The following is a 61,652-nucleotide window of genomic DNA, read 5'->3' on the forward strand; positions in this document are numbered from 1 at the left end:
GATCTTCTGAACAATATCTGCTGGTCACATGGTTCACATCTTGGCTAATTATTCATAGAAACATAGAAAAGCTACAGCACAAACAGGCCCTTCGGCCCACAAGTTGTGCCGAACACATCCCTACCTTCTAGACCTACCTATAACCCTCAATCCTATTAAGCTCCATGTACTCATCCAGGAGTCTCTTAAAAGACCCTACTGAGTTCGCCTCCACCACCACTGACGGCAGCCGATTCCACTCGCCCACCACCCTCTGTGTGAAAAACTTACCCCTAACATCTCCCCTGTACCTACCCCCCAGCACCTTAACCATTAAATTCATTAGCATATTCTCTCTTAAAGCTACATTGCCCAAGCCTAATTCCCCCTGAACTGTGTGGCTGGCTCGGCCATTTCAGAGCACAGTTCATGTCAACCACATTGCTGTGGGTCTGGAGTCACATGTAGGCCAGACCGGGTAAGGATGGCAGATTTCCTTCCCTAAAGGGCATTAGTGAACATTTGGGTATTTACAGCAATCATGGTCAATGTTATTGAGACTGGTTTTTAATTCCAGATTTATTAATTAAATTTAAATTCCATTAGATGGCAAGATTTGGAACAAGCAACAATGCTGTTGATTTGATGATCTAATTGAATAATAATTATTAATGGCACAGTGGTTAGCGCTGCTGCCTCACAGCACCAGGGACCCAGGTTCAATTCCCGACTTGGGTCACTGTCTGTGTGGAGTTTGCATGTTCTCCCTGTGTCTGCGTGGGTTTCCTCCGGGTGCTCCGGTTTTCCTCCCACAGTCTGAAAGACGTGCTGGTTAGGTGCTAAATTCTCCCTCAGTGTACAGGTGCCGGAGTGTGGCGACTAGGGGATTTTCACAGTAACTTCATTGCAGTGTTAATATAAGCCTACTTGTGACACTAATCAATAAACTTTAAACTTTTAATGCTATTGTACAACTGGCGATGATCTAATTGAATTGTGCAAAGGACTCGAAGGGCTGAATGGCCTCCTTCTGTTCCTGGAACCAATTCTGCTGACAAAGCTCGAACTAACTCATCCTGGTAAAATTCAATTATCCTCCAATGCCTGCAATCCATGTCCATTGTGTGGTAATGGGGTAGAAATGGCAGCTCCAACAGAGTGATTTCGCAGCACATCCATATCCTGTGCAGGTAAATGGAAACTGAAGATATGAATTCCCCTAACTCTCCTTAATAAATCCCTTCCCATTAACACAGCGAGAGACGGTGCCTGACATCCCACTTTGCGAACTGTGTTGCGTTTCGCCTTGCCTCCTTCCCCCACTCTGACGTTAGTGTACCGTTAAGAGTTTTTTTTTAAAATCATGCTCTCTGCAGCTCACACCTTAGCTGATGTCATTGCTGCCGAGCTGTCTATAAGGAGCCCTTTTATTGCTCCTTCAGTGGTTTAAATGGGGGGTTGTTTATTTTTACTTTGGGAATTAGTTTTCTGACCCTGCATTGTCAGGAGGAAGAATGTTTGCGGGTCAGGTGACAGGAGCTCTTTTATTTTCAGTTCTGAGCTGCAGGATTGAGTTTTAGAAGGGACATCAAGCTGGAAAGAATTGTATCTCTCTCTCGCTTGGTTTTGGAAATTATGCTGGTTAGCTGAAAGCCTTCATGGAGTAGAAAATCTGCTGTTTGGTGGCTTGACCAGAGTCTCCCCCTGGTATTCTGGGAAGCTGTTCTGACTTCAAACTGTTCTGAGTGTATCAGAGAACTGCAGCATTCATCCAAAGGACTCAGTTCCAGTATCACGTGAGCATTAGTCTTTGCTGTGTTAAACCTGTGAAAGGGTTTTGTTTATGGGACTGGTTTGATTGGAACATCTTAGATATATTTGTTAAAGGTCATACATGATTGTGGTTGTTTTGTTTGTAATTGATAGAAGTTATTGTTAATTTTCTTACTATACATGTTAACTATATTCTTAAATAAACCCTGTTTAATAAAAGCTCCCTAGTGGCTCATTTGAATCGTACCTGAGGTGAAACATATCATGCTTATCCTAGCCTACGATCCAGGCAGGCTCCATACAATACTTTGGTGTTTCTGACCTGAACCATAACATCACTGATGAATATATTCCTTCCAATGCTTTAAACTGGCTGTATCCTAGCGATGGAAATGTGATTAAAATGCAGCGCAATTAATTCGGCAATTGTATTGGTTGATTGAATAAAAAGAGGAACAAGCCGTCTGTCGACAACCTGTTGGCAACTTTTTCCGAGTGTTTGCTCCGAGTCAGTGATGTTCTTTGTTGCAGTAAACACATGAATATCAGCATTAACATCACCTCACTGCCCAGTACAACCCCCACCCTCTCACTTCCTACGTTCCACAGAGAAATACATTAAGATAAGCGAGAGGCAGAAAGAGATCCAGAAACATCACATCCTTTAAAAAGCATCTGGATGAGCGCTTGGCACGTCATAACATTCCGGGCTATGGGCCAAGTGCCGGTAAATGGGATCAGGTGGGAGTTCAGGTGTTTCCCACGTGTCGGTGCAGACTCGATGGGCTGAAGGGCCTTTCTGCACTGTATGATTCTATGATTCTAATATCTCCAAATTATGAAAATCTACAATAACAAAGATTTGCTTTGATATAGCACCTTCCATAACCCTCAGGACATCCAAAAGTGCTTTAATGGCTTCTTCAGATGTAACCAGTAATGTATTATGGCGCGCATTTTGCAAACAGCAAATTCTTCCAGACAGCCAGAGAAACGCAACCAGATTTTCTACTTTGTAGCGATTTGGTTGGGTGATTTATTTTAACTCTCTGATGGGGTGTGGGTGTCGCTGGCTGGCCCAGCATTTGTTGTCCATTCCTACTTGCCCTGGAATCGAGGGGCTTGCTCGGCCATTTCAGAGGGAAGCTTAAAAATACAACCACATTTCTGTGGGTCTGGAGCCACATGAAGGTCAGGCCAGGTAGGGACGGCAGATCTCCCTCCCTCCAGGGCATCAGTGAACCAGGCGGGTTTTAACAATGCCTGAGACTGGAACTGAGATTCCTGTATGCCCCAACACTACTGTCAGCCCTCAGCCCCATCTCCATTCACAGCAGCGGGACCGGAGAATCCCAGTCGCGGACAAGGTCAGAGAATTCCGGCCTCGTTTCCAGATTTTATTAAATTGAATTTAAGTTTCACCAGAGTTTGTGGTGAGATTTGAACCCATCTCCCTATAGACCTGGATCTCTGGATTACTGGCCCACTGACATTACCACCACACCACCATCTCCCCTCAATATTGGCTCTGAGACAGGGAGGACTCTTCTACTCTCCTTCAAATAACATCTTGAGATTTACATCCACCTGCTTTGATGTATTATCGGAAAGATGCTACCTCTGACAATGAAGCACTCCCTCAGTGCTGGATTGGAGTGTCAGCCTAGCCACACGATGTGTCTTGGAGAGCGGACCATTGCAACTATTAAATACTCTGGATTAGTCACAGGATTGTTGATTCTCCCAGAGAACGTCACACATTTCCACAAGCTGTTTTTAAAATAAATCTGTGTCTATTTACTCTCTTAAAACAATTGTGTCGACTGCAAACTTCCCATCAGCAAATTCTATTTCTTGTGTCAATTTTCCACTCTGTATTTTTGCCAATATTTGTGAGTTATTGTGTCAATATTTGATATTAGTTTTGAGAGGTAAAAGGGCAGATCATAACTCTTTAAATTTAATAAGACCAAAGCACGGTGGCACAGTGGGTTAGCACTGCTGCCTCACAGCGCCAGGGTCCCGGGTTCAATTCCAGCCTTGAGTCACTGTCTGTGTGGAGTTTGCATGTTCTCCCTGTGTCTGCGTGGGTTTCCTCCGGATGCTCCGGTTTCCTCCCACAGTCCAAAAGACATGCTGGTTAGATGCATTGGCCATGGTAAATTCTCCCTCAGTGTACCCGAACAGGCGCCGGAGTGTGGCGACTAGGGGATTTTCACAGTAGCTTCATTGCACTGTCGATGTGACTAACATATAAACTTTTTCTTGTAGATTGTACACATTGGTGATGGAGGGAGCGAATGTTTAAGTTGGTGGATGGGTGCTGATTAAATGGACTGATTAGTCCTGGATGGCATTGAGTTTCTTGAGTGTTGTTGGAGCTGCACTCATCCAGACACTTGGAGAGTATTCCATCACTTGTAGGAATTGGAGAGGTTTTAGGACATCAGGAAGTAAGCCATTGACCACAGAATGAATTACTTTTGAAGTGTAGTCATTATTGTAGGAAAAGTGGAAGCCAAGTTTCACACAGTGAGATCCCAGAAACAGCCGTGTGATAATGAGCCGATAATGTATTTTTGTGATGTTGATTGAGGGGTTGGATCACACCGGGGATAGACTCCACTGCTCTTCTTCAAATAGTGGCTGTGGAATCTTTGGCATCCACCTGAGATGGCAAGCAGGGCCTCAGTTTAACAACTCCCCTGAAGGACAGCACCTCTGACCATGCAGCACCCCTTCTGTACTGCACTCGGGTGTGTAAGCCTGGAGTGGGGCTTGAACCCACAACCTTCTGACACAGAGGCGGGAGAGTTACACACAGAGTTACAGATTACACCTATCCTTTGTCTCGACATAAAACAACTGCTTTGGTGATGATTACCAAATAAAACAAAATCTCCACTGGAGCATCCAGTGCTGTTAAAGGTTGGTGAGTGGATCTCTTGCGCCCTCTGTTGGGATCTGTGTGCACTGCAAACTGTTGGAAGCTTTTTATATCTTCTCTGTAACTCCTGCCATCAACTGGAAGTCATGATGTGGAGATGCCGGCGTTGGACTGGGGTAAGCACAGTAAGAAGTCTCACAACACCAGGTTAAAGTCCAACAGGTTAGGGTTATTTGCTACCAAATAAACCTGTTGGACTTTAACCTGGTGTTGTGAGACTTCTTACTGTAATCAACTGGAAGTGCAGTTGTGCATGCACTCTCGACCCACACTGCAGCCACCGGGGCATGCACAACTGCTCCTGATGCTGGTGGCAGGGTGGACTCTTCCTACAGCAAAGCTGCAACTACGGAAAACACCAGCTAACTCACCACAAAGCACCATAAATCAGCCCATGGTAATAAACAAAACAAATGAGGTTATTTAAATGCTGTTTTTCCTCCGCGTGTTAGGGTTTTGTGCAGAAAAGCCCTCACAGCCCAGGTAATTCAGTTGGATGGTTGGATGGACTCCTAAACCCGGATGTTTTGTTTTGAATCCTGAAGTGCCTGCCTTAACTTAATTCAACAAAACTTTTTATTAATTTTTACCCAAAATATTGCAATTCTCCAGTGTCTGATTTCGCTGGATGTTGGGAATCCCATTTACTGGAATATCCTGAATATAGAGTCATTCCATCCCACGGGAATTGGAGGGGGTGAGGGGCGGACAGTGGGAAGGTCCATTGGCCTCGGGTGGGATTTTATGGTTTCGGGACGAGCGAGGTCGCAAAGTCCCTCCCACAGAACCATACAGTGCAGAAAAGGCCCTTCAGCCCATCGAGTCTGCACCAACAATGCCTACCACTAAACGCGCACTAATCCCATTTCCCTGCACTGGTCCCATATCCTCGAATGTTGTGATATTTCAAGTGTTCATCCAGATATTTTTTGAAGGTTATAAGGTTTCCAGCCTCGACTATCTTCCCAGGCAGTGCATTCCAGATTCCCACCACCTTCTGAGTGAAAACGTTTTTCTCAAATCCCTTCTGAATCTCTTGCCCCTCACCCTAAAACAATGTCCCTTAGTGACTGACCCTCAACCAAGGGGAACAGTTGCTACCTGCTCACCCTGTCCATAATCTTATACACCTCAATATTTCTTCAGCATTCACTGAATCATCAGGAGCATGTATACTGAGGGAAAGTTGTAAAATGATAGGTGTTGTGTATAAAAGAACTTGCAATTAGTTAAGGACTGCTGCACAATGTTGTTAGTCTGTGTCAAGCCAACTTGCTCCTTTCAATGCAACAACTGACACTCTGGGCGGGATTTTATAGCCTCGCTCGTCCCGAAACCATAAAATCCCACCCAGGGTCAACGGACCTTCCCTGTGTCCGCCCCTTGCTCGCTCCGATTCCCTTGGTGGACGGGGCGGTAAAATTCCAGCATCTGACACTGACACTGCACATGTGCAGTCAGTGCTCCCCCTAGTGTTGTAACACAAATACTGCCTGTGCTGTATCAGAATTTTATTGTTGGGCCGTACAAAATCAGGCTGTCCAGGAAAAAAAAGCTTCCAGTTAGACCACAGAGGCAAACATTAATCTTTCTGATTTATTTTTGATGATTCTTTCTGTGTTATCGGGAGCAGGATATAGGAGCAGGAATAGTCCATTTGGCCCCTCAAGCCTGCTCCACCATTCAACTAGATTATGGTTTGCCTTCTACCTCAACTGTATTTTCCCCACATCATTCCCAAATCCCTCGGTGTCTTTAATACTTAGAAATTTATTGGTCTCTGTCTCGAACATACTCAATTATTCAAGGTCCACTCCTGAGACTTGAGGCTGGTAGTTCAGTGCTGAGGGAGTGCTGCTCTGTCAGAGGCGTCAATTAAACCTGTTCTCAAGTTGATGAAAATGTCTCATGGCCATTGTTTTGTGGAAGGGAGTTCCCCTCAGTATTTTTTAACAATATTTATCTCCCAACTAACACCCTCAAACAGATACTCTGGTCATTCATTTAATTGTTATCTCTGGGACTTTGCAAATTGCTTTTGGTATTCCCTGCATTGGATTACAACAGTGACTGCATCCACTGCCTGTACCATCTGCACACAGAGCCAGCAGTGTGTACCATCTACAAGATGCACTGCATGCAGCAACTCAAACACAACAATGCCAGCGGGTGCATGGGAACACCATCGCCTCCAAATTCCACTCCAAGCAACGCACCAACCTGACTCAGGATTATTTTGCCACTTCTTCACTGTTGCTAGGTCAAAATCCTGGCACTCCCTCACAGCGCTGTGAATGTACCTGCAGTGGTTTAAGGAGACGGCTTGAAGGCAATTAGGGATGGGCTACCTTGCTAGTGTGCTGTAACGATTTTAATCAGGCTATTGGGGTTGGCCTGCTTGAATATGAACTCCCTGATTAAGCGCCAACCTGCTCCTGGGCCTGGCAAGACGTACCATCTACAGGTCCAGGCAGCGGGCGATCAAGGGGGTCGTGCAGCCTGACTGTCTGCTCCAGTTATGATGCATCCCCTGGTCAACCGTGACCTTCCTTTTAGGCCGGGTAGTGGGTGCCTAGGGAACTGTACCAAGGAAGAGTCAAGTGGCTGGGGGGTGGGAAGAGAGAAAAATATGAGAAGATGATGTTATATAGTGTCAGCCTTGGGGGTGTGCTCTTGCCTCAGTATCAGAGAGTATGGGCTCAAATCCCATTCCAGAGTCTGGAACACAAAATCTAGTAAGAAGTCTCACAACACCAGGTTAAAGTCCAACAGGTTTATTTGATAGCACAAGCCACAAGCTTTCGGAGCGCTGCTCCTTCATCACGTGAGTGGGATTTCTGTTCACAAACAGGGCATATAAAGACACAAACTCAATTATCATCACATGAACGGAGTGGGAATGGAGGGATACAAAAGAATGGTCTAGTTTGGACCAGGGAGCGGCGCGGGCTTGGAGGGCCGAAAAGTCTGTTCCTGTGCTGTTTTGTTCTTTGTTTGTTCTTTGTATTTGCCTTTGACAAGGTACCGCATGGTAGGTTATTGCATAAAGTTAAATCTCACGGGATCCAGGGTGAGGTATCTAAATGGATACAAAATTGGCTTCTTAACAGAAGCCAGAGGGTAGTTGTAGAGAGTTGTTTTTCAAACTGGAGGCCTGTGACCAGCGGTGTGCCTCAGGGATCAGTGCTGGGCCCACTGTTATTTGTCATTTATATTAATGATTTGGATAAGAATATAGGGGGCATGGTTAGTAAGTTTGCAGATGACACCAAGATTGGTGGCATAGTGGACAGTGAAGAAAGTTATCTCCAATTGCAATGGGATCTTGATCAATTGGGCCAGTGGGCTGACGAATGGCAGATGGACTTTAATTTAGACAAATGCGAGGTGATGCATTTTGGTAGATTGAACCAGAGCAGGACTTACTCAGTTAATGGTAGGGCGTTGGGGAGAGTTACAGAACAAAGAGAGCTAGGGGTACATGTTCATAGCTCCTTGAAAGTGGAGTCACAGGTGGACAGAGTGGTGAAGAAGGCATTTGGCATGCTTGGTTTCATTGGTCAGAACATTGAATACAAGAGTTGGGACGTCTTGTTGAAGTTGTACAAGACATTGGTAAGGCCACACTTGGAATACTGTGTGCAATTCTGGTCACCCTATTATAGAAAGGATATTATTAAACTAGAAAGATTTACTAGGATGCTACTGGGACTTGATGGATTGAGTTATAAGGAGAGGCTGGATAGACTGGGACTTCTTTCTCTGGAGCGTAGAAGGCTGAGGGGTGATCTAATAGAGGTCTATAAAATAATGAGGGGCATAGACAAGGTAGATAGTCAATACATTTTCCCAAAGGTAGGGGAGTCTAAAACTAGAGGGCATAGGTTTAAGGTGAGAGGGGAGAGATATAAAAGTGTCCAGAGGGGCAATTTTTTCACACTGAGGGTGGTGAGTGTCTGGGACAAGTTGTCAGAGGTAGTAGTAGAGGCGGGTACAATTTTATCTTTTAAAAAGCATTTAGACAGTTACATGGGTACGATGGGTGTAGAGGGATATGGACCAAATGCAGGCAATTGGGATTAGTTTAGGGGTTTTTAAAAAAAAGGGCGGCATGGACAAGTTGGGCCAAAGGGCCTGTTTCCATGCTGTAAACTTCTATGACTCTATAACTTTAACCTGGTGTTGTGAGACTTCTTACTGTGCTTACCCCAGTCCAACGCCAGCATCGCCACACAAAATCTAGGCAGGCACTTCAGTGCAGTGCTGAGGGAATGCCGCATTGCTGTGAGTCCATCTTCTGGATGAGATGAAAACCATGTCTACATCTCGCAGGTGGGTGCAAAGGGTCTCGCAGCACATTTTGTAGCAGGGGATGGGAGTTCTTCCCCGTGTCCTGGCCAATAGTTATCCTTCAACCAATATCGATAGATGTGGAGATGTCGGCGTTGGACCCGGGTTGGGCACAGTAAGAAGTCTCACAACACCAGGTTAAAGTCTAACAGCAGAGTTTACTGTGAAAAACCTGATGAAGGAGCAGCGCTCTGAAAGCTCGTGATTCCAAATGAACCTGTTGGACTTTAATCTGGTGTTGTAGGACTTCTTACTGTGCCAACATTTGATTTGATTTTATTATTGTCACATCTATTAACATAGTGAAAAGTACTGTTTCTTGCGCGCTATACAAAGCATACTGTTCACAGAGAAGGAAACGAGAGAGTTCAGAATGTATGTTACAGTCATAGCCAGGGTGTTGAGAAAGATCAACTTAATGCAAGGTAAGTCCATTCAAAAGTCTGACAGCAGCAGGGAAGAAGCTGTTCTTGAGTCGGTTGGTACGTGACCTCAGACTTTTGTATCTTTTTCCCGATGGAAGAAGGTGGAAGAGAGAATGTCCGGGGTGTGTGGGGTCCTTAATTATGCTGGCAGCTTTGGTAGTGGGAAGTGTAGACAGAGTCAATGGATGGGAGGCTGGTTTGCGTGATGGATTGGGCTACATTCACGACCTTTTATAGTTTCTTGCGGTCTTGGGCAGAGCAGGAGCCATACCAAGCTGTGATACGACCAGAAAGAATGCTTTCTATGGTGCATCTGTAAAAGTTGGTGAGAGTCGTTGCTGACATCAATAGATACAAAAAATTTGATTGCTACCATCTTGCTGTTAGTTGTTTAAAGTTTATTTATTGTTACAAATAGGTTTACATTAACACTGCAATGAAGTTACTGTGAAAATCCCCTAGTCGCCACACTCCGGCGCCTGTTTGGGGTTACACTGAGGGAGAATTTAGCACGGCCAATGCACCCTAACCCGCACATCTTTTGGAGTGTGGGAGGAAACCGGAGCACCCGGAGGAAACCCATGCAGACACGGGGAGAACGTGCAGACTCCACACAGACAGTGACCCGAGCCCGGAATCGAACCCGGGTCCCTGGTTCTGTGAAGCAGCAGTGCTAACCACTGTGCCACCGTGCCAACCTTCTGAATTGATTGGTGGTTTGTGAAGGGTGCTATAGAAATGCAGCTGGTGTGTGTGTGTGAGGCAGGGCTGAGGGGGAGGAGGCGGGGCTGAGGGGGCGGGGCTGAGGGGAAGAGGGGGCGGGGCTGAGGGGAGAAGGGGGCGGGGCTGAGGGGAGAAGGGGGCGGGGCTGAGGGGAGGAGGGGGCGGGGCTGAGGGGAGGAGGGGGCGTGGCTGAGGGGAGGAGGGGGCGGGGCTGAGGGCAGGAGGGGGCGGGGCTGAGACGGGAGGGGGAGCCGGCAGCTCGAGCCCCGGGGCCACTGCACTGAGACTGCGCGGGACAGCGGCGCGCGCCCATCCCGTGACGTCGTCAGAACGCGACCGCCGGCGTGACGTGTTCGGAAAGCGACAGCGCCGGTGAGAGTGAGGAGGCGAAATGGTGAGTGAGGAAAATGAGGGAGGAGACGGGAGGGAGTGAGTGAGGGGGAGTAGGGAGCAAGGGAGGAGGGACTGGGGCAGGCGGAGGGGAGGGAATCGGGATCCAGGCCCGGGAGGCCGGAGTGACAACAAAAAACTGTCAACTCATCAACACCCCCTCCCCCACCCCGGAGTGAGGAGGGAGTGAGGGGGAGAGGTCGGAGGAGAAGAATGAGGGAACTGGGGTTATTGGGTAGGGGCAGTGGGGAGAGGGGGAGAAGGCAGAGGGAGACGGTGGGGGGAGGATGGGGGACCCAACAAAGTTCCCACACTTAGATAAACAATCCTATTTGACAGAGATTTCACTCTGATAAAATGGCCCCTCTTCTTTGAACCTTTCAGCCATTCGGCCCATCGTGCCCATGCCAGCTCTTCAGTCCAGTTACTTGATTAGTCTCTCTGTCCGTGTTCCGTTTTGAAGTGCCTGTCATGTTTCCGTCAGTAGTTCTGGGGTTGGAAAATTCCAAGTTCAAGTCTCACTCTAGATCTGAACACCATAGAATCATAGAAACCCTACAGTGCAGAAGGAGGCCATTCGGCCCATCGAGTCTGCACCGACCACAATCCCACCCAGGCCCTACCCCCACATATTTACCCGCCATTCCCTCTAACCTACGCATCTCAGGACTCTAAGGGGCAATTTTTAACTTGGCCAATCAACCTAACCCGCACATCTTTGGACTGTGGGAGGAAACCGGAGCACCCGGAGGAAACCCACGCAGACACGAGGAGAATGTGCAAACTCCACACAGACAGTGACCCGATCCGGGAATCGAACCCGGGACCCTGGAGCTGTGAAGCAGCAGTGCTAACCACTGTGCCACCATGCCACCAATAGGGAGGCTGACTCTCCGCTGTCGTACTGAGAGAGCACTGCAGTGTCAGAGGTGTAAACTTCCTGATGAGATTTTAAACTGAGGTCTTGTCTGCCCCCTTAGGAAATATCCCAATGCAGTTCTCTGGAGAAGAGCAGGGGCGTTCTGCCCAGTGCTCTTGTCAATATTTATCCCGCAATCAACATTATCACCGTGCTCTTTGTGGGAGCTTGCTGTGCACAAATTGACTGCAGCATTACAACAGTGACTCAACTTTAAAAAGTTTGTCATTGGCTGTGAAATACTCTGGGCCGTTAGCCTTCTGTATTAGCCCGACAAATATTCTTTGCCTGCAAATATTTATCTTGATTGATAAATCTCCAGGTCCTGATGAGCTTCATCCACTGAAGGAAGTGGACTTGGAAATAGTAGTTCCAGTGATGGTTATTTTCCAAAATTCTTTGGGCTCTGGACCAGTTCCTACAAGTTGGAGGGTAGCTAATGTAAGCCCACTATTCAAAAAGGGAGGTAGAGTGAAAACAGGGAACCGTAGACACGTGAGCCTAACATCGGTACTGGGGAAGTTGCTAGACTCCATTATCAAGGATTTCATGACTCAGCATTTAGAAAGCAGTGGTAGAATCGGACAAAGTCAGCGTGGATTTACAGAAGGGAAATCATGCTTGATGAATCTATTGGAATTCTTTAAGGATTTAACTAGCAGCGTTGATGAAGAAGAACCTGTTGATGCGGTTTATTTAGACTTTCAGAAGGCTTTCGGCAAGGTCTCACAAAATGGACTACTATGTAAGGTTAAAGCACATGGGATTGCAGGTAATGTCTTGAGATGGATAGAAAGCTGGTTAGCAGATAGGAAGCAAAGTGTTGACGTAAATGGGTCTTTTTCTGAATGGCACTCAGCGACTAGTGGGGTTCTGCAGGGATCTATGATAGAACCCCAACTGTTCACATTGTATATCAATGATTTGGAAGAGGGAACTGAATGTATTATCTCCAAATTTGCCGACGATACATGGTTGGGAGGGAGGGTGAGCTGTGAGGAGGATGCAGAGGTGCTACAGTATGATTTGGACAGGCTGAGTGTGTGAGCATCTGCATGGCAGATGCAGTATAATGTGGATAAATGTGAGGTTATCCACTTTGGTAGCAATAATAGGAAGACAGATTATTACTTGAATGGGTGCAAATTGAGAGAGGTGGATACTCAACGAGACCTTGGAGTCCTCGTGCATCAGTTGCTGAAAGTAACCGCGCAGCTACGGAAGGCAGTAAAGAAGGCAAATGGTATGTAGCCTTCATAGCGTGAGGATTTGAGTATAGTGACTTGACTTGATTTGATTTATTATTGTCACATGAATTAACATACACTGAAAAGTATTGTTTCTTGCGCTATGCAGACAAAACATATCGTTCATAGAGAAGGAAACGGTATGTTTTGTCTGTATAGCACGCAAGAAACAATACTTTTCACTATGTTGATAGTGATAGGGATGTTTTGTTGCAAATGTATAGGGCATTAGTGAGGCCACACCTTGAGTATTGTGTGCAGTTTTGGTGTCCTTATCTGAGGAAGGATGTCCTTGCTACAGAGGGATACAGCCAAAGTTTACCAGGTTGGTTCCTGGGATGGCAGGTCTATCATATGAGGAGAGACTAAGTCGGTTAGGATTATATTCACTGGAGTTTGGAAGAGTGAGAGGGGATCTCATTGAAACTTATAACATTCTAACAGGGTTAGACAGGGTAGATTCAGAAAGAATGTTCCCAATGGTGGGGGAGTCCAGAACTAGGGGTCATAGTTTGATGATAAGGGGTACACTTTTTAGAACTGAAATGAGGAGAAATTTCTTCACCCAGAGAGTGATGAATGTATGGAATTCACCACCACAGAATGTAGTTATGACCAAAACGTTGTGTGATATAGTTCTAGGGACTAAAGGGATGTGGGAGGAAGGGGGGGATCAGGATATCGAATTTGATGATCAGCCATGATCAAAATGAATGGCAGAGCAGGCTCGAAGGGCCGAATGGCCTCCTCCTGCTTCTCGTTTCCATGTTTCTTTCTTGCTACGCTGTCCAGACCTCTCATGATTTTGGACACCTCTATCAGATCTCCTCTCAAATTTCTCTTCCCGGAAGAGAGCAGCCCCGCTTCTCCAATCTTTCCACATAACTGTAGTCCCTCATCACTGGAACAATTCTCCGAAATCTTTACTGCACCCTCTGCAGAATCTTCCCGTTCTTCCTGCAGTGCAGTGGACTCAGTACTTCACTCCTGGAAAGATTCACCATAACTTCCTTGTTTTACTCAATCCCTCTGTATTCTCCATATGAATAAAGAGAGCTAACTCCTTGTTGGACTCTCGCTCCTCTCTCTCCCAATGTGAGATCTTTTCAGGAGTAAATCTGTGGAGTTTTATATCAGCTGAAAGCTTGAAGGTCTCCGATATTCCTTTTAAACCCTTTGGGACTGTTCGGATTACTCTGATTGGATGTGGTAACTAACATTTGGTAATAAGGTAGAACCAGAGGTATTAGTGATGTGATAAAGTGAATGGTGTTACAGACACAAATAATAAGCGATGTACTTCATCACCGCAAACCCACACTGGCATCAGTGTGAAGTCCCCAACAGTCAGCACCTCACCCTGGTTTCTGCAAAAACTCACCCTGAAAGACACAAACTACATTTTAGTAGAAAAAAGATTTTTAATTGTACTGCACAATAGTGTTCAATTTCCCCAACGCTTTTATCAACTCGCAGTGACCTTGTTTGGGGTAAAAATTGGGTGATTCAAAACAAAAAGTAAACTTTATGATCACACCCATGTTTTAAAGTGTTTTGAAATTCTGAAAATTTAACCTAGGCACAGCTATTATCACAGCAGTACAACATACAACAGCAGAAACAACTGCTTTCATTTATGTAACACATTTAATATCGTAACAAGTCCCAAGGTGCTTCACAGGAAACCATATGAGATACTTGGAGAGGTAACTGAAAAGTTGCTGAAAGAAATCGAAGCATCTCGAAGGAGCAGAAAGTGAAGCAGTGCGAACCTTTCTGATCTGAATTCATCCTGGTAGCTCAGTCAGTAGCTGTATTTGCTCCAATCAGAGCTCTGAGCAATCTGAACAGTGTTTCTTCGCTGTGGATGTGGCCAGTGTTATCATGGCCACTGTTTCAATGTGATGGGGGAGGGGGGGAGCATTTTGATTTAGAAACATAGAAAAACTACAGCACAAACAGGCCCTTCGGCCCCACAAGTTGTGCCGAACACATCCCTACCTTCTAGACCTACCTATAATCCTCCATCCTATTAAGCTCCATGTACTCATCCAGGAGTCTCTTAAAAGACCCTATTGAGTTTGCCTCCACCACCACTGACGGCAGCCAATTCCACTCGCCCACCACCCTCTGTGTGAAAAACTTACCCCTAACATCTCCCCTGTACCTACCCCCCAGCACCTTAAACCTGTGTCCTCTTGTAGCAGACATTTCCACCCTGGGAAAAAGCCTCTGAGAGTCCACCCGATCTACGCCTCTCAACATCTTATACACCTCTATTAGGTCTTCTCTCATCCTTCGTCTCTCCAAGGAGAAAAGACTGAGCTTCCTCAGCCTATCCTCATAAGGCATGCCACTCAATCCAGGCAACATCCTTGTAAATCTCCTCTGCACCCTTTCAATCTTTTCCACATCCTTCCTATAGTGAGGCGACCAGAACTGAGCACAGTACTCCAAGTGGGGTCTGATGAGGGTCTTAAATAGCTGCATCATTAACCCCGGACTCCTAAACTCAATCCCTTGATTGATAAAGGCCAGCGCACCATACGCCTTCTTAACCACCACCTCCACCTGCGGGGCCGATTTCAGAGTCCTATGGACCCGGACCCCAAGGTCCTTCTGATCCTCTACAGTACTAAGAGTCTTTCCCTTTATATTGTACTCCTTCATCCCATTTGACCTACCAAAATGGACCACGACGCATTTATCTGGGTTGAAGTCCATCTGCCACTTGTCCGCCTAGTCTTGCATCCTATCTATGTCCCTCTGTGGTGGAACATGATTCGCAGAATACGGAAACCCGGTAGGAAGGTTCTGCTTTTTCTGATTGGGGAATAAAGGAGGAATATCTCCAATTAGCAAGGAGAAAAATGGATATCAACCAGTGGGAAAATAAAAATCTATCTGTAGCCCTGATTTGTCAGGGTGAAGACATTCAATATAACACATTCTGTGCTATATACACACAGGCACACACTAAAGGGTGAAAATAGTTTGCCAGGACTGTCAATACTCCTCCTATGCTCCAGGTGGTGCAATCTCTTAAATTACTCTCAACAATTAATAATGTAAATTCCTGAGAGCACCAAATAAAAAACCTCTGGGAAATTCCTCCCAAGATCAAGCATTTCCCATTTGACAATCTCTATGAAGCTGATCATAGCCATTGTTGATTGTACCTGTGGTCTGGCCTTGCCGCCGTCACCAGCATCTCTGCTTTCCCAGGAGGTTTTTGCAACTCAAGGCAGACATCTTAACTTTCAAAATTGTTACCCGTTCTCAGTGTTTGTTTTTGTTCGTTCGTGGGATGTGTGTGTCGCTGGCTGGGCCAGCATTTATTGCCCATCCCTAATTGCCCTTGAACTGAGTGGCTTTCAGAGGGCATTTGAGAGTCAACCACATTACTGTGGCTCTGGAGCCACATATGGGCCAGACCACGTAAGGATGGCAGATTTCCTTCCATCAGAGAGACTAGTACGTCTCCAGTGGCATTGCTCATCGAGTTAGGGGTTGGTGTTCCAGTTCATTCAGGGAGTCTGAGTTGCTGTGGCAACATGTATATTTTTACATGCATGTTGCAGTCTGGTATGTTGGGCGGTAGAGATTCCAACATTATTTCCATCACATGGCTGACCAGGAATCTCTCCCGCTCTTACCAGCTGTCATTGGTGTGTGTTCAATAGATCTGCAGGGTGACACTCAGCCTGTTTGGCTGCATTGTGAATGCACCTTCCCTCAACCATGACATCCCGGAGTGGGGCTCGCACCCAAAGCTTCTAAGGGAGAAATGTTACTCACTGTGTCGCAGCCTCTTGTGGTGCACAGTTTTATATCAATAAAGTCAGAAAGAAGAACAAAGAAAATTCCAGCACAGGAACAGGCCCTTCGGCCCTCCAAGCCTGCACCGACCATGCTGCCCGACTGAACTAAAACCCCCTACCCTTCTGGGGCACCTTATCCCTCTATTCCCATCCTATTCATGTATTTGTTAAGACGTCCCTTAAAACTCACTATCGTATCTGCTTCCACTACCTCCCCCGGCAGCGAGTTCCAGGCATCCACCACTCTGTGTAAAACAAAAACTTGCCTCATGTTATAGGCAAAAGGTTTAATATAGATACATATGAATACATAATATATCTGCTATAAGTTGTTTCAAGAATTGATTGGAAATAGGAGTAGTCCACTCAGCCCTTTGAACGTGTTCCAGCACTCATTAGATGGTGGTTGGTCTGAACCTCAACTCCATTATGATCCCTGTTCTTTTTTGCCCCATTCAGGGTCAAAGCCAAAGTGGTGGTCACGGAGCTGGAAGTGGAAAGAAAGATGATAAGGTGAGTGTTTGAGCCTGTCACTGCCATTCAGGATGGGTGTTATTAGAATATCTTCAACTGTACTTCATTCCACAAAGAGAAAGTCCCAGGCTGTTCACGTTATTAATAAATAAATCAATCCACCCTCACCCCATGGAAGAACAAAAACACGCATATTTAAAAAAACACACACTAGAGGGTTATAGTGAGGTTATGTTCAGGAGGAATTCCTTCAGCCAGAGAGTGGTGAATCTGTGGAACTCTTTGCCGCAGAAGGCTGTGAAGGCCAGGTCATTGAGTGTCTTTAAGACAGAGCTAGATAGGTTCTTGATTAATAAGAGGATTAGGGGTTATGGGGGAAAAAGCAGGAGAATGGGATGAGAAATAATCAGCCATGATTGAATGGTGGAGCAGACTCGATGGGCCGAGTGGCCTAATTCTGCTCCCATGTCTTATGGTCTAATGGTGGTCAGAAGAAAGACCATAAGACATAGGAGCAGAATTAGGCCACTCGGCCCATCGAGTCTGCTCCGCCATTCAATCATGGCTGATTATTTCTCATCCCATTCTCCTGCTTTTTCCCCATAACCCCTGATCCCCTTATTAATCAAGAACCTATCTATCTCTGTCTTAAAGACACTCAATGACCTGGCCTTCACAGCCTTCTGTGGCAATGAATTCCACAGATTCACCACTCTCTGGCTGAAGAAATTCCTCCTCATCTCAAAGAAGAAACCTGAAAGTGTGAGATGTGAATCGATCGGTGAATACTTTCTCTCACAGTCCAGCACAGATGGAGGCTGTTTGGCCCATTGTGCCTGTGCTAACTCTATGAAAGAACTACCCAGTTAGTCTCACTTGCCGACCCTTTCCCCATAGCCCTACAAATTGTTCCCCTTCGAGTATTTATCCAGTTCCCTTCTGAGAGTTAGTATTAAATCCGCGTCCTCCAGCCTTCTAGATCGTATCAACTCACTGCGTAAAAGTTATTTAATCGTTTTATTTACAGGTTCAACATATCTTCTGTGTTTTACAGTTTATAATAAATCAGACAGAGCCATGAAAACATCAGAGCCAATCCATGTGGGGTTAACGTGCTTTTTAATAACATGTCATTGCAAAGTCTGATGTGCAGGAATGCTTTTGGATGACACGGATTTGTCTTTTGGTAAAGCTTCCCAGTGCAGATTGCATTCACTCTGGAGTTTAGATCTCCTGACGGAAATTATGCTAAACAATCACAGCTGCGGTTCATACCATTTCCTCTCCTCCTAAAGAAACGGATTTGAGTGTTTGACAGTTGTTATACTTTGTGAGGTTTCAATCCTCACCACCTCCTCCCTATATCTATCTCCCTGTTAGTCTGTCAGCAATTGGAGAGATTAACACAGAAACCTAGGAGATAGGAGCAGGAGGAGGTCATTCAGCCCTTCGAGCCTGCTCTTCCATTCATCACGATCATGGCTGATCGTCCAACTCAATAGCCTAATCCTGCTTTCTCCCCATAACCTTTGATCCCATTTGCCCCAAGTGCTATATTCAGCCGCCTCTTGAATACATTCAATGTTTTGGCATCAACTACTTCCTGTGGTAATGAATTCCACAGGCTCACCACTCTTTGGGTGAAGAAATGTCTCCTCATCTCCGTCCTAAATGGTCTACCCTGAATTAGAAGCAGCTACTGTAAATATTACATCAGTTAGCATCTTTGGACATGATCTATTTCAGAGTGAAAGCAGTGGAACAAGTAAAGACCACCCATTCTGCTCAGATTTCCAATTAAACGTGTTGTCACGGACTGATTCTGTGGTCAGCCACCTTCATTGTCATTATTCTCAGAGGGAGCTGACTAATGCTAAGATCTTAACTTGACAGCACAAAAAGTGCAGGACAGAAATTCACCTTGCATATAAGAATGTTTTCACTGGAGTAGGAGTAGATTGTACAGCCCTTTGAGCCTGCTCCTCTATTCAGTGCATTCATGGCTAATTTCTACATCATCGCCACTTTCCTGGCTGATCCCTATCTCCGTTTCACTGCGATCAGCTATGTTCCTGGGATCTTGTGAGTTCTTTTATCCTTTGTTTGATGATCATGGTTATGGGCAGCACAGTGGTTAGCACTGCGCCTTGGGTCACTGTATGTGAGGAGTTTGCATGTTCTCCCCGTGTCTGCGTGGGTTTCCTCTGGGTGCTCCGGTTTCCTCCCACGACCTGAAAGATGTGCTGGTTAGGTCATTGACCCGAACAGGTGCCGGACTGTGGCAACTCGGAGAATTTCACAGTAACTTCATTGCAGTGTTAATGTAAGCCTTACTTGTGACTAATAAATAAAAATGAATAAATGATTATTGCTGAAAAGAGAGACGTTGCTGAAGCTATCAGGACAAATGCAAGAATGCCAAATTTTAAGCAATCACAGTGTATACTGCAGGATATAAGGGTGATGGTTGGCAAGTTGACTCTGGCCAAGGCGTTGCCACGGAGAAAGTAATGGAACAATGGGTTCCCCAAGATTCTGAGTAATTCAATAAAGACGCAAGGCTTGAGCACATTCCTTTTGTTTGCAGAGGTTGGGCCCCTTTGCTAAGATAATCAGTTGTGTTTGAACACTTTTTCCGTCCCTGTGTATGAATATATGTTGCTCCTAGCAAGCAACAATGAACCGCATTACAAGCATGGCAGATGATCTTACCCAGGGACCCATCCTCTGCAAACTAAAGGAATATGTTCAAGCCTTGCATCTTTTATGAATTACTTAGGAGCTTGGAGAGCCTTTGGTCCTCGTTGCTCTCTGCATGGCAAAGTTTCAACCAATCAGAATCTACTTGTCAACCAGTCAAAATCCTTTTCTCCCGTCGTATCAGTTGTTGCGATCATGTGAAATTTGCCATTCTTGTGCTTGTCCTATTCAATGCAAGACAAAAAGCTTTGGCAACATGCTCTCTCCTTCAGCAATATGATGATTATAGAGACATTCCTGGTGTAGTGGGACGTACAGCGCTATCTGCTATTATAGAACTGATGTGTTTCTGAAATGACCATTTGGTAGCTGATATCAACTGGTCAAAATCTAAATACAGGGCAGTGATGTAGAACATAGAACATTACAGCGCAGTACAGGCCCTTCGGCCCTCGATGTTGTGCCGACCAGTGGTACCAATCTAAAGCCCCTCTAATCTACACTATTCCAATATCATCCATATGTTTATCCAATAACCATTTGAATGCTCTTAATGTGAAATAAGAAATAAGTGCTGTGTGTGGATAAATGTACACTGAGTCTGGAGATTAGAAATAACATTTTTGGGGGTGTTTTTGATAGGATAAGAAGAAGAAATATGAACCACCCGTCCCAACCAGAGTGGGAAAGAAAAAGAAGAAAACTAAAGGACCTGATGCAGCCAGCAAGTTACCCTTGGGTGAGGCAGTGAGCTGTTCATTAAAAAAAAAAAATCTGAATTTTGGGTCAACTGCATGTCAATGCTTACACATTAAGGGTGGCACAGTGGTTAACACTGCTGCCTCACAGCGCCAGGGACCCGTGTTCGATTCCCGGCTTGGGTTGCTGTCTGTGTGGAGTTTGCACGTTCTCCCCGTGTCTGTGTGGGTTTCCTCCCACAGTCCAAAGATGTGCTGGTTAGGTTGATCGGCCGTGCTAAAATTGCCCCTTAGTGTCAGGGGGATTGGCAGGGTAAATACCTGAGGCTATGGGGATAGGGGATGGGTGGGATTGTGGTCGGTGCAAACTCGATGGGCCGAATGGCCTCCTCCTGCACTGTAGGGTTCGATGTAACGTGGTCTTAATATCAAACAGTCGATGAATCACAAAGTTGCTTTTCCGGTTTTGAATTCACTCCTAAACCTGGTTTAATTCTTTTTGAGTTTGTTTTGTGATGTGGTTGAACCCAGTCGCTTTCTACGTTGTGTTTGTGGTTTTGAGCTTTCCCACTGGAGTTCGCACCTTCAGTCACCATCAGCCATTCCCCAGTCCCAGATCCTCTCATGTAGAGTGATTGGTTCTGGAGTGGACAGCTCAAAATACAAGGCCTTAGCAAAGCACTGGCGACGGCTGTCAAAGCCTCCCCGTAAATCGGAACATAACTCGCCTCTTTCATTCAATTGCAACAGTAACTCCTCACACACAATGCAGACTGAAGTTGCTGAAGCTGGAGAGGATAAAAGATTATCTCCTAATGGAAGAAGAGTTCATCAGAAATCAGGAACAAATGAAACCACTTGAAGAAAAGCAAGAGGTTTGTATTGGAATGATGTAGTGAACAAAACTGGAATCATCTTCAGGCATTATAAACTTCAGATTAATGATCCAATCGACTCCTCTCTCCAATAGACAATCACTGAAGCCTGTCGAGAAACACAGGCCACTGAGTGTAGTTAAGATGTCCGTTCTAAACTAATTCTAATGACTGTGGGTGGCACGGTGGTCAGCACTGCTGCCTCACAGCACCAGGGACCCAGGTTCGATTCCCGGCTTGGGTCACTGTCTGTGTGGAGTCTGCACGTTCTCCCCGTGTCTGCGTGGGTTTCCTCCGGGTGCTCCGGGTTCCTCCCACATTCTGAAAGACATGCTGGTTAGGTGCATTGACCCAAACAGGCAATTACTGTGGCAACTAGGGGAATTTCACAGTAACTTCATTGCCGTGTTAATGTAAGTCTTACTTGTGACTAATAAATAAACTTCAACTTTTAATTCCTGATTCAAGGGTGCAAATTCTGATTGGCAGATTCTGTCAGAACATTTAACACATTCCTATACATCCCAAACATGCTGTTTTTGTAGGCAATTGTTAACTGCAATTGGATAGCACTTACTGAACAATCCTGCCTGTGCTAAGAACTTCATTAAAAACCAATTTAAGATAATTAGTTGAGTTTATAATGTGGCTCCTTTCCACTTGCTAGAAGCAACATCCATACTCAGGGACCCATCTGTACTCTGCAGACAAAAGGATTATGTTCAGAGCTTGCGCATTTTTTGAATGACCTGAGAGTTTGGATCCCTGTTGCTTTCTCCACGGCAATGCCTTGGCCAATCAGAGTCGACTTGCCAACCAGTCTGCACCCTTTTCTCCTGTAGTATAAATTGTGACTGTTTGAAATTTGGCATTCTTGCATTTGTCCTGATGGGTGCAAGACAAAAAGCTTCAGCAACATTCAAATAATTAACCTGTTCTGTTTAAAAGTAAGGGTAATTTGAGTATGTTAACTTTGTAATCAGAATTTCCACCCTTTGATCTGGAGAGCATCGCAGCTTTCAGAACTGGCTCTCATACAATAGCTAATCTCTCATATTCCTGTTCCGCTGCCTTCCAGGGTCAGTTGTACCGTAGCCAGTTCCACACTGAAGCTGACTGTATCCTTAGACAGCAGGTGCCATCTTCCCAGCCCCAGAACGGCATTCCCTACTGCACCATTGTGAGCTTTCCACACTCCGCACCCTTACAATCCCTCTGCCAATTCCGCCATTGTTCTGAAATGTGACAATGTTGGTTAATGTATTTTGTGCAGGTTCCTGGCACCAGCCTGCACTCTGTTGTACTGAGCCACACTGCTCTGTGGTTGTTCACACGGAGTGTTGGTGACCTGCAACAAGCACCTGTCACACAATCAATGGCTTCACATTATCCAGAAGTTTTAATAAAATTTCTTCTCTGTTTTCACCATCCTCCGACTGCCCAAATCTTGGATTTTCTCCTCCAGCTGCCACAGGATTCTTCCCGGCGAACACAGGGATTCGAATCCTAACCATTGCAGCAATTCCACAGCACTTCACCACATCAATGTCTGACACTTTCCAGATCACTGTTAAGAGTTAGTTGGGTGTTGTAGAGGGGGGGTTAATAGTGTAACTATCGTGCCTGAACAACGGGTACTGGAGAAGTTTCCAATCCCCCGCCCCCATTGACTCTCTCTCTGATCCAACAGGAGGAGAGGTCTAAAGTGGATGACCTGAGAGGGACACCAATGTCCGTGGGCACACTCGAGGAAATCATAGATGACAACCACGCCATTGTCTCGACCTCTGTCGGCTCCGAGCATTACGTCAGTATCTTGTCGTTTGTGGATAAGGATCTGCTTGAGCCTGGCTGCTCCGTCCTACTGAACCATAAGGTAAGGAGACGTGGTGTCGACCGTGGCTGCCTCTCACTTTATAGTTGGTTCGTTGGCGTTCGGGCGGCTATTTTAATGGTCAGAAAAGTGGATTGGAAACTGAAAGTGATCAGTTTGGTATCTGGTTTGAATTTCTTCCTGATGATCAATTTATTGAGAAGCCCAGGGAGAGGGCAATGACCTGTATCCCGGCTAGGACCAAATCAGAGAAGAGGCTGGGACAGAAGAAATGTCGCAGTGTAGCGATACGGTGACTCGGAGCTTGGAAAGAGGAGTTAGCAGTTCCACAAAGTCGCTGCAACTAGGCAGCCTAAGTGGCTCCAGTGCGGTACAGGCAGCCCAGAGATGGCAGGTTTGAGCAGCACCAGATACAGCTGAGTTCAGTTGCTGATTCTGGGGCTGACACCAGAAAGCTGCAGGATTTTTCTAAAACACAGCAGATGAGTACTTGTTCTTTGGGGAAAGGAATTTGCCATCTCCACCTGGGCTGGCCTACGGGTGACTTTGATCCCGCGCTAGATCAGTGCCCCGGGGCTGCTTGAACTGGGCATCACGTACAGTCTCATTAGTGTCGACCACATCCTTAGACGATGAAACATGCACTGTCTCAATTTACATGGATGTTGGGAAGATTATTTGGAGCTTAGAAGGAAGGCGGGGAACTGCAGAGAGATGGTGACCACAATCATACGGGATTGTGCCAGGATGATTTTTCTGAGTGGGTTCTTGTCAGACCTGGTTCTAGATGGTAATACAATGGCCATGGAATAAAAGGAACAATAACAAGATGGATATGGAATTGGCTGAATAATAGGAAGCAGAGAGTAATGATCAATGATATTTTTTGGGATGGAGGAAGGTTTGTAGCGGAGTTCCCCAGGGGTCGGTATTGGGGCCCTTGCTTTTCCTGATACATATTAATGATCTAGATCTTGGGTGCAGGGGACAATTTGAAAGTTTGTGGATGACACAAAACTTGAAAGCGTTGTAATTTGTGAAAAGCTCAGAGTAGGACCTCAAAAGGACGTAGACAAGTTGGTGCAGTGGGCGAATAGGTGGCAGATGAAGTTCAATGTGCAGAAATGTGAGGTGATGCATTTTGGTAGGAAGGACATAGAGAGACAAATTAAAATAAAGCGTAAAATTCCAAAAGGGTGCAGGAGCAGAGGGATCTGGGTGTATATGTACATCAATCATTTATGGTGGCAGGACAGGTAGAGAGAGCAGTTAATAAAACATATAATATTCTGGGCTTTATTAATAGGGGCATAGAATACAAGAGCAAGGAGGTTGCACTGAACTTATACAAGACACTAGTTAGACCTCAGCTAGAATATTGTGTACAGTTCTGGGCGCCACACAATAGGAAGGATGTGAACCAATTGGAAAGAGTGCAGAAGAGGTTTACAAGAATGTTTCCTGGGGTGAGAAACTTCAGTTATGAGGATAGATTGGAGAGGTTGGGACTGTTCTCCTTGGAGAGAAGAAGGCTAAGAGGGGATTTGATAGAAATGTTCAAAATCATGAGGGGGCTGGATATTAGATGGGGAGAAGTGTCCTGCTTGTAGAAGGATCAAGAATAAGAGGACACAGATTTAAAGTGATTTGCAAGAAAAGCAAATCTGATATGAGAAGAGGCTGTTTCACACAGTGAGTGGTTTGGGTCTGGAATGCGCTGCCTGGAAGTGTGATGGAGGCAGGTTCAATTGAGGCATTAGATGATTAGGGGTAGAGGGGAAAGACAGGAGAATGGCACCAAATCAAAATACTTATTTGGAGAGCCAGTGCAGACACAATGGGCCAAATGGCCTCCTTCTGCATGTTACAATTCTGTAATGTTTTTGCTGTGATCTGCGCTAAACTGTTTTATTTTGCCTAATAGTTGCCCGTTGGTGTTTGTGCATCATTTTAATACCTCCATGCACACTCCCCACACCCAAACCACCTCAGCCTGATATTCCTGAAACATTTTAAACAGCTTTGCAGGCAGAAAATGACAAGCTTTCTTCCTCCTTTGCTGCAGGTCCACGCTGTGATCGGGGTGCTGACAGATGACACGGATCCACTGGTCACGGTTATGAAAGTGGAGAAGGCCCCGCAGGAGACGTATGCAGACATCGGGGGCTTGGACAATCAAATCCAGGAAATCAAGGTGAGAGCTGCTCCTTCTCTGTTTAATACAATAAAATTCAGTGTTCCCTTCAAACTGTGTGTGTGAAATAAAACACCCAGCAATTAGTGCTGCTGGCTGGGCATTTAGGTGATAATATAAACTCTTGGAAATATGATGATGTATTAAATAAGAAAGGGAAACAGTTACACCTCCCAGTGGCCTGTAGCAGGTTGTAAACTCTGCTTTTGTGATAATGGGGATCAGCAGCTTGTGACAAAAGGTAAATTCAAACACTTTGGGAACGAGGTACTTGCTCTGTGCTGGACATTTAACGTAATACTGGTTGATCTCCCGTGCTGCACATGGGGAGTGCAGACCAAGTGTAATTTTCAGGTGAAGTGCCGTTGGGTCTGGAATGCGCTGCCTGGAAGTGTGGTGGAGGCAGGTTCAATCGAGGCATTGGATGATTCGGGGTAGAGGGGAAAGGCAGGAGAATGGGACTGAGTCAAAAAACTTATTTGGAGAGCCAGTGCAGACACAATGGGCCAAATGGCCTCCTTCTGCATGTTACAATTCTGTAATGTTTTTGCTGTGATCTGCACGTTTCATAATCCATTACCCATTTTAAAGTCATATATTCTGTCCTTAATTTTATATCGTGCTCTGGATGTGGTGTTTTTAATCACACTTGAATAATGTTGAATTTGACGATCAGCCAAGATCAAAATGAATGCGGAGCAGGCTCGAAGGGCCGAATGGCCTCCTCCTGCTTCTAGTTTCGGTGTCAATGTTGACAATTTGCAAAGTCAGTTTGGTTGGAGTTACTTGGTGGTGCAGGCTGGCGAAATGTTATCATCCCACGACTGGCAATCAGATGTAATTCCAACGTGACTGGTTTACATAGGAAATTTCCATTGTAAATGTGACATTAGGAATTTCTAATCCAGCAAATGTGTCAGCTACAAATAGAGATTTGTAGACGAGGTGGATTAGTTGTAAGATCTTAATATGGATATAACCAAAAATGTGTGGTGTGTATATTTTGATCAGTTTATTCTCAAGATCATAAGAAGCAGGAGTAGGCCACTTAGCCCCCCGAGCCTGCTCGATCTAATGTGGCCTTAACTCCTCTTTCCTGTGTGTTCCAGAACCCTTCACTCCCATGTCGATCAAAACTCTGTCTAACTCACCCTTTGTTATATTCAATGGCCCGGCCTCCATTGCTGACTGGGGGAGAGAAGTCCAAACATTAATGATCCTCCGAGAGGAGAAATTCTCCCTCATCCCCGCCTTAAATGGGAGATGCCTTATTTTGAAACTGTGCCCCCCGATTCTAGATTCCCCCATAAAGGGAAACATCCCCTCAGCCTCTGTCCTGCCAAGACCCATTCAGAATCATAACTTTCAATGGGTATGGGCCCAGCCTGTTCAAGCTTCACTCATTAGACAATCCCTTCATCCCAAGAATAAACCTAGTGAATCACCACTGAACTGCCTCCAATTTAAGTATGTCCCTCCTTAGGTAAGGTGTCCAATACTGCCCATAGTGTGGCCTCACTAATGCCCTTTACACTGGTAACAGGACTTCCCTACTTTCATCCCCCTTACAATAAAAAGCCAATATTCCATTGGCCTTCCTAATGACTTGGTGTACCTGCGTTTTATAAAATAAAATATTATTTTTGTAGGAATCTGTAGAACTTCCGCTCACCCATCCTGAATATTATGAAGAGATGGGAATTAAGCCTCCTAAAGGAGTTATTCTGTATGGCGCACCTGGCACAGGTAAACTATATCTCTAAATTATCAATGTTCTTTTTTTTAAAAATTCCGTTCTATCAATTCAATGATATCAGGATCAAATTGCTGCTGAAATAATGATGCTGTTGGTGTTTCTGTCTCTGTCAGATTATAGTGCATTTTGATGGAGTTGGTGTTTCTAATCTATTTTGTGGATATTTCTGGGATTATACTCTGTGCTTATGCTCAGTATCAAACTGTAGGGCACGACAGACATGGCATATTTACTTCAACTGCTATCCAGGCTCAGGGAGTTAGCTCCTGGAGCACAGGAACAATGCCGTCCAAACACCAGAAAGACACCTGAAAGAGAGTGCTGCACATTGATATCACCATGTCCTGTCAAACCTCCAAAGTTCCCTCCTTTGTGAATTATGTGTATGGCTCGAGGTGACACAGTGGGTTAGCACTGCTGCCTCACAGCGCCAGGGACCCGGGTTCAATTCCGGCCTTGGGTCACTGTCTGTGCGGAGTTTGCACGTTCTCCCCGTGTCTGCGTGGGTTTCCTCCCACAGTTCAAAGAATTGCAGGTTAGATGGATTGGCCATGCTAAATGTGTGGCATTACAGGAAGAGGGTGGGGGAAAGGGCCTGGGTGAGATACTCTATCAGATAGCCAGTGCATACCCAATAGGCCGAATGGCCTCCATCTGCACTGTAGGGATTCTGTGATTCTGCAATTGGGTGGGAGAGTTCTCCTTTCAGTCTTAGGTTTGTTTAATATCTCACCTGAAAGATATATCAATCTCCCTCAGTACCAGATGAGAGTTTGTGCTCAAGTTTCTAGAGTGGCTCTTGAACCCACAACCTCCTGAGTAAGTGAGAGTGATCCTAACCAAGCCAAGACTGTTCGCGCACACGTGCACCCACACGGATAGTTGTTCAAATGTGAACTTGCATCTCATGTCATAGAGTGACAGAGCCGTTAGGGCAGAGAGGACCACCACTTGGGTCATTGAGTCACCCCAGTCAGTTCTCTGGAGCAATCCAATCTGTCCCAGGAGGTAAAATTAATTCATTCAGCCTGTTAAATGTTCCTAAATCTTAGTGGAATCACACTGATTGAAACAGGTCACTGCTGAATTGCTGTAGCAAATTCTACAACCGGCCCCGCTTGCTGACCTGTGCCCTTTGTTTATTAATGTTCAGGTAAGACTCTGTTAGCTAAAGCTGTAGCAAACCAAACCTCGGCCACCTTCCTGCGGGTGGTTGGCTCAGAGCTGATCCAGAAGTACCTGGGGGATGGGCCGAAACTTGTCCGCGAGCTGTTCCGAGTTGCAGAAGAACACGCCCCCTCCATCGTGTTCATTGATGAAATTGATGCAATCGGCACCAAGAGGTAAGCTGCGTTTGCCTGGTCCCAGTCTGCTGTACGGGTTAATGGCTGCTTCTCGAGCGCATGTTATATCGTCAAATCACGGTGGATATTGGCTTGTGCTGTCAATACAGAGAAATTTATATTTATGTGGCACTTTTCATATCCTTGGGACAACGCAGAGCATGTACTTTTGAAGCGTTGTCACAGTTGCAATGTAAGGAAACACGGCAGCTACTTTGCACACAGCAAGATCCCACAGATAGCAATGTAATAAAAGCAAAATACTGGAATCTGAAATAAAAACAGAAAATGCTGGAAAATTGCAGCAAGTCTGACAGCATCTGTGGAGAGAGAATAGAGCCAACGTTTCAAGTTTGGATGACTCTTCAGAGCCTGGGCTTGTTTAATATCTTGCCTGAAGGATGTACCCACTCTCTTGGCGCCAGACGAGAGTTTGCGCTCAAGTCTCTGGAGTGGGACTTACAACCTTCTGATGAGGTGAGAGTGATGACCAGCAGGTTGAGGCTGTGTGCATGGACACGCCGATAGTTGTTCACTTAGAGTCATAGAGGTTTACAGCATGGAAACAGGCCCTTCGGCCCAACTTGTCCATACCGCCCTTTTTTTTAAACTCCTAAGTTAATCCCAATTGCCCACGTTTGGCCCATATCCCTCTATACCCATCGTACCCATGTAACTATCTAAATGCTTTTTAAAAGACAAAATTGTACCCGCCTCTACTACTGCCTCTGGCAGCTTGTTCCATTCACTCACCACCCTCTGTGTAAAGAAATTGCTCCTCTGAACACTTCTGTATCTCTCCCCTCTCACCTTAAACCTGTGCCCTCTAGTTTTAGACTCCCCTACCTTTGGGAAAAGATATTGACTATCTAGCTGATCTGTGCCCCTCATTATTTTATAGCCCTCTATAAGATCACCCCTCAGCCTCCTACACTCCAGAGAAAAACGTCCCAGTCTATCCAGCCTCTCCTTATAACTCAAACCATCAAGTCCCGGTAGCATCCGAGTAAATCTTTTCTGCACTCTTCCTAGTTTAAATGTCAGCAATTATGCATGTCGACAGGAGGCTGATGGGAAGTTGCATTTAGCTACATGATTGAGAGAGGATCCAGTGAGCACTTGTTAGAGACAACTCATCATCATTAGAGTTGCCAGATGAAACAAGAACCAGATTCACCTCCTTCACCTTCTGCCACCTTAGCAGTCGCACTGGTTTCGCTCAGTTGGCTGAACGGCTGGTTTGTGATGACACCAACGGCGCGGGTTCAATTCCCGTACCGGCTGAGGTTATTCATGAAGGCCCCGCCTTCTCAACCTTGCCCCTCGCCTGAGGTGTGGAGATCCTCACGTTAAATCACCACCAGTCAGCTCTTCCCCCTCAAAAGGGAGAACAGCCTATGGTCATCTGGGACTATGGCAACTTTACTGTTTACCGTTTTACATGATGTGGAGATGCCAGCATCGGACTGGGGTGGGCACAGTAAGAAGTCTCTCAACACCAGGTTAAAGTCCAACAGGTTTATTTGGAATCGCGAGCTTTTGGAGCGCTGCTCCTTTATCAGGTGAGTGGAGTGGACTCAGCTCGCCTGGCGAAGGAGCAGCGCTCCGAAAGCTCGCGATTCCAAATAAACCTGTTGGACTTTAACCTGGTGTTGAGAGATTTCTTACTGTACCTTTTATATAGTACAATGATAAGTCCAAAGTCCCCTGTCCCTCACGAACACTACACTCCTATTGTATCACCTCTTTGGTACTCTGTGTGTTCGTCGGTTCCTCAGCACAGATTGAGTCTTGAACCCAGGACCTCCTTGGTCCAAATGGCTGAGTGCTACAATTCCATTGAAGTGGTCCCACTCTTGAGTGGTTTCTTGGACTCATGGCCTGCCGGTGTCTGGCGAGGATTCTCTCGGTGCTGCCGGTGTCTGGTGAGGATTCTCTCTCGGTGCTGCCGGTGTTGTCCTTGTTGCCGGTGTCTGGCTGTTCTGATTGTCGATTGGAATTTCGTTCCCAGGTATGACTCCAATTCGGGCGGGGAGCGGGAAATCCAGCGGACCATGTTGGAGCTTCTGAACCAGCTGGATGGATTTGACTCTCGTGGAGATGTGAAAGTTATCATGGCCACAAACAGGATCGAGACACTGGACCCAGCTCTCATCAGGCCAGGTTAGTGAATAGAAGCTGCTGTTTAATTAGTTAGACTGCGCAACCTGAAAAGAAACTAGATTTGGGATCATTTCTAAACTCCCAAAGCTGGAATTTTGCGATGGTAAAAGAGTGTGAGAAATCAGCAATGAAAAGCACCTGCAATCTAGCATTTCCAGCAGAGGTTCCTGGGCAATGTGCTCTGCTTTCACTACCTCGGGCTTTTAATTTAATTCTGCTGTTTTCTGATTGCAAAGACCCAGTTCCTTCACCGAATATTGTCCATCCAACCACAGTGAGAGGAGTGAGAGGTGGATCACGCAGCAGACTGCATCTCACTCTAACAGGACATCAGATTTTAAACCCCGTGCATGTTGGCCTGCTGGCGCATCATGCTGCTGTTTACTGCCCAGTGAAGTCTCACAGGTCCCGGTTACACAGAAGCTTTGAATCCTGTACAGGGTTTTCACGCACTGACTGCATTGCTGGGGGAGTGTTACATTGTCAGCGGATTTGCAGTCAGACATTGGATAAATCTGCTGTTCGGTTTATCTTTCATAGAGTCCAGAGTTTCCCCTTAACCAGTGCCGTTGGCTAGCGATCAGCTCACTGGGATGTTCTACCCAAGTCTGTCTGCTGTGTTTTTAAAAATGAATTCACATTAGTTTCGCTATTTATTGCCTGTCCTCAACTGCCCTCAAGAAGGCGGCGGCGTCCCGGTGTGGCCGCAGCGGTCCCGGTGTGGGTGCAGCGGTCCCGGTGTGGGTGCAGCGGTCCCGGTGTGGCCGCAGCGGTCCCGGCGTTGAACTGAATTACTTTACTGAATTTTAAATTCCCCCAGCTGCCCTGGTGGGATTTGAACTTGTGGCACCTGATCATTAATCGAGGTTTCTGAATTACCCGATGCTACCACGTCCCCCCGGCCAAGACAACAATCAGTGTGTGTGGGGTTGGTGGGGGTGGGCGGTGTCGGGGGCTGTACAAATACTCTTTTCTCAGTGTGATTTTCCGTCATTCCAGGGAGGATTGATCGTAAGATCGAGTTTCCTCTTCCGGATGAAAAAACCAAGAGGCGAATCTTCCAGATCCACACGAGCAGAATGACGGTGGCACTGGACGTGAGCCTGGATGAACTGATCCTGGCTAAAGATGATCTCTCCGGGGCAGATATTAAGGTGAGTGGGTTTCTCCCTCTGCGTTTCGTCTCTGCTCCGATGCCAGGTTGATTCCTGGCATGAGAGGATTATCCTACGAGGAGGGATTGTGTAGAATGTGCCATAATCTCATTGATCTCCTTAAAATGTCTCATTCTGCAGAGAGTTTGGGAAGGTCGGTGCTGAGCGACTGAGTCTTTCTAACGGTCACAGTCTCCAGATAGTTTCGTTTATTTATTAGTGTCACAAGTAGGCTTACATTAACACTGCAATGAAGTTACTGTGAAAATCCCCCTCTTCGTCACACTCCGGCGCCTGTTCGGGCACACTGAGGGAGAATTTGGCATGGCCAGTCCACCTAACCAGCACGTGGGAGGAAACCGGAGCACCCGGAGGAAACCCACGCAGACACGGGGAGAATGTGCAAACTCCACACAGACAGTGACCCGAGCCGGGAATCGAACCCGGGACCCTGGAGCTGTGAGGCAGCAGTGCTAACCACTGTGCTGCATTGGTTAAGGGGTTGACCATATAGGACTGGGCTGAGGAGTAATTCCTTCTCTCACATTAGGTGACAGCAACATAATCTTTGGAATCCTTGACCCCAGACAGCCATGGATACTTAGTTGATGAGTATATTTAAGACAGCAATTAATAAACCTTTGGACACTATGGGAATCCAGGGAATAGAATCCTACACTGCAGAAGGAGGCCAATCGGCCCATCGAGTCTGCGCCAACCACAATCCCATCCAGGCCCTAATCCCATAACCCTATGCATTTACCCTAGCTAGTCCCCCTAACACTAAGAGGCAATTTAGCATGGCCAATCCACCTAACCCGCACATCTTTGGACTGTGGGAGGAAACCGGAGCACCCGGAGGAAACCCACGCAGACACGGGGAGAATGTGCAAACTCCACACAGTCAACTGTTACCTTGTTGAACGGTGAAGCGGGCTGGAGGGGCCATGCTGCCAACTCCTACCCTTGTTGCTATGGTTCTTACACAGGGGTCTGTCACTCCTGCTGTGCAGTGTCCACAGGAGCTGAGCCACTCTCTGGAACTTCTCCCAGTTGTGATTCTGACCAGTTTACCCATCACAGCCAGGCTCACAGTCCAGTGTCAAACACGTGCTTCCCAGCAGAGGTCAGCAGAGAGCAGCAGGGAGTGGGAATGCTGAGCTGCTTTCCATTCTGGGACGGGGGTTTGAGTGGGTTTGCAGCATTCCTGTCCCTGACGCAACAGATCAAAGCCCCACTCCTGATACTCGAGCAGCTGAGCTAGATTGGCACTGAGAGGTGTTGCATGCCAGGGGCGGGGTATCAGATGAGACATTAAATCAAGATCCCTTTTGTCTGTCTGGGATGTTAAAAATCCCCATTGCATTAATCAGAGATGACGTGGAGATGCTGGCGTTGGACTTGGGTGGGCACAGTAAGCAATCTCACCACAACAGGTTAAAGTCCAAAGATTTAACTGGATTCATGAGCTTTCGGAGTGCTGCTCCTTCATCAGGTGAGTGGAGCAGTGCCCCGAAAGCTCATGATTCCAAATAAACCTGCTGGACTTTGACCTGGTGTTATGAGACTTGTTTTAATCAGAGAAGGTCGGGAGAAATCCCAATTCTCCTGGACAACATTCCTTCCTCAACCTACTCCACCAAGCACAGATTCACTGCTCAGGCATCTTATTGCTGCTTGTGGGATCTTGCTGTGTGATTTGCCCATACAGCAAATCACTGCACCTTGGCACTTTGCAATATTTAGAAGCGACCTCAGAAGTTTAGTTTATAAAGTTTATTTATTTATTCGTCACAAGTAAGGCTTACATTAACACTGCAATGCAGTTACTGTGAAATTTCCCTAATCACCACAGACAAGCGCCTGTTTGGGTCAATGCACCTAACCAGCGCGTCTTTCAGAAAGTGGGAGGAAACCGGAGCACCCGGAGGAAACCCACGCAGACACGGGGAGAACGTGCAGACTCTGTACAGTGACCCAAGCCGGGAATTGAACCCAGTTCCCTGGTGCTGTGAAGCAGCAGTGCTAACCACTGTGCTATTGTGCTGCCCCAGTTCTAGATGTATAAGTTCCTCGTTAAATGAATCTTGTTTGGCTATGAATTGTCATTAGAAATTTGTCAGCAAGTTCTCTCTGTCAGTGAGTTAACCGTGTTGAGGTTTATACGCTCACGGACAGAGTTAATGAAAGGTTGAGTTTGAATGGCTCCTTTTACCCTTGTTGCAGGCAATCTGTACAGAAGCTGGTTTGATGGCCTTGCGTGAGCGAAGGATGAAGGTTACCAATGAAGACTTCAAGAAGTCAAAAGAAAATGTCTTGTACAAGAAACAGGAGGGCACACCTGAAGGACTGTACCTTTAACTCTTACTGGATACCTCGCATTAACCTTCCTGCCTTCCTTCTGCTGCAGACATTCTTCGAGATTCCCTGGATGCCGGAGCTTGAGGCTGGAGATTTTATGTAATTTTTTTTCTGTGTGGTTTGTATTATCCACTTGAACAGCTTATGACCTGAGAGTGATATCTGAATAAAGTATTACCCGTACTTGTTTCAAAATTACCCGCAGTTATTCTTGTTGGCTTTAACCGGGCTGAGGTGTTGGGAAGATTGGCTGCTTAGTTTGTCTATACTCAAAATGTCTGTGTGGAGTTTGCACATTCTCCTCGTGTCTGCGTGGGTTTCCTCCGGGTGCTCCGGTTTCCTCCCACAGTCCAAAGATGTGCGGGTTAGGTTGATTGGCCAGGTTAAAAAAATTGCCCCTTAGAGTCCTGGGATGCGTAGGTGAGAGGGATTAGCGGGTAAAATATGTGGGGGTAGGGCCTGGGTGGGATTGTGGTCGGTGCAGACTCGATGGGCCGAATGGCCTCCTTCTGCACTGTAGGGTTTCTATGATTCTTTCTATGAAAATGAGAGAATCCTCAAATTCCTTTCTCCGGGTAGCAGCCCATCCTTTCACCTCGAGGCTGGGTGCGAATCCAGCCCAGACTGTTGCTGTGGGCATCACCTTTCCCCCTCAGCTGTTAAAGTGAGCTGGGCAGTGTTGTGAGGATGCCTGTCGGGTCCATTCATTCCTTTGAATAGCTGAAGACGGCGCTGGTAGGATGAATTTCTTTTATTGAACCGAGTTTAAAATTAAATCATTGCAAAAGCGAACAGAAAGGAGAAAAGGCTAGAGTCAGAGAGACTGGCTTCTTCTGCCACTCCTGTACTGATCAAAACAGAACTCCAAAACAAAGCTAAACTATACTGAGTTGAATCACAAAATATATTCCAACTGTTATCTCGTTACTGAAGGTGTTTGGCACAGGCTGTCTCTGTCTACCCAAACAATCCTCGCAACTGTGGCCGTGAAAAGCTGTTTACAGCATTGTGATGCAGTCAATTTTAACTAACCCAGCATGCCTTCTGAGTTTTAAAATGTGGTCAAGTTAGTTTTAAGCTTAGCATTTAAATGTAATCGCAAGGGCAGAAATATCTTAAAATGAAGCCTTTGCATGAATGAAGTAGCCTGTACCCAGGTTCAACAATGCCTCAGCCCAGCTCCCACCACACGCAGGACCCCACCACACGCAGGACCCCAACACAACCTACCTTTTAAACTGGTCGATGAATTCAGAACATGGTCTTACCATTTTCCTGTCATCCAAGATGGTCAGGTTTAAAAAGTTTGATGGAAATAAATCTTGTCTATAAAATAGAGGTGTCGGGTCTCCCGCTCTGTTATTGCTGAGTGAAGACTCGGATCAAAGAATCTGCGCCCTTTAATGGATGCTGCGCCGTTAAGGAGGCTGTGCATCTTTGAACAGGACCAAATCATCCCATTCAAATTGATCTCAATCGCTTGCGCAGCACATTCCTCACCATCCCTCCCATCCTGTTTAAAAACAGGGAGAGGAGTAAATCCAGCATCTGAACAGGAGTCGGCGCAGTGTCTGTGGGTCGGGGAACTCTGAGCGGTGATAATCAGAAACGAGTAGAGACGCTGCTGTGTTAATAAACGACAGGCAGCAAGGATTTGTTATAAAAACAAAACGTCCGGTGGGTTTGGCAGCGTCTGTGGAGAGAAACAAGAGTTAATGTTTCAGGTCGACCTTTCACCGGAGGGTTGTTGGATGTATATTGCATTTAACTAAATACGATAGTGAGTTTTAAGGGACGTCTTGACAAATACATGAATAGGATGGGAATGGAGGGATATGGTGCCCCAGAAGGGTAGGGGGCTTTAGTTCAGTCGGGCAGCATGGTCAGCACAGGCTTGGAGGGCCGAAGGGCCTGTTCCTGTGCTGTAATTTTCTTTGTTCTTAAATGTGATTGAGTTTGTTGGTGAGGTCGGTGTGGTTGTTGTTGGGTGTGTGGCTTTTCAAAAGGAGTTTGATAAAGTAATGTGTAATAGAATTGTTTACAAGGTCGAGACTTACAAACAGGCAGTGGAAGCACAAGGTACTAAAGTGACTAAGATGGGAAGTCTGGTTATATTTCAGGCTCGGAGGTAAGTTCAGTAATGTTCCACAGAGTGGCTAATAGGATCACTGCTGTTTTTGATGTATATTTTTTGTTTTATTCATTCGTGGGACATGGGCGTCGCTGGCTGACCAGCATTTATTGCCCATTCCTCGTTGCCCTTGAGAAGGTGGTGGTGAGCTGCCTTGAATCCCTGCAGTCCACGTGCTGTGGGTTGACCCACAATGCCGTTTGGGCCAAAATCCTGGAATTCCCTCCCTATGACAGTGAAGGAACGGCCGATATATTTCCAAGTCAGGATGGTGAGTGGTTTGGAGGGGAACTTGCAGGTGGTGGTGTTCCCATTTATCTGCTGCCCTTGTCCTTCTAGACGGAAGTGGTCGTGGGTTTGGAAGGATCTTTGGTGAGGTGACCTGGACTTGAGGAATACAGGCCTTAATTTCAGAATCTTGAAGAAGATGCAGAGGGGATTGACTGGAAAGGTACTCAGGCCTTCAGTTTAAGAAATCATAGAAATCCTACAGTGCAGAAGGAGGCCATTCGGCCCATCGAGTCTGCACCGACCACAATCCCACCCAGGCCCTACCCCCACATATTTACCCGCTAATCCCTCTAACCTACGCATCCCAGGACTCTAAGGGGCAATTTTTAACCTGGCCAATCAACCTAACCCGCACATCTTTGGACTGTGGGAGGAAACCGGAGCACCCGGAGGAAACCCACGCAGGCACGAGGAGAATGTGCAAACTCCACACAGACAGTGACCCGAGCCGGGAATCGAACCCGGGACCCTGGAGCTGTGAAGCAGCAGTGCTAACCACTGTGCTACCATGCCGCCCAAGTGGAAAGAATGCAAGAGCTGGGGTTATTCTCCCTGTGTCAGGAAAGTTATGGCGATATTGTATGAAGCTGTTAAAAAACAAATATTTTTGGTAGAATTAATTAGAAGAATGTGTCCAATGGCAGGAGGGCTGATACCCAGAGGGGGCAGATTTCAAATAACTAATGGCTGAAATACCAGAGGCGAGAGGAGAAACTGGTTATCCACAGAGAGGCATTGTGGTCTGGACTGCGTGCGGCTGAAAGGCTGGTGGAAGCAGATTCAATAGTAACTTTCCAAAGGGAATCCAATTAAACATCGAAAACCTCCGTCCACGGCTGAGATTCTCCAGTGCCGCTGCGGTGAATGGAGTTCTGGCTGAGCACCAAATTCTCCATTCCCGCTGGTGGCGGGAACGGACGAGGCAGGAAAATCCCAGCCAAAATGCTTCAAATTGAATCATTTGCAGAAATATGGGGAAGAAGCCAGGTTTTAACTTTATTGTGTCACAAGTAGGTTTACATTAACATTGCAATGAAATTGCTGTGAAAATCCCCTTGTCGCCACACTCCGGCGCCTGTTCGGGTACACTGAGGGAGAATTTAGCACGGCCAATGCACCCTAACCAGCACATCTTTCGGACTGAGGGAGGAAACCCATGCAGACACAGGAAGAACGTGTAAACTCCACACACACTGACCCAAGCTGGGAATTGAACCCGGGTCCCTGGCGTTGAGAGGCAGCAGTGCTAACCACTGTGCCACCGTGCTGCCAAAGATTAAAAAGCTGGCAGAGACACAGTGGGCAAAGGACGTGCAGTACGATTCTAAAAACGAGTACAGCAAACTAGTGACTTTACAAACAATCTATCAGACTGAAACTATTAGTTTAAAAATAGAAGACTTTTACAACCCAAGTGGAATTTTCTGAAATCACCCACGGAACCTGCTCATAAAGAGCTCCTTTTGTTAAACCATTAACTGTAAAATCGCTCAATTTTAAACTGAAGCCATTTGCTTCCTGCCTCTGTATCCCCTGTGAATGTTCATTAACTGTGTTAGTGTAGCTGCTTTTAGCACGAGGCTTGCCACCAGCCAGTGCTGATCGCCGCTGCCATTGAGCCAGAGGCAGGCTCTAATTATAATCTGTTAATCTTTCACAGGGTTTTCACATTGCTAACATTTTGTCCATGTGATGTTAACCCACACAGCAGCAACGATGAGGAGCTTCATTAAAGTGTGATGAGAAATTAGGGGCTGGCGCTGAGATATAAGGATGTGGGGTGAAGAGACACAGGGTTTTCTAAATTAATTTGTGGGATGTGGGTGTTGCTGGCTATATCTACTGCCGATCCCCAATTACCCTCGAGAAGGTGGTGGTTAGAATCATTCCAGTCCATGTGGTGTTGGAAGGAATTCCAGAGAATCTGACTGAAGCCTTGGCTCTCTGTGGACAGAGGAAAGGAGAGGGGTGGAAGAAAGGTTGGAGGAGATTTCACAGTGAGGGGAAGAGGTTGGAGGAGATTTCGCAGTGAGGGGAAGAGGTTGGAGGAGATTTCGCAGGGAGGGACACAGTTATTTTAAAAGTAAAGTTTATTTATTAGTCACAAGTAAGGCTTACATTAACACTGCAATGAAGTTACTGTGAAATTCCCCTAGTTGCCACACTCCGGCGCCTGTTCAGGTCAATGCACCTAACCAGCACGTCTTTCAGACTGTGGGAGGAAACCAGAGCACCCGGAGGAAACCCACGCAGACACGGGGAGAACGTGCAGACTCCACACAGACAGTGACCCAAGCCAGGAATTGAACCCGGGTTCCTGGTGCTGTGAGGTAGCCACTGTACCGCCCAAAGAGTTTGGAGGAGACTTCAGAGCAAGGGACACGGGTTGTAGAGTTGGAGGAGATTTCACTGCAAGGGACACAGCACTGTATAAAATGATATATCTTATAAGTATTTTTCTCAACTGATAACATGGTATTTAGACAGGACAAAACATAAATACCACACTTCAACTGAAGTCTCAGTAACTGCAGCGTGATTTACAGATTACTAATCTGTAGATGTTCAGCAGGGGGTGCCAGAGAGCCCTCGTGCCTGACAATACAGGCGGTTAATCTCCCCCCAAGCAGAGTGTCTATCCAGTAATCAGCCTCTGGTCATTCCCACACACTATTCATTTCCTCACAAGCTGAATCATTGAATTGGTTCCACTCCTGTCAGCTCTGTGGAGGCTAAAGGGGCAAAATGGAAGTGTAATGGGCTCCATTTCATCAGTTCTCAGCCTCCCCCACACGTTCAGTGAAATTAAGTTGCTCAGAAGTTTTGGAGAGAAGTTATTAAACCTCCTGATTATCTCTATGTAACACGGCAAGAACCTGTAAAGGTGCACGGAGCTTCCATTTGTTTAGCACCTTCTGCATCCCAAAGTGCTCTGTAGTCACAGTGTTTGGGAGTGGGAAACACAGCAGCCAATTTATGCACAGCAAGCTCCCACTAACAGCAATGTGATCATTTATCTGTGTGAGGCTGATTGAGATATGAATATTATACAGTAATATACAGGAAATGGCAGGACCGTTAAGAGTATTGATAAGCAGAGGCGATCTGGGTGTACAGGTACACCGATCACTGAAAGTGGCAACGCAGGTGGAGAAGTAGTTAAGAAGGCATACGGTATGCTTGCCTTCGGGTAAGCGTTCTCCAAGGCGACCTTCATGACACACGACAATGCAGAATCGCTGAGCAGAAAGTGATAGCCAAGTTCCGCACACATGAGGACGGCCTCAACCGGGATCTTGAGTTCATGTCACACTATCTGCAACCCCCATGACTTGCCTGGGCTTGCAAAATCTCACTAACTGTCCTGGCTGGAGACAATACACATTTCTTTAACCTGTGCTTAACCCTCTCTCCACTCACATTGTCTGTACCTTTAAAACTTGATTACCTGTAAAGACTTGCATTCCAAAAATTATCTTGTAAATTGAGTTTGTGTCTATATATGCCCTGTTTGTGAATACAGTTCCCACTCACCTGGTGAAGGGGCAGCGTTCCAAAAGCTTGTGCTACTAAATAAACCTGTTGGACATTAACCTGATGTTGTGAATCTTTTTACTATGCCTTCATTGGCCGGGGCATTGAGTTTAAAAATTGGCAAGTCATGTTGCAGCTTTATAGAACCTTAGTTAGGCCGCACTTGGAATTTAGTGTTCAATTCTGGTCGCCACACTACCAGAAGGATGTGGAGGCTTTGGAGAGGGTACGGAAAAGATTTACCAGGATGTTGCCCGGTATTGAGGGCATTAGCTATGAGGAGAGGTTGGAGAAACTTGGTTTGTTCTCACTGGAACGACGGCGGTTGAGGGGCGACCTGATAGAAGTCTACAAGATTATGAGGGGCATGGACAGAGTGGATAGTCAGAAGCTTTTTCCCAGGGTGGAAGAGTCAATTACTAGGGGGCATAGATTTAAGGTGCGAGGGGCAAGGTTGAAAGGAGATGTACGAGGTAAGTTTTTTACACAGAGGGTGGTGGGTGCCTGGAACTCACTGCCGAGCGAGGTAGTGGAAGCGGATACGATAGTGACTTTTAAGGGGCGTCTGGACAAATACATGAATAGGACGGGAACAGAGGGATATGGTCCCCGGAAGGGTAGGGGGTTTTAGTTCAGTCGGACAGCATGGTCGGTGCAGGCTTGGAGGGCCGAAGGGCCTGTTCCTGAGCTGTAATTTTCTTTGTTTTTTCGTTCTATTAGCTAGGGCACCAGGGATAACTTCTTTGAAACAGTGACATGGGGTCTTTTATATCCTCTCAAGGAGGCAGAAGGTTGGGCGGGGGAGGGGGGGGTGCGGGGGGGGGGGGGGGGGGGGGGGGCAGTGGTGAGGGAGGGGGGGAGCTCTGGTGTAAGTTGCATCCGAAAGGCGGCGCCTCTGTCAATGCAGCATTCCCGCAGCACTCGAATGGAGTATCAGCCGGGATTGTAAATCCACAGCTCTTGGAGTGGGACTTGAACCCAGAACACTGTGGCTCAGAAGCAAGAGGGCTGCCAACCAGGGATGTCACTGACACAAGAGTGACATTGATTAACCAGGAAATTTCATCTTAAAATGGTGACGGAATTTCACCGCAGTCCTTGTTAAAGAAGATATTGAATTAAAAGCACAGGGTTTGCCAGTGTCATGTGTTAGACCATAAAGAAGTTTAACAACACCAGGTTAAAGTCCAACAGGTTTATTTGGTAGCAAAAGCCACACAAGCTTTCGGAGCTCTTAGCCCCTTCTTCAGGTGAGTGGGAATTCTGTTCACAAACAGAACTTATAAAGACACAGACTCAATTTACATGAATAATGGTTGGAATGCAAATACTTACAACTAATCAAGTCTTTAAGAGACGAAACAATGTGAGTGGAGAGAGCATCAAGACAGGCTAAAAAGATGTGTATTGTCTCCAGACAAGACAGCCAGTGAAACTCTGCAGGTCCACGCAACTGTGGGAGTTACAAATAGTGTGACATGAACCCAATATCCCGGTTGAGGCCGTCCTCGTGTGTGCGGAACTTGGCTATCAGTTTCTGCTCAGCGACTCTGCGCTGCAAGAAAGGATGTCCCGAGGCATGGTACATTAGGGAAACTATGCAGACGCTGCGACAACGGATGAATGAACACCGCTCGACAATCACCAGGCAAGACTGTTCTCTTCCTGTTGGGGAGCACTTCAGCGGTCACGGGCATTCGGCCTCTGATATTCGGGTAAGCATTCTCCAAGGCGGCCTTCGCGACACACGACAGCGCAGAGTCGCTGAGCAGAAACTGATAGCCAAGTTCCGCACACACGAGGACGGCCTCAACCGGGATATTGGGTTCATGTCACACTATTTGTAACTCCCACAGTTTCGTGGACCTGCAGAGTTTCACTGGCTGTCTTGTCTGGAGACAATACACATCTTTTTAGCCTGTCTTGATGCTCTCTCCACTCACATTGTTTCGTCTCTTAAAGACTTGATTAGTTGTAAGTATTTGCATTCCAACCATTATTCATGTAAATTGAGTCTGTGTCTTTATAAGCTCTGTTTGTGAACAGAATTCCCACTCACCTGAAGAAGGGGCTAAGAGCTCCGAAAGCTTGTGTGGCTTTTGCTACCAAATAAACCTGTTGGACTTTAACCTGGTGTTGTTAAACTTCTTACTGTGTTTACCCCAGTCCAACGCCGGCATCTCCACATTTAGACCATAAAACCATAAGACCATAAGACCATAAGACATAGGAGCAGAATTAGGCCATTCGGCCCATCGAGTCTGCTCCGCTATTCAATGATGACTGATTTTTTTCTCATCCCCATTCTCCTGCCTTTACCCCATAACCCCTGACCCCCTTATTAATCAAGAACCAATCTATCTCTATCTTAAAGACACTCAATGACCCGGCCTCCACAGCCCTCTGCGGCAAAGAGTTCCACAGATCCACCACTCCCTGGCTGAAGAAATTCCTCCTCATCTCTGTTTTAAAGAATCGTCCCTTTAGTCTGAGGTTGTGCCCTCTGGTTCTAGTTTTTCCTACTAGTGGAAACATTCTCTCCACTTCCACCTTATCCAGGCCTCGCAGTATCCTGTAAGTTTCAATAAGATCCCCCCTCATCCTTCTAAACTCCAACGAGTACAGACCCAGAGTCCTCAACCGTGCCAGTGTTAGACTGGCATCGCCTGCTGTCTCTGTATCCAAGAGGTGCATTTCATGAGCAGATAGTGTCATTTTAAACATTAAAACTGTATTTAAATGACCTCATTACCATCTTGTCAGGTTTCACAGCCCATTGGCTTTCAATGAGTTTCTGTTAAACTCTGCTTGTTTAGGTACTTGACTGAGTGTGATTGTACTTTCGACCTTTGTGTAGTGTAAGCATCTTTATTTCATAAGCCAGCCATCTCCAATTACAACATTAAACCGATTGCAGCATAAATAAAATCAGTTTTAAACGACAAAATGTATTTAACATTGAAGCGTCTCGGCTGCCAATTTCCTCACAGCTGCTCATGTTCTCCAGGGAATCTCCATTTGCACAAAATTCCTGCGCTCCATCCAGTAACATCATCTTGGGAATCGAGAGCAACTTTGAGTAAATTTACAGCCCGCAACAGTTGATGGGAAACAGAGCGATATTAATCTTCGGTCGTAGCTCAGTAAGGTGATAAAGGATCAGCTGCCTGTTATACACCTGTCCCCAACAATATTCCGTTCCACAGGTTGGGGAAGAGTGAAGCATCCACTGCTGATCCTTCCTGTGCTACCGTCAAAATTAAATTTCACCCTCCCAAACTGCCTTGAGGAGCTGAGAGAAAAGAGTGTCCCACACACAAGGGTAATAGGCCAATTCATCTGCTGCTGGTGATGTTGTTGGCTCAGGAAGGATTGTTGGATCAGGAAGGATTGTTGCCTCAGGAAGGATTGTTGCCTCAGGAAGGATTGTTGGATCAGGAAGGATTGTTGTCTCAGGAAGGATTGTTGCCTCAGGAAGGATTGTTGCCTCAGGAAGGATTGTTGGCTCAGGAAGGATTGTTTTTCTCAGAACTGAATTTAATGCTCACCCCATAATGCCATGGGATCTCCCAACGCGAGCCTGGAGCACAGAGTTGGTGCCTCACTTTAACAACGTACTGGTGGGTCAGCATACGCAGTGGGTGTAAATTCCTGGTTGTGACTGTCCACAACCTTCATCCTATCTCTCTTCTGCATTGAATCAGAGCAATCTTTGAATCATCTGTTGGATTTTTTCATGTCTTGGAACAAACTATAAGCACGGGGCTCATTTGTAAAAAAAAACTCCTTGTGTGCAACAAATATAAGACTTGTTTCCCAAGGGTGCACAGAGCCTCTGGACAGTTAACGTGCTAAACCCATCCTCTGAGCAAGGTGATGTTCTTCCATTTCCTGTCCCTGTGTAAACCGACATATAAAACTCGGATTAGGGACAAGAATATTACAGGAATAATAAGAGTGGCCCCTGACAGTTTGGCCAGTTTATCCAGTCAATTACAGAGCTGTACAGAATCCCTACAGTGCAGAAGGAGGCCATTCGGCCCATTCAGTCTGCACCGACTCTCCAAAAGAGCATCTTACCCAGGTCCACATTTACTCCCTCATTTAGCATGCATTTACCATGGCTAATCCATCCAACCCACACACCTTGGGACACTAAGGGCCAATTCAGCATGACCAATGCACCTAACCTGCACATCTTTGGAGTGTGAGAAGAAACCGGAGCACTCAGAGGAAACCCACGCAGACACGGAGAGAATGTGCAAATTCCACACAGACAGTCACCTGAGGCCAGAATCAAACCCGGGTCCCTGGCGCTGTGAGGCAGCCGTGTTAACCCACTGTGCCATGTGTAGAATGGAAGGTGCCACATTTGATCTGAAGTCTTTGCCAAGAATTACCAACCATCCAAGAATGACCTGGCGTCTCGAGGAATTGAAGACAAACCTCCAAGAAACTCCAGCGGGCAAACACCCAGGAGAAAATGTATGGAGGCATTAAAATAATTTTTTTAATGACTGGACGCATTCTAAAAAGAATTGGAGCAAAAGATGTGTAAAGCTGACAGTTAACAATCAACCAATCATTAATGAAGAAACTATTTGTTGTCTAATTGGCTGTGGTAAGACAACCAATCCCATGTTTGGATCTGTTGGGTAACCAATGGCTGGAAAGTAGGGGCGGGGTCATTGGAAACATGAAGTCATGTGATGATGTCTCCGGAATTACGTCCATTCACAGATGGAAACCCTCTTCCCAATCTAGATGCCTCCATAAATACAACAAATTAGGAAAAACAGCAAAGGTAGAAACAAACCTTATCTGAATCACCCCGACAACAAGAGCCATTGGTAGGAGAGGGAGGAAGAAAACATTTTCTATAAATATCAGGCATGTCAGTGACTAATGCCAAACCTGCATCTCAATGGCTCCACTAGTTTAGTTTAATTTATTTATTAGTCACAAGTAGGCTTACATTAACACTGCAATGAAGTTGCTGTGAAAACCCCCTAGTCGCCACACTCCGGCGCCTGTTCGGGTACACTGAGAGAGAATTTAACATGACCCTAACCAGCACGTCTTTCAGTCTGTGGGAGGAAACCAGAGCACCCGGAGGAAACCCACGCAGACACGGGGAGAAGGTGCAAACTCCACACAGACAGTGACCCAAGCCAGGAATCGAACCTGGGTCCCTGGCGCTGTGAGGCAGCCATGCTAACCACTGTGCCACGTGCCATCCTAGTGCAGTACTTCAAGAATGTTTACGGTTTGAGATACATCACCTCAATCACCTCAAACTGGATCCTCTGTCTGTCTTCTTTTGCCCTCCTTCTGACAACGACCTGCAACCAGATCACGTTATTAGTGGTCAACATTCCATCATTTCCCTTTTCATCTCCCCCACCTGTCTCAAGAGCCTCTATTCAAATGGATTAGTAATCATAGATCCCCAATCTAAAACACCATACACATAATTGTTAGATGCTGCATGTATGAAGTGTTTTAGTAATCCTTTTAAGAAAATAGACAATCACTTAGAGTAGTAATTTGAAGACAATTTCAGTGATGAATCTAAACAGCTGAATGTATCTCCATAAATATTCATCTCAACTGCTCTTAATCTGGTTAAAGATTGCCTGTTCATGGTCTACAGCCCCAAACAGTTCAACCAGCACTTACATCATTTAGAATGTTTAACAGATTCAAGTATCTTATTATTTTGATTTTAAAATTTTTTTAAAGCTTCCCATTGGCAGACAAGGAGATTCCATTACAGAGTGAGACATTCTTACGCACCAGTGCAAACCCAGCTCAGTTTCCCAGGGTTACTTAATCATGCAAGAAGTTCACGTTATCCCTGTTGAGGAGGAACTTCTTCTCTCAGAGGGTGGTGAATCTTTGGAATTCTCTGCCCACTGAAGTGGTGGAGGCTACCTCGTTGAATATGTTTAAATCACGGATAGATGGATTCCTGATTGGTAGGGGAATTAAGGGTTATGGGGAGCAGGCGGGTAAGTGGAACTGATTCACTTCAGATCAGCCATGATCTTATTGAATAGCGGGGCAGGCTCGAGGGGCTAGATGGCCTACTCCTGCTCCTATTTCTTATGTTCTTATGTTATTGTTATGTGATTCAAGGAAATAAAGACCGGAGGGCAAAAAGGGGACACGAGATTGCTTTGGCAGATAAGGCAAAGGAGAATCCAAAGAGCTCCCACGAACACATAAAGGGCAAAAAAGTAACTAGGGAGAGAGTAGGGCCTCTTAAGGATCAACAAGGTCATTCATGTGCGGATCCACAAGAGATGGGTGAGATCCTAAATGATGGGTACAGAGGGATATGGGCCAAATGCGAGCAATTGGGACTAGCTTAGTGGTAAAAACTGGGCAGCATCGACAAGTTGGGCTGAAGGGCCTGTTACAATGCTGTAAACCTCTCTGACTCTCTGACTGACAGCTTTTGCACGATTCTAAGAATCAAACCAACCAGAGATGAATTGGGCGGCACAGTGGCACAGTGGTTAGCACTGCTGCCTCACAGCTCCAGAAACCCGAGTTCGATTCCCGGCTCGGGTCACTGTCTGTGCAGAGTTTGCATGTCCTCCCCATGTCTGCGTGGGTTTCCTCCGGGTGCTCTGATTTCCTCCCACACTGCAAAGATGTGCAGGATAGGTACATTGGCCATGCTAAATTGCCCAAGATGTATAGGTTAGGGGGATTAGCAGGGTAAATATGTGGGGTTACAGGGATGAAGTCTGGGCAGGACATGTTGTTTGTCTGTCTGACATGAGGCCCCCCAACGAAACTGCCCTTCTCAGAACTTGGTCACAAGTAGGAGACTCCCAGGAGGAGAACAGAAACACTTTAGGGATGTCGTCAAAGCATCACTGAAGAGGTTGGACATATTCGTCAGCTCACTGGGAGACCCTGGTCTCTGACCGATCGAAATGGAGAAGGTTTATTGAGGGATTTTGTCGGGAGGACGCGGAGGTAAAGTTGAGATGCTGGACAGAGTGCACGAACCTCCCAAAAACCTCACCCACCTGACCCTTCAGGCACCACCTATCTGTGCGGGAGGAAGGTGTGGATGGATGTGGCTGTACTCACAAAGACTGCAATTCCGGTTAGCATTGCCAGTGCGATGATGATGATGATGGCAGCGAAACCAGGTGAAATAGTCTTCATATTAATCCGAGGAGGCTCATTGTCAAAGAACCAAACTTGTACCGACTCCCTCTCGACCTGCAAGCTCTTCCCGTCCACTTCCAGAGTGAATTTGTTCATCTTTAACTGCAAAGTGAAGACATTGTTAACATAAGAACATAAGAAATAGGAGCAGGAGTAGGCCATCTAGCCCCTTGAGCCTGCTCCGCCATTCAATAAGATCATGGCTGATCTGATAGTGGTTTAGTTCCACTTACCCGCCCGCTCCCCGTAACCCTTAATTCCCTTAACAGCAGGAGAGAAGCTAAGTGGGAGATTCACTTTGAAATCTGTAGACCAACTTAAACCAACCAAACAAACATGGATCTGATGCCTCAGGTTAGGCTGAAACAGGAAAAAAGGAACTTGCGTGTATATATGTTGTGGGCGGCCTGGTGGCACAGTGGTTAGCGCTGCTGCTTCACAGCGCCAGGGACCCAGGTTTGATTCCAGCTAAAACTCCGACTCTAAACTGCAATCACTTCTTTCTCCCTGCTACAGACCCAGCTCTGCACATTAACCACATTATCACGTGACCCTGTCAATCAACGTCCCAACAATCTTGTTGTAAACGAAAGTCCATTAGCTCTATCAAAGTAACAAATGTCTCGCTAAATGAGAAATTAACTTGTTTTTACAGCCCTTAACCTAAACATTTTCCAGACACACATTTCAGAGGACAGATAAAAGTCGACCACGTCGTTATGGGCCTGGGTTACCTGAAAGACTTCAGTGAACCAGATGGGTTTTTACAACAATCCCAGTAGTGTCATGGTCACTATTAATGAAATCAGATTCTTCTTTCAGATTTATTAACTAATTGAATTGAAATTTCTCCAGCTGCCATGCTTAGATTTGAATTTGTGTCACCAGAATATTAATTCAGGGCTCTACAATACTGTTGTGGGAGAATATTTAATATGGATGTGTGCTCTGGGAAGGAGCTGTACTCACGTCTCTCTCGATGTAATAGGCCACAGTGGAGATGTCGGTTGGGTCCTTGGTGCCATTTTCGCCAAGCCGAATGCAGATTTCTCGGGATATCTCATGGACCTGTTACCAAGAGGATGGGGAGGCGGACAGTAAGTTCTACCAGGTGCTCAAGTTTCTGCTAAACCCTGCCAGTGAGTACAGTACTTCAATCCATAGCTTTCTTTCACTACCAGGTCCCATCTGACTGTCGCTACGTTGAATCAAGTTTCTTTGATGGGGTTTGGGGAGGTGGGGAGCAGCTGGACACTCTATATTTTGAAATATTGCCATTACTTGTCCTTTGATGGGGTCGCCTTCCCCCTCTGTTTGATAACAGCAGTGCAATTGCTATATTATTGGATTTTCAATTCTAATCCTATCACTGCAACTTGCGAGTTTGAATTTAGCTTTTAAAATACTAAATAATTCTGATATAAGAACATACAAATTAGGAGCAGGAGCGTAACGACTTTAATCAGGCCACTGAGGTGGGCCTGTTAGAATATGAACTCTCTGATTAAGGGCCAAATTGATGGGCCAATCAGGGAGCTCTTGCTTTGTATTTAACCAGGAGTGTCAGTTCCTCTGGCACCCCGAGTGTAGGCTGCTAACTGGAAGCGCTCTGTACGCTGATGTCAGATTTGTAAATAAAGGGATTTCGGTGAAGGACCTTCTGCATCTGAGGACGTATTACGAGGAGTCGGCCCCTCAGGCCCCTCGGGCCGCTCCGCCATTCAATAACATCATGGCTGACCTCATTGTCACCTCCACCCCACATTCCTCCCTAATCCCAAGACCCTTTCAGCCCCTCGTTAATCAGGAATCTATCAACTCTATCTTAAAAACATTCAAAGACTCTGTTTTCAATGCCTTTTGAGGAAGGGAATTCCAGAGACTCACAACCCTCAGTGAAAACATTTCTCTTAAATGGGCAACCCCTTATTTTTAACCAGTGACCCCTATTTCTAGATTCTTCCATTAGAGGGAATATCCTCGCCATATCCACCCTGTCAAAACCCCTTAGGAAGGTTTCAATCAAGTAGCCTCTTACTCTTCTATACTCCAGCGGATAGAAGCCTAGTCTGTCCAGCCTTTCCTGTCCATTCCTGGTATTAGTTTCGTAAACCTTCTCTGAACTGTTTCAAATACATTTACATCCTTCCTGAAAGAAGGAGACCTGTGCTGTATACTGTACTCTGTAATGTAATGCCTTGAATCACTGAAGCATTAGTTCTCTGTTCTATTAAATCCCCCTCAGATAAACAATAACATTCTAATAACTTTCCTAATTACTTGTTGTTCCTGCATGCTAAACATTTGCAATTCATCCACTAGGACACCTAGATCCCTCTACATCTCGGAGCTCTGCAATCTCTCACCATTTATATAATAAGTTGTTTTTAATTCTTCCTGCCAGAATGGACAATTCCACATTTTCCAACATTATACTCCGTTTGCAATATCTTTGCCCTGCCTTTGTAACTCATCATGTTCTCTTCACAACTTACTTTCCGACCTATCTTTGTGTCATTGGCAAATTTAGCAACCATCCCTTTGGTCTCTACAGCCCCAAGTCATTTATATAAATTGTGAACAATTGAGGCCCTAGCACTGATCCCTTGGCACACCACTCGTTACATCTTCTGGCCAACCAGAAAATGACCCATTTATGCCTACTCTCTGTTTCCTGTTAGCTAGCCAATCTTCTGTGCACATCAATATATTACCTCCCTATACCATGAGTTTTTATTTTCTGCAATAACTTTTGATGTGGCACTTTATCAAATGCCTTCAGGAAATCTAAGTACAGTACACCTACCGGCTCCCCTTTATCCACAGTATATGTTGCTTCCTCAAAGAATTCCAATAAGTTGGTTAAGCATGATTTCCATTTTACAAAACCATGTTGACTCTGCCTGATTGCCTTGAACTTATCCAAGTGTCCTGCTATTTTTTAATAACAGCTGATAATTTCCCTATGACAAATGTCTATGACTAACGTCTCTGTAGTTTCCAGATTTCTGTCTCCCTCCTATTTTGAATAATGGAGTTACGTTTGTTATCTTCCAATCTATTGGGGCCTTCCTCGAATATAGGGAGTGTAATAAGTCTTTGGAGGCAGAATTCTCTTCACCAAAATCCCTTTATTTACAAACTCTAACAGCAGTGCACAGAGGGCTATCAGTCAGCAGTCTACCTCCGGGGGTTCCAGAGGAACTGACACTCCCAGTTAAATACAAGAAAAAGACTCCCTGATTGGCCATGAATTGGATCCTTAATCAGGGAGCTCATGCTCCAATAGGCCGACCTTAATGGCCTGATTGAAGTCATTACAGAGATTTTGCAAAATTAAAACCAATGCATTAACTCTCTCTCTAGCCATCGCTTTTAAGACCCTAGAATGAAGTCCATCAGGACCCGGGCACTTGTCAGCCCCTCGGCTCCAATAACTTGCTCAATACCACTTCCCTGGTGATTGTAATTTTCCCAAGTTTCTTCCTCATTTCCATTTCCTGATTTATAGCTGCCTCTGGGATGTTGCTTCAAATATCCATTCAATTCATCCATCAATCCCTTGTTTTCCATTATCAGTTCCCCTGATTCACTTTCTCAGGGACGGGGATACTCAGGAGACACGAGTTAGAGGAGCACAGGTAACTCGGGGGGTTGTGGGTCTGGATAGATTACAGGGACAGAGAGGAACACAGCAATGGAAGGATTTGAAAAGAAAGATGAGAATTTTTAAATCAAGGCATTTCTTATCTGTAGGCAGCAGACACAAGGATGATAGGCGAGTGAGATTTGCGGGGAGTCGGGACACGGGGCAGTCACATTTTGGATCTCAGGTTGACAGAAGTTAGAGTGTGAGAGAGCAGTCAGAATCGCGCTGGAATAGTCGAGTGCAGGAGTGACAAAGGTGCAGATGAGCTGAGACAAGGGCAAAGTCGGGTGATGTTACAGAGTCGGAAATAGGCAGACTTAGTGCCAATGTGACCAGGAGCCCATTGCGGGGGTCAAATACGACCAGGATTGTGATTAGACTTTAATTTCAGACTCTCGCCGGGGACAAGTTTGGATCCGGAGATAAGGGATGGAGTTGAAACAAAGACAATGCTTCAGAATTCCAGTATTTAACCGGAGGAAATTCCTGCTCATCCAGTTCCGGATATCAATAAACTGCATTGACAAATCAGAGACAAAGAAGGAGCCAAGAGAGACGGTGGTAAGGTCACATTGGGTGACTTTCCAGTACACGTGAGGGTGGCATTAGTGTACACCTGGAGACTCTCTCATGCGTCCTCGAATACTGCCACGGGATCTGGAGGTTTGGAACCCAATACTTGCCTTGATCTCCACAATCTGAGTTGCCTTTAGCGTATACTCTTTAACCAGCTTAATGGCCACCTTCCTAAAACACAAAAAAACAAGTTACCTTCCTTAACCACCACTCTGGCCTTTCCAATGGTTAGGGGGCTGGGGGTTAATTCTGGGTAATAAAATCGATCTCCATCCACCTGCAAAGATGATGCCAGGAAAATACCCGAACTGAGAGATCTGACGGCTCATTTGGGAATCGATTCTCTTGCGAATGCTTTTGTCAACATCCTGGGGGGTTACCATTGACCAGAAACTGAACTGGACTAGCCGTAAAAATACTGTAACTACCAGGGCAGCGCAGAGGCTGGGAATCCTGCGGCAAGTAACTCACCATCTGACTCCCCAAAGCCTGTCCACCATCGACAAGGCACAAGTCAGGAGTGTGATGGAATACTCCCCCCTTGCCTGGATGGGTGAAGCTCCAACAACACTCAAGAAGCTGGAAACCATCCAGGACAAAGCAGCCCTGCTTAATTGGGACCCCTTCCACCGCCTTCAGCAGTCGTATCCTCCATAACTGACACCCAGTAGCAGCAGTGTGTACCATCTATAAGATGCACTGCAGGAACTCACCAAAGATCCTTAGACAGCACCTTCCAAACCCATGATCACCTCCATCTAGAAGAACAAGGGCAGCAGACACATGGGAAAACCAGCAGCTGGAGTTTCCCTCCCAAGTCACTCACCATCCTGACACATTGCCATCCCTTCGCTGTCGCTGAGTCAAAATCCTGGAACTCCCACCCTAACAGCACTGTGGGTGTACCTACATCAAAGGGACTGCAGCGTTTTAAGAAGGCAGCTCACCACCACCTTCTCCAGCGCAATGAGGGATGGGCAATAAATGCTAATGCCCAAGTTTCATGAAGGAATTTTTTTACCAATTTATGGAAGGGTAGATGAAAGGTTTGACAGGGAAGATGTAGAGAAGATGCTTCCACTTCTGCAAGACCAGATCGCGAGGCTTTAATAAATCCAGTCAGGAATTCAGGAGAAACCTCTGCACCCAGAGTGATGGGAATGTGGAACTCATTATCGGGGCATTAAAAACACAAGGCAGGCGAGAATACTCCAACACTGGGAGCTGGTTATTGAAGTTGTACACTCACTCACAGTCAGGTCTAAGACTGTCCAACAGAGTCCCATACTGAGCAGAGCTAATGGCCCAGGGATCACCTGACCGCACTCTTAAAGGGGCAATCCACACCCCAAACTCCTATATGTATATATATATATATATATATACATATATCACAGCATCAGGATATTCAGCTCTCAACTAGTTAAGAAAGCCCACCAATGTCTCTACTTTCTCAGAAGACTAAGGAAATTGGGCATGTCAGCTACGACTCCCACCAACCTTTACAGCTGCACCGTAGAAAGTATTCTTTCTGGTTGTATCACAGCTTGGTATGGCTCCTGCTCTGCCCAAGACCGCAAGAAACTACAAAGGGTCATGTATGTAACCCAATCCATCACGCAAACCAACCTCCCATCCATTGACTCTATCTACACTTCCCGCTGCCTCAACAAAGCAGCCAGCATAATCAATGACCCTATGCACCCCGGACACTCTCTCTTTCACCTTCTTCCGTTGGGAAAAAGATACAAAAGTCTGAGGACACGTACCGACCGACTCGAGAACAGCTTCTTCCCTGCTGCCGTCAGACTTTTGAATGGACCTACCTCGCACTAAGTTGAACTTTCTCTACACCCTGCTGTGACTATAACACTACGTTCTGCACTCACTCCTTTCCTTCTTTATGAACGGTATGCTTTGTCTGTATGGCGCGCAAGAAACAATACTTTTCACTGTGTACTAATACATGTGACAATAATAAATCAAATCAAATCAAATGATGTTCATACACATATAGACCGGTCAGCAATAAGCTGTGGGTAAACTAATTCACGTTCCTTCCCCCACCTCGCTGGCCATGTGGCACTGAAGCCACGTTGCAGCACTTTGTCAGCAGAGACTGGCTGACGCAATACTGCGTAACCACGGAGACAGATTCCAGCCCAACTCACCGACGGAGAGCTTCCTCCTTCATCTTCAAAAAGACAAACTCCACTTTAAAGCTGAAATCAATTTGAATGAGACTGTGGGAAGAGAGAGAGAGAGAGAGAGAGACAGTTTTAGTCTTTTAACCTTCACATGAATGACACAGGAATTGATTTCCTGCTGCAAACATTATCCCCGCATCAACCATCCAGCCAAATGTCACATTTGTGGTTAGAATAAAGCAGTTCTGTCTTGTTTTAGCTCAGTAGATGTCCCTTTAAGTCAGGTACATTTTACATCACTATTTCTCAGCCTGTCTATCTGTCCCAGCCTTAACCTTGTCCCATCATTATAGAAATTGGAAAGTTTCTAAATATTTCCATTATTAATGGGATTTAGGAGAGAAACCAACACATAATTTCAGATACAAACAAATATTGTGATTGGTCAGTTATGTATTTGACAGCCTATTATTTCTGTACAGCTGACAAAAGAGACGTGCTGTCGAAGCTTTTCATCTTGCACTCATCAGGAGAGATAGATGCAAGAATGCCAAATTTCAAAGCAAGCAACAATATATTCTGCATGAGGAAAGGATGCAGACTGTTGGCAAATCGATTCTGATTGGTCGAGATGTTGCCATGGAGATTGTGCTCAAATTAAACCAATCAGCACCCTTTTTCTCATGTGGGTTAAATTGCTACACCTTAAAAGATGAAAAGTTTCACCCAGTGCATCTCTTTTTCAACAATACTCAGGTACTGTGTTACCAAGTGACTACCTAGGGCGGGATGTTCCAGCCGTGCACGCCCCACGACCAGAAATTCCCACCCGAGATCAACGGGCCTTTAAATCGCCCCCTTACAATTCCCGCGGTGGGCAGCACGGGAATGTTCCACCCCGTGGGTTTCCTCTGGGTGCTCTGGTTTCCTCCCACAGTCCAAAGATGTGCGGGTTAGGTGCATTGGCCATGCTAAATTGCCCCTTAGTGTCCCGGGATGCGTAGGTAAGAGGGATTAGTGGGGTAAATATGTGGGCTACAGGGATAGGACCTGGGTGGGATTGTTGTCGGTACATACTCGATGAGCTGAATGGCCTCTATCAGTGATCCTTGGGTACCAGCAACCTCAGCCACACTTAGTCGACTCTAAATACAAACCGTGCTGGACACCATGCTTCCAATGCAAGGTCTTTAATTACTCGTGCACAAGGAGAACTCCCCTCCCGCAATCGAAATGCCTGGAGTGGATCTGACGTTACAGAGAAACAACCCAGCAGTTATAGTCAATTACAGCAAATCAGGAACAAGCGTTTTGTTCACATCCTTCATTGACAGACATATTTGCCAATTAAATCTTGGCTTTTCGCCCTTTCCCATTCGTTGAAAACCTGACTTCTGCTGATCCTTCATTTGCATAGCATATCCCCATATCTCACCTTTGGTATTTGTTATGGAAAAAATCTGGTCATGTTCACCCTCTGGTGAAGGTCAAACAGCAGAATGTTATGTGGCCGAGTCTGAAGCAGACAGGCCCCCTTAAAGATCTGCAACTGAGAACATTCTCACAAGCTGTTACAGAGAAGGCAAAAATCTGATCATTTTAACTTCCACACCTCCTTCTGCACTGTGGGGATTCTATTATTTTTCTTATGAAGTTAGACAATGGAATTTGGGTAAGATTTACTTGAGAACATAAAAAATAGAAGAAGGGGTGGAGGACATGTCTGCTCCACCTTTCAATATGATCATGGCCGACCTCTGGTTTCATCTTCACTGCAATAACTAGTTTAGGATTGAGTAAAGGGAGAACGCAGTGAGCCATCTGTCGAGTGGAACTCAGCAAAACATCAAAATCGTCAAAGAGAGACAGGTTTTGTAACATAAACACAGACAGTTCTAACCCAGCCATGTCAACACGTATACTGTGTGCCAACCATTGAGAGTAGACACAGTGAGAAGCCTCACAAAACCAGGTTAAAGTCCAACACTACATTCTGCACTCTCTCGTTTCCTTCTCTATGAACAGTATGCTTTGTCTGTATAGCGCGCAAGAAACAATACTTTTCACTGTATACCAATACAAAGAACAAACAAGAACAAAGAACAATACAGCACAGGAACAGGCCCTTCGGCCCTCCAAGCCCGCGCCGCTCCCCGGTCCAGGATTGAATCCTGAATCCAGGATCCCCGCCCAATTTTCCAGCCTATCTACATCCTAATATCCTATCCACCGAGCTGTCCCTCACAGCTACGATGCTTTGTTCATCACAACCTATTAACTCACCCCCACCCCCCCCATTCCAGACCATGTGATCCCCAGGGAGAGGCGAAAACCCAGAGTGAAAACCCCAGGGCCAATATGGGGAAAAAAAAATCTGGGAAATTCCTCTCCGACCCCCTGAGGCGATCGAAACGAGTCCAGGAGATCACACTGGCCCTGATCAGAAAATGCTTCCCAACCCTATTCATTTCCACTTCTGCTTTACGAACACCATCTGAATTCCCTGCCCCCGAGACAGGTTCCCAACTATCCGCAGTCTCGCTCTGTACTGGCACCAGCAAGATGATCATAGAATGAAGCCTTGAAACGAGAAACAAAGAACAATTAGCCCGCGCCGCTCCCTGGTCCAAACTAGACCATTCTTTTGTATCCCTCCATTCCCACTCCGTTCATATAGCTGTCTAGATAAGTCTTAAACGTTCCCAGTGTGTCCGCCTCCACCACCTTGCCCGGCAACACATTCCAGGCCCCCACGACCCTCTGTGTAAAATATGTCCTTCTGATATCTGTGTTAAACCTCCCCCCCTTCACCTTGAACCTATGACCCCTCGTGAACGTCACCACCGACCCGGGGAAAAGCTTCCCACCGTTCACCCTATCTATGCCTTTCATAATTTTATACACCTCTATTAAGTCTCCCCTCATCCTCCGTCTTTCCAAGGAGAACAACCCCAGTTTCCCCAATCTCTCCTCATAACCAAGCCCCTCCATACCAGGCAACATCCTGGTAAACCTCCTCTGTACTCTCTCCAAAGCCTCCACGTCCTTCTGGTAGTGTGGCGACCAGAACTGGACGCAGTATTCCAAATGCGGCCGAACCAACGTTCTATACATCTGCAACATCAGACCCCAACTTTTATACTCTATGCCCCGTCCTATAAAGGCAAGCATGCCATATGCCTTCTTCACCACCTTCTCCACCTGTGACGTCACCTTCAAAGATCTGTGGACTTGCACACCCAGGTCCCTCTGCGTCTCTACACCCTTTATGGTTCTTCCATTTATCGTGTAGCTCCTCCCTACATTATTCCCACCAAAATGCATCACTTCGCATTTATCAGGATTGAACTCCATCTGCCATCTGCCATGTGACATGTGACAATAATAAATCAAATCAAATCAACAGGCTTATTTGGAATCACGAGCTTTCAGAGCACTGCTCCTTCATCAGGTGAGTGGAGAGGTAGGTTTCACAAACATGGAATATATAGAAAAAGACACAATTGCAAGATAATGGTTGGAATGTGAGTCTTTACAGGTAATCTGTAAATTACTTGTTGATTACCTATAAAGACTTGATTACCTGTGAAGACTCGCATTCCAACCATTATCTAGCAATTGTGTCTTTCTCTATATATGCCGTGTTTGTGAAACCTTCCTCACCTGATGAAGGAGCGGTGCTCCGAAAACTCGTGATTCCAAATAAACCTGTTGGACTTTAACCTGGTGTTGTGAAACCTCTTACTGTGCCCACCCCAGTCCAACACCTGCATCTCCACATCATAACCATTGAGAGGGCCTGCATAGCTCAGAGAGGGGGGTAGTGGGGGGAAGGTATGGGTACAGGATGTTCTGGAACTGGCAGCCTGCCCATGGGGAATTTTGGATGATGGAGAAGAATCGGCCACATGATTCTGTGGAAATTATCATGAACTAAGTGATTGCCAGAGATTGTGGTGATGGTGGCTCGATGTGTACATTACTGGGCTGGTTATCCAGAGGCCGGGGCTAAAACACTGAAATCCTGAATTCGGAAAGGGCTTCTGCCTCTGGCTGAGCTCAGCACAGTGCCGGGACCCACCCATGTGTCTTGCCACGTACGACACCAGGCTGTGCCGTTACCAGCTGTGCTCTCAGGGGGGTGAGGAGGGCTGATGGTGTTCTCAGTCGGCTAAGACCAACGGTCAGCTTTTTCCCCGCGCGAAAAGTTATCTTAACCTGGAGGCCATGGAATGAAACTCACTGGACACGAACGAGCTGGTCACACTTGGGGTCATCGCCAGTCTTATCTGTGACCCTGACGCCGGCACTGTCCACACACCAGCAGAGATTGGAGTCGTCATCGCATTGTTTGGCCTTGAAGGTGCCATTCCTCTCACACTCGGGGTCATACAGATCGTCCACTCTCCTGCCCCCTGGCTGCTGGCTGGCTGTCCGACTCTTGTGCAGCATCTCCAGGTGCAAGAGCCGACATTTCGGTGTCACTGAGAAGATTGAAAAGACCCAAAGCATCAAATCCGAGTGAATAAATCGAATAATCTCTGCTACATCAATTATTATCTACACTTCAAATATACTGTATGATAGAATATAGGAGCATAGGAACAGGATGAGGCCATTCAGCCCATCGTGCCTGCTCTGCCATTCAATACAATCATGGCTGATTGGATATTTCAATGCCTTTTACCCACACTATCTCCATAACCCTTTCCATTATTGTTAATCAATAACCTCCTGACTCCCCAAAGCCTGTCCACCATCTACAAGGCACAAGTCAGGAGTGTGATGGAATACTCCCCACTTACCTGGATGGGTGCAGCTCCAACAACACTCAAGAAGCTCAACACCATCCAGGACAAAGCAGCCCCACTTGATTGGCACATCTACAAACATCCACTCCCTCCACCGCCGACGCTCAGTAGCAGAGATGTGCAGAGATGTGCAGGCTAGGTGGATTGGCCGTGCTAAATTGCCCCTTGGCGTCAGGGGGATTAGCAGGGTAAATGTGTGGGGTTATGGGGATAGGACCTGGGTGGGATTGTTGTCGGAGCAGACTCGATGGGCCGAATGGCCTCCTTCTGCACTGTAGGGATTCTCTGATTCTATATAATGTATATTATATATAAGACTAGCAGTGTACAAGCTGATCACTGCCCCAGTAGGTTATGAATTTATTGATGACTACATGTCCTAACAGTTTGTGATGATTAATATCTGCTCACTGCTCTATCAATGGGTGAAATTGTTCAGATGCCTGTTGCTTTGTAAAAGGGGGATTGTCTCGACAGCCTCGGAACCTGGGCTGTCCACGGGGCAGGTTTCCACTGAGGGGGTGAGCTGGCAGAGTGACAGCACGAACAGGGACTCACGCTGGTCGCAGCTCACAGTCACGTTGTCATAACCACGGAATACAGCCTCACAGGTTCCGCATCGGTTGAGGTGGCAGGTCACATACTGGTTGTATTTACAGCTGGCATCCTCACAAACTTCATCAAATTCGCAGTTCTCTCGGGCCGGGTAGGCATCTGGACATTCATCATCTGGAACAGTGCGGAGAGGCGGTCAGGTCCCAATGGCTCTCCAACCAGAAACACAAATCCAAACCACAGCTTCTCACAAGATTCCTTTCCTGTCAATTTCATTCAGATTTCCTCCCTTTCAAACCCCTCCCCCACTCTTCATCGCTCACCTCCCCCTCGCTCATCCTCCCTCACCTCCCCCTCCCTCACCCCCCCCCCCTCCTCTCCCCTACCTCCCCACTCCCTCCCTCCCATTTCCCCCCCCTCCCATATCAATGTTTAGTGAATAGAGGACGACTAAGGAAGGACATTAATAGACTCATTGCAAAAAACCCTCACCCCACCCCCACCCTCACTCTCACCCCCAGCCTCACCCCCGCCCTCACCCTCACCTCCACCTCCACCCCCACCCTCACCCCCAGCCTCATCTCCGCCCTCACCCCTAGCCTCGCCTCCACCCCCACCCCCACCCTCACCCCCAGCCTCACCCCCAGCCTCACCTCTACCCTCACCCTCACCCCACCCAGTGGGCAGTGGTGTTTGTATCTAACCGGGTAACAGAGACTGATTGAATCTGGATCACACAGGCTCTAGTCAGTGCCCCCAGTGCCTCTCGCACCTTTCACAACCTCCGCACCTCCCAGCTGGGGAAGCCTTTGGAAAGCAGCCACACCACAGGAGCTGCATTGAAACAAAGGCAGCAATCAATCAGCGCACAGCAAGATCCCACAAACAGCAAGATCATCTGCTTCAGTGCTGCTGGTTGAGGGATGGGGATTGGTCTCCGGACACCCGGGAAGAAAGTCCCTGCTCTTCGAGAGACAGAGCTGTGGGATCCTCTACATCTCCCCAAGGAGACAGACAGGGTGTTGGGTTAATGTGAAAGACGCTCACCCTCTGTACTGATGCTGGCGCTGGAGCTGTCAGTTTTATTGGCTTACCTGGTATAGCCGAAACCGTACAAACATAATCCGCCACAATCACCACCACAAACAGACAACCACTCCTCCCCATGCCTGGAACCGGTGTGGGTTCGAATCCTGACCTCCTACACCACTGGCAGCTGAGGTGCCAGTCTAGCACGCCACTGAGCAGATCACCTTGAGCTTGAACAGAGGGTGAGCTTAAATCAGTCAGCCACATTCCAAACCATTTATATTTAACAGCTTGCTATGTTTTATACCTTCGAGGCACGACTAGTCTCTCAAGAGCCGTCACCAAGCACCTGCCTAAGGTTCAGTTAACTGCATTTCAAACAGCGTTGCTGCAAGTTATTCCCACATCAGCAAACACTGAAAAAAAATGCAGAAAAAAACAAACCAGCTTGAGTGGTGAAGAATGTGCATTGTTGCGAGGTTTTTATTAATTCACGGGCTGTGGGCATTCTCTTCAGAAGGCAGTGGAGAACTACCTGCTCGACTACTGAAAGGCCTGTGAGGCCATTTCAGAGGGAACCACATCGCTGTGTTAACATCTACAAAAGGAACTACAAAAGGTCGTGAATGTAGCCCAGTCCATCACGCAAACCAACCTCCCATCCATTGACTCTGTCTACACTTCCCGCTGCCTCGGCAAAGCAGCCAGCATAATCAAGGACCCCACGCACCCCGAACATTCTCTCTTCCATCTTCTTCCATCGGGAAAAAGATACAAAAGTCTGAGGTCACGTACCAACCGACTCAAGAACAGCTTCTTCCCTGCTGCTGTCAGACTTTTGAATGGATTTACCTTGCATTAAGTTGATCTTTCTCTACACCCTAGCTATGACTGTAACACTACATTCTGCACTCTCTCCTTTCCTTCTCTATGAACAGTATGCTTTGTCTGTATAGCACGCAGAAACAATACTTTTCACTGTATACTAATACATGTGACAATAATAAATCAAATCAAATCAAATCTTCCTATAGTGCGGCATCCAGGACTGTACACACAACTCCAGCTGAGGCTTAGCTAGTGCCTTATACAAGTTCAGTATAACCTCCTTGCTCTTGTGCTCTATACCACTATTAATAAAACCTCAGATGCTGCATTCTTTCAATCATGCTGTCAACCTGTCCTGCTATCTTTAATGACTAACGCACACATACTCCCAGCTCCCTCTGCTCCTGCACCCCCTTAAGAGTGGTAATTTCTTATTTTATTTTGTCTCTCTATGTTCTACCAGAATGAATTACCCCACGCTTCTCCACATTGAACTTCATCTGCCACCTTGCTGCCCACTCCACCAACTTGTCTACTTTCTTTTAAAGTTCTATACTGTCCTCACAGTTTACAAGGTTTCTGAGTTTTGTATCATCCGCAAACTTTGAAACAGTCCCCTGCACACCAAGATCTATATTATTAACATACATCAGGAAAAGCAATACCAGACCCTGGAGAACACCACTATAAAACTTCCTCCAATGGGCGGCATGGGGCATGGGCAGCATGCTGGCAGAGTGGTGAGCAATGCTGCCTCACAGCGCCAGGGACCCGGGTTCAATTGCCG

The 61,652-nt window shown here is 46.3% G+C and overlaps 2 protein-coding genes across 2 annotated transcripts; one reads left to right on the forward strand and one right to left on the reverse strand.

The window, feature by feature from the left end:
• The first annotated feature begins 10,416 nt into the window (after positions 1–10,416).
• On the forward strand, positions 10,417–34,324 carry LOC144507321 (26S proteasome regulatory subunit 4). The gene is made up of 11 exons (XM_078234467.1): positions 10,417–10,591; positions 17,034–17,087; positions 20,391–20,487; positions 21,197–21,321; positions 23,012–23,197; positions 25,221–25,349; positions 26,999–27,095; positions 28,259–28,448; positions 30,460–30,611; positions 31,611–31,765; positions 33,992–34,324. Exons 1-11 carry the CDS (start codon positions 10,589–10,591, stop codon positions 34,124–34,126), a joined length of 1,323 nt encoding a protein of 440 aa, XP_078090593.1. The 5' UTR covers positions 10,417–10,588; the 3' UTR covers positions 34,127–34,324.
• An 11,019-nt stretch (positions 34,325–45,343) lies between these two features.
• On the reverse strand, positions 45,344–60,175 carry LOC144506776 (epithelial cell adhesion molecule-like). The gene is made up of 7 exons (XM_078233135.1): positions 60,103–60,175; positions 59,012–59,182; positions 57,886–58,126; positions 51,603–51,666; positions 48,240–48,338; positions 47,190–47,372; positions 45,344–45,424 (listed from the first exon to the last, which is right to left on the reverse strand). Exons 1-7 carry the CDS (start codon positions 60,173–60,175, stop codon positions 45,344–45,346), a joined length of 912 nt encoding a protein of 303 aa, XP_078089261.1.
• Between the last annotated feature and the right edge of the window lie 1,477 nt (positions 60,176–61,652).

The sequence above is a fragment of the Mustelus asterias genome, chromosome 18, assembly GCF_964213995.1.
Source record: "Mustelus asterias chromosome 18, sMusAst1.hap1.1, whole genome shotgun sequence".
Taxonomy (NCBI): domain Eukaryota; kingdom Metazoa; phylum Chordata; class Chondrichthyes; order Carcharhiniformes; family Triakidae; genus Mustelus; species Mustelus asterias.

Excerpts from the sequence above, each read along its gene's own strand:
- LOC144507321 (XM_078234467.1), top strand. Across the intron at positions 20,488-21,196 it reads AGCCAGCAAGTTACCCTTGG|TAACTCCTCACACACAATGC; the intron begins GTGAGGCAGTGA and ends CAATTGCAACAG. Across the intron at positions 28,449-30,459 it reads GATGCAATCGGCACCAAGAG|GTATGACTCCAATTCGGGCG; the intron begins GTAAGCTGCGTT and ends TTTCGTTCCCAG.
- LOC144506776 (XM_078233135.1), bottom strand. The coding sequence starts at position 60,175 with ATGGGGAGGAGTGGTTGTCTGTTTGTGGTGGTGATTGTGGCGGATTAT. Across the intron at positions 59,183-60,102 it reads TACGGTTTCGGCTATACCAG|ATGATGAATGTCCAGATGCC; the intron begins GTAAGCCAATAA and ends GCACTGTTCCAG. Across the intron at positions 45,425-47,189 it reads TAACCGGAATTGCAGTCTTT|GTCGTTGTCAGAAGGAGGGC; the intron begins GTGAGTACAGCC and ends ATCTGGTTGCAG.